The 62,371-nt window shown below is 39.7% G+C and overlaps 1 protein-coding gene across 1 annotated transcript; it reads left to right on the top strand.

Annotated features, from left to right (window-relative positions):
• Nucleotides 1-14,310: 14,310 nt before the first annotated feature.
• Nucleotides 14,311-48,081, top strand: ndrg2 (NDRG family member 2). The gene is made up of 16 exons (XM_031304418.2): nucleotides 14,311-14,555; nucleotides 35,703-35,785; nucleotides 39,330-39,371; nucleotides 40,817-40,922; nucleotides 41,040-41,160; nucleotides 41,796-41,858; nucleotides 42,133-42,193; nucleotides 42,628-42,714; nucleotides 42,980-43,036; nucleotides 43,217-43,320; nucleotides 43,415-43,453; nucleotides 43,545-43,596; nucleotides 44,249-44,296; nucleotides 44,395-44,430; nucleotides 44,899-44,950; nucleotides 45,099-48,081. Exons 2-16 carry the CDS (start codon nucleotides 35,714-35,716, stop codon nucleotides 45,260-45,262), a joined length of 1,104 nt encoding a protein of 367 aa, XP_031160278.1. The 5' UTR covers nucleotides 14,311-14,555; nucleotides 35,703-35,713; the 3' UTR covers nucleotides 45,263-48,081.
• Nucleotides 48,082-62,371: the final 14,290 nt, after the last annotated feature.

The raw sequence follows: 62,371 nt of genomic DNA on the forward strand, positions 1-62,371 counted from the left end.
CTTGGCTTGTGGTCCTCAAACGCCAAAAAAATACAACCAAACTTAACAGCAATGTCTCTTTCCAGAAATTATGACCCGGTTACTCAAGATAATCCACAGACCTGGTTGTAAGCAATTTCATGTAGCAGACTGATCTCAATAAGTGGCGTATGTATGACACGCCAATTCGTATGCCACTTTGGCGTGTTATCAAGACGCATAATCACTTTTTAGGGTGTTAATCAACGCCGTTTGGCCTCCATTGACTTACATTACCTTGTGATTGCATGTCAATTTACGCCATAGCGAGTAGTATGAAAGCCCGAAAATCCTCATAGGGAGGTTAGTTGGGGTGGAGGATGGAGGATGGGTCAAACAACACAAGACTTTCACCCAGGAGACCAGGGATCGTGTCCCATGTGTCACATTTCCTAAACCCAACCGTCGCTCTTTTGTTTTCCTAAACCCAACCGTCCCATTCTTCTTTTCAGAAACCCAACCCGTTGGCGGTGGTGGTAATTCCTCGAGTTGTCTTTCCTGCTCCGTCTCTGTGTCACTCTTACACTGTTGCCCCTGGCAACCGATAGCGTAGGATCCCAAAATGGTGGGCGGGCTCAGACACCTCCCAAATTGTCATGTGACAGCAAGCTACCATGACGTATGTCCTCATTCTCAATACGGCATAGACATGCACGTGAATAGCTCAAAATGCAACGTGCTGTATACGGCAGACATACACGCAGTGTAGACATACATGCGGATAGCTCAAAATGCAACGTGCTGTATACGGCTGCAGCGTAGACATACATGCGGATAGCTCAAAATGCAACGTGCTGTATACGGCAGACATACATGCAGCGTAGACATACACGCGATAGCTCAAAATGCGTACAGATAACACGCCACTTGGCTTTAGAAAGTCATGGTGTCAAATAGCACTACAGGAAACAGGAAAATATGTATTTTTTTTATTTTAGGTTGAACTGTCCCTTTAAAATACTTTGTAATTAGTGCTGCATCAACTAGACAAATTGTCACTTTTATGAATATACTGTAGAGCAGTGGTTCCCAACCTGGGGTCCGGGGACCCCTAAGGGGGGCGGCAAAGATCACAGGGGGGCGCAAGTCTTTATCTGGTTTGAGGTTGAGGTAAAAAAAATAATATTTGCACATGTTAAACAAATTATGATAAATATATAATGTATACAAAAGTCTGTATAAAAACTGTATATTTTTGTTCCCGCTTAAACTTGTAGGCAGGCTACTTAGTAGGCCAAACCTCCGGGACCTCTTAACCTGGGACCCTTGCTGTCATCAGGTCAGCTGCTAGCTGCTAGCTGCTAGCCGCTATCATCCTCGTTTTTCCTGCCGCCACGGCATCACTATTTTATGAACGAAACATGGCGGAGAAACGTAAAAGTGCTGATAACTCCTCTGTATCAAAAAAGAAAGTAAGGGAAAGTTACCTCAACTTCGGTTTCGGAGGGGGGGCTCAGCTTTTCTTAGACACAAGTAGGGGGGGGCGCCAAGGAAAAAAGGTTGGGAACCACTGCTGTAGAGTATGAGCCATACTTTTTCATCACTTCAGCCGGTTAGCTTAGTTTGGCACAAAGACTGGATTGTAGGTAGCTTTTGTTATTCTTTGGACAGAGCCAGGTTAGCTGTTTCCCCCAGTTTCAAGCCTTTGTGCCTAAGCTCACCGGCTGGTGGCTGTATTTACCAAACAAACATGAGGGTGGCATCAATGTTCTCATCTAACTCCCAGCAAGAAAGTAAATAAGTGTATTTGCCAAAATGCCTAACTATTCCTTTAATCATAAGCTAATCCAGTAAGTATTGATTTGGTGATTAACACAACATCCAGAAGTCATCTTAAAACTGGGCTTTTTTAGGTGTCTAGTGTACATATAACACTTTATTAACATACATATAAAAGATTGTATTTCAAGGTGAACGGGATACTAACTACATGTTAAAACAGTGGCTGTGGCTACAAAAAATGTCAGCACTATTTAGTAGCACTTGAGCTTTGGGACAGTGCTAGTTTATTTGGGTCCAGATGGGGCTGTAAGTTCAATATAGTGATTTTTTTTTATTAATCATTAATCTCTCAGTATTTTTTTCATTTGATGTTTTTATTATTTACTCTATTAAAGTGTGCAAAAGTAGTTTAAAATGCCCATGAAGTTCCCAAACACATAAGGTCTTCAAACTGATCGCACCAAACAGTCCAAAACCCAAAGTTCTGGTTCATAGTAGTTTTGGGCATTTTTGCTTTTGCATACAGTAGCAATGAAACAATTAATCTAAAAAAGAATTATCTTGATTAAGTTTCTGCTCATTGACGAAATAATTGACGACTTGTTCCAGCATTAGTGCCACATTTTGGCTACCTGAAAATCCATTCCTGTTGCTCATTTAGGCCTAGGCCTATTAGATTTTCTTCTTTTTGTTTTTCTTTCTGCAGTGCATACTGTATGTGAGAGCTGTGGGACACAAAAAAGTTCTCCTCTTGTCAGACCATTTAACACGAGCATGTTTGTGATGAAAGAAACATTCCTCTTTTTTTTTGTTGAGCCTGTCGTGGCTGCACTTGGTTGCACTTAATTTAGTGTTACAAAGAAGAGGCCCTGTGTGTGTGTGTGTGTGTGTGTGTGTGTGTGTGTGTGTGTGTGTGTGTGTGTGTGTGTGTGTGTGTGTGTGTGTGTGTGTGTGTGTGTGTTGTGCAGCAGTTTCCCTGTGACTAGCCCCCATAGCTGGTGTGAATATAAATGAGTGAGAAAGAGGGTTTCCACCACTGAACACAAAAGGGGGAGAAGAGGAGGAGGTCGAGAGGAGGAATTGTTGCTTCAGGCTGTTTTGCCTCCTGCCTCTTTTTCTCCCTTTGGCCATATTCACCAAAGGAAGGAGAAGTTGGATTGTCTCCTTCCCTCTCGTTTCTCTCACAAGTCCCTCTCTCTGTCTTCTTTTTATCTTTTTTTTTTTTTTTTAAATCTGTGCAACCTTTGAACATCCTCATCCACTATTCTCCCTCTGTTTCTCGGCTTCATCTCGCCCTACATCACCCAATTACTATTTCTCCCTGTGTCCTTCCATTTTCCCCATTCATTCCATATTTCTGTCCCTCTCCTTCTTTCCACTCTTTCCTTAACCATTTAACTTTCCTTCCAATCTTTGCTTCTGCCCCTCTCTCGCTCCAGAGTGATTGTAGTCTGATCTGACTGTAGCCTCAGATTAGATCCGACCCAGCGGCTGTAATCAGCCCTCAGCGTGTCTGCTTCGCACAGATAATCTGCCTGTGTTCAGGAACAGAAAAAGATCTGCCAGTGCATCTGTTTTCCACCGTAACACACTTATACATGTACAGCGCGACGATGCGGCTGCTTGTGGCTGAGAGCACTGTGTAGGGGACATCAGTGGTACTAGAAACAATATTATAATGTGAAAATACTAAATGAGAAGTGCAAATCCTGCATTCAAAATCTCACTTAAAAGAATAATTTAACATTTTTGGAAATAGGCTGATTCACTTTCTTGCTGAGAGTTAAATGAGAAGATTGATACCAATCTAAAACAACAGTTACAGATGACTGGGTTACATCATCATCATCTATAAAGCTCTAAAGCTTTCCAACTACCTCACAACCTTTCTCCTATTTAAATCTTGTAACCATCTGCAGCATGTCATAGGACCTTTTTTACATACAGTACAGTATTAGGGGACCACTAAGGTCTATATAAAAGCATCCAAAAAGCAGCATGTCATAGGACCTTTAATGATTAGATATCCCATATATACTGCACACTGCCTCTAAGCTGAACAGGTCTGGAATCAGGTGCTATGCACATTTGAAATAAAAGGAACTGCACATAGCTTTCACTCCTTGTTACAGACGTTGAAGCTTAAAGGTCCCATGGCATAAAAATTTCACTTTATGAGTTTTTTTTAACAGTAATATGAGTTCCCCCAGCCTGCCAATGGTCCCCCAGTGGCTAGAAATGGCGATAGGTGTAAACCGAGCCCTGGGTATCCTGCTCTGCCTTTGAGAAAATGAAAGCTCAGATGGGCCGACCTGGAATCTCCTCCTTATGACGTCATAAGGAGGAATGTTACCTCCCCTTTCTCTGCTTTGCCCGCCCAGAGAATTTGGCCCACCCATGAGAAAGAGAGAGAGACATCATGGCTTGAAAACAAGCGAAGCATGGCAGTTGGTCAAGGCCACACCCCCACCCTCCACCTTGCCCCCCCCCCCTCTCCTCCTCAATAGCTACAGACACAGAAATGGCACTGAGTAAAGCTCATTGAGGGACTAGCTCTAGTGCCTGTAATTCTGCACCAAGGATGAATTTCAGGAAAGAGACTTCAGATACTGTATTAGGGGACCACTAAGGCCTATATAAAAGAGACTTCAGATACAGTATTAGGGGACCACTAAGGTCTATATAAAAGAGACTTCAGGTACAGTATTAGGGGACCACTAAGGTCTATATAAAAGCATCCAAAAAGCAGCATGTCATAGGACCTTTAATGATTAGATGTCTGTGAATTGTAATTGTTTCAATTAGTTCCATTTGCTTGATAGTTTTTATGTATGCTGGTTGCATGCTTGTCTGACTTTAATTGTTTTTAGTTTCTTGTAATCCCTCTTGAAAGAAGAAATCTTTATTACCTGATTTAATAGAGTTACTAAATATAACCACTTTTTTTTTAAAGCATTTAAAAGACCTGGGGTTTGTTTCACAAAAGCGCCACAGAAAATGATTATCACACACATGGCACAAGTACAGGTATGGTGTTTTTTTGGATTAGTGAAACATGTCAACATGAACACGAAAGGAAATTATCTCATGTTGCAAATTGCAGCTTGCATGTTCTACATTTAGTGAAACAGACACCTTTTTCCACATCTAAACTGGGCCTTTCTGTCCATATGGTCGACGCTTGTCTTCCGATTTGTCATGTTGCCGGGGCCAGTGCTGCTTTCCAACACATTAATATTCATTGAAATCGGGTTATTGGCAACGGTTGATGATTCTGCCTCTTTGCTTTCTTTCCTCTCGCTGTATCTCTCTTCTATATTCCTGTGTGTTAGCAAGAAAAGGAGAAGATAAATGCAAAAAAGAGGAAACTAATGGGAATTGGAAAGAGGGGAGAGAAAGAACTGAGACGAAAAAAAGGCAGATAGAAAGGAGTTGGATAAGCAAGTAATGAAGGGGACAGAGAAAAAGAGAGACAGAGTGAAAGAGACAGCGGTGACATCACAGACACTTTAAGTAGGTCAGGTAAGAAGTTGTGATGTCACTTACATTGGGCCCACTGGGCCAATCGCATGCAGGGACACACCCCCCTTGTCCGCTGCCAGAGGAAAATAAAACTGCACCTCCCTTTCTGCAGCTGTCTCAAATCACAGACACACACAAACACATGCAAACATCCATGCTGCTGTAAAGACCGACATTGACAGTAACAGTATGCTACTATAATCTCTGAGGAGATCCAGTAAGTTTTACTTGTTTCATGTCTCTTCTCCTTCTCTTTCCTCGTCCCCTCCCCCTGCCTCCTCCCACAAACAACAGCTCTCACCAAAGCCTCTTTAGATGGGGCTAAAGAAGACGTCTGCGCCGCTCACTGCAGTGGAGCTATTTCTGATGTCCTTTTGATTTTTAGCATCAAACAAATCCACTTGTCTTTAATCAGGGCTTGATAGGGATGCATCCACGTGTGTGTGTGTGTGTGTGTGTGTGTGTGTGTGTGTGTGTGTGTGTGTGTGTGTCAGCAGTGCTTGGCAGATTTATACAGGCAAGGGTGTAACCCGAGAACAATGGGGAAGATGAGATAACTTAACAAAAGCCTTATTGCCAAATACATTTTACAATGTTAAGGTACAGCGTAGAAATAGAAAGTACAGGCCAATACACAAATCAACATGTAGATTTTACAGCAAGTTGTAAGATTATGGTATGTGTAACTCACATTTCTGAGTGCAGAGAAAAGAAAGCCTATAGTTGGCTCAGTTTCTCAATTTTATATTATGCAATCGTGATTATCAAATGAAATGAGGCACTTGTAAGGACTCATACTCTACAAGATCAGATGTGCACAAGGTATGAACTGAAACATTATTGTAGAATAGAGCCATACCATTCAGTGACCCTGCGCCCAATTTCATGGCATGGACTCAACCATTCTCACCTATCTTAATTCATTCCCAATCATGGTCAAAACTCACCTGACTTCACTCACTGCTAATCTTGGCCTACTCCTATTCATTTGTCCTGGCTGGCAGCAACATGAGGCAGCATGTGAGGGCTTTCTGTCCTCACAATTCAGAGGCAAAATCCTATGGTTGTGCGTGAAAGAAAAAAAAACCATAACCGTCAAGCTTCATCATCTGCCTTTGCCCTGAATGTGTGCAGAGTAAACAAATGGCTTAAACGGAAACCCCTGTTGTCCTTCATACATTCTTGCCGATATACCATGGCGATGCTCAACTCCTAAAAAACAATCCAAAGATAGAATCTACAATTATAATTTATACATTGGATATATGTGCATATTTTTGTAAGTGAAAACAAGGCGTGCAAATCACAAATATAGAAAACACACACAACTCGTAACATTAAGGCTGCATGAGTAATTCAATGCAAATTCACCCTGTTACATAAGGAAGCAGTTAAAGCATTCATAGCATTCCTTACTTTTTATTAATTGCCATTTGCATCAATGAAATACACTTAAAGATGCACAACTACTACGTCTTTATTTTTTCTTTTGCATCAGGTAAAGTTTAAGGAAAAGACTTGAAGACTAAACGTGTTTAACATTCTAGGGGAATAATGCAGTGAGAGAAGTCTGTAGCCGGTGTCAGTTGTGCACACATTGTCCCCATCTTATTTTTATTAGGTCACAAGATCAATTAGAACAAAACAAGGTGTCCATCAGAGGAGTGTGTGGCAAGTCAAAGTGTCTCTGAGCAACACACTGATTATCTTCCTTGTCATTGGCTGTCTATTTCCCGGTTAATTACAAGGTGAGTATGGTTCTGTAAAGTGGCTCTTCCCCTATACTAAGGATTAGATCAGAATATACGTGAGTAGGTTCTGACTGGCCCATTAAAACATGGTCTATTTGTTTGTTTGTTTTAGTTTTGAACAGCTTTCATTCACCAAAGAGTTTTGCATTTCTCTTAACTTAGATCCTTCTGTCTAAGCTAAAACATGCAAATCGCCTGATAGCAACAGTATGTTGCAATTACACTCACTCGGGCTAAAAGCATAATCTCACCAACATAATCAGAGTATGGTGTGAGTACGGGTGTGGCCTAGCTTAAATGTGGGTCTGTAAATGTGGATGCCGTTAATCACTCTGGATAATAAGTGTGAGCTCAGCGCCTGAAAAGCAAATATTGTGTTGTGTCTGTTTCAGAGCATTGTGGAGTGACAGTGATTTGCAACTATAGTGTGATCATGCAAGGCTTGTATCGTGTGGATGCGCCGACAGTTTTGTTGTCATTACTTTGAATTCCCCATGGGGGAGACTATAGCACTATAGCTTTGAAGTGACGATTCCAATCCAAATGTTGCAAATATTGCCAGAATCCACAAGAAACATGTTAAGATAAAGTGCATGAATACGCAAATGTTGAAGAAAATTTCATTGAAAAATTCTCCTCAAATCTATTTCTATCCTTTCTGCAGAACATTGCACTGCCTGGCTATGTGTGAGCTGTTATATGCATTTAGCAGGAGTCATAATTTGGAAAAACAGAAAGAAAGCCAGATCATTAGGGTCAAGGTTTTTTTTCCACTCTTATTTTCTTCTCCTTCAATCAGCATTAACCCGGGTGGACTGCTGCCAGCAAGAGGGCGACTGTGGAGAGTAATAGAGGGGTTGTGGGGGGTGTGTGTGTGTGTGTGTGTGTGTGTGTGTGTGCGTGTGCGCGCGCGTGCGTGCGTGCGTGCGTGTGTGCAGAGGGCAGATGGGGTCACCAAGTCAACTACAGTGATTAAAAGGAGCCTGCTTTAGCCAACGAGGGCCCCCATTGACCAACAGGAGCTGCAGCACATTATCCAGTCGGACTTGAAGTCATCGAGGGAAGAGGAAGTGCAGGGAGCAAGCAGGCAGATCAAAGCAACTTTATTCACAAAGAGCTTTTTGCAAAACAACAGCAGGACAAAAAGCAACAAAAGTGCTGAAGAGGAGCTGACACGGAGGAGATGAAAGTTTAAAACTTCAGGCCCAGTAGGTCTGGCCTAATAGGAGACAAAGACTTACAGCCAGCTGCATTTTGGGACTTAACAAGGACTGAAAAAGACAATTGATTGGACTGCTAAAAGCTAAGTTGCTGATTGTTCTTCCTGTTGCTCTGAAAGGAATACAAAATGTATCTGAGTAATGGAACCAATCTGAAGTCTTCCATCTTTGAGTCTGTAATAGTTAACCTGAAAAGAGCAACGCTGGACACGAGGATGCAGAGGAGCTGATGATGATGAAGGTGATCGACATCCTCAGACGGGGGGGGGCTGCCGATTGTGGTGTGGAACAGGAACACAGAGTTCACTGATTTGGAACTAGCAGTGATAGTGTGAAGAAGGACATCATGGCGCTAAATTGAAATGAGACACAGCACTTTAATGGAGCGGATTCTTTTCACATAATTGATTTCAGGTAAAAGACTTACATGTTTGGAAATCACTGCTTCAGATCTTTGGAGAATTCCTTGGATGAAAGCTAGTTAGCCCATACAGGATGCATCTAATCCATTCATCTCAGGATGGAGAAAGAAACATCTTTGCAACAGCTGCATCGTGAAAGAGAGACGTAGTAGATACATGCGCACTTGGAGATCATGTTATCAGAAATTTCAGACAATTCGGGGGTTTTAACAACCTGAGGAAGACACTTTATTCTACAATTGCACAGCTGTGTATAAACCGTAACATTTACACTCTTTCAAAAACCCATTTTTTACGGTTGTTATTTTTCTGCAATTAAGTGTATTTACATTCAAGTTCTGCCATGGCCTCATTATTTATTAAAGCTGCTATAATCTGTATTTGTATTACCTCCGCCAAGAAGTTGTTTTCCGTTAGTTTTGTAACAAATGCAAACAAACCGATAGTCCGCCATTGTTGTTGCCATTGTTGGCACATGCTCATTACAATGGGCATGCGCAAATTGAAAAGATGATGTCATCATTTCCCAAACGCTCTGTTTTACATAGCGACGCAGATACGCAGTTTTTTAAAAATCTGCACCTTAGAAATCTTTGTTTTAGTGACCTAAAACTCAGGCTGCATATGGACGAGAGGCCAAAACACAAAATATCAGTTTTCATAAATATCAGTATATATGTAGACAGGGCATTAATATCAAATAATATGGCTAATATGTGCTAGCTTGTTTCTGCAGCCACCAAGTGGCAAAAAGAAAGTCAAAAGTGTCTTAGGGGTTGTATTAAGCATTTCTAAAATCCTGAGCTGGGAGCAAAGATCTAATGAGAACGACTGAGAAGTTAATGAGCTGATAAAAGTGTCCAAACTTGCTGGATTTGTGCTGATATTAAAGATGTGACAGATACTTTTTCCTGCCCTGTGGTTGAATTACATGACCGTCCCCAAGGTTCAAGTATGATTACGCTCAAATCTCATCATTTTAATAGCACTATAGTGAATTACACAGCTGAGGCTGGTATTTCAATGAGACAGTGGGTGAACTTCATTATAATGGAAGGGTTCGCGGTAGCACTCGTAGCATCCTCCACAATCAAAAGTCCAAATGAGATATAAACTGTTTTTCAAAAAGCAAAACCTACTTAGAATACAAACTGATAATGTTAGAAGACTCACATGTGACTTGATTGTCTGTTTTTGGGTTATTCAATGTTTTTGTTTTAATATAATATTGCATGCAGTAAAGTTAAACGCCTTGTAATGTCATTTCCTGCTCAACATGTAGCTGTTGGCTCGTCTTTGCAGCTCAGCAGCCAGTATTTTATCAGAAAACAAACCAAAAGCATTTCCAGGCTGATTGTTCTGTGTATGTCATGTGAGCATTTTGTTTTTGTATGGTATTACAGTACGGGGCCATAATTTATTCCTCTTGCTAACCTTTTTATTGGCAGCAGTACAAAACAAAGTCCTCTCTACCACTAAATGGCCTATTTACACTTGAAGGTATTTGTCTGTTTGTTCCAGCGCTGACTGACTCAAGGCTTGCCAAAATCCCCACAGACCGCACACTCAGGCATTTTATTTCAGGACTGGTAGATATAATAGAGAAGTTAAACATTTTATCAATTATTCAACCTGCCATGACCTCAGAGGGAGACATATTGTTAAAGTTTGAGATAGTTTCAGGTCACACAGAGTTTAGGATAGATGGAGAACGTAATTCTCAGCTGTCCAGCTATGATAGTACAGCCCCTTGTGGTTTTGAGAAATGCAGCTGAAGCTGTTGATGGAGCTGGAGCATGTCTAAATTTAACATTTCAAATGACTGAGACTTGAACACATTCTCTGTATTTGTTTATTTGGAAGTCTTTTAGCTAAAGGCTCTCCCAAGAGGGGTTGTAAGAATTGTGGTTATTCTTGGGTTTTTGTGCGGTTTAAACAAACGATACACAACTTATTAATTAGTGAGCTTTCGAGTGGCTAGTAGGGTGCCCAGATAGCTCAGTTGGTAGAGCGGGTGCCCATGTATAGAGGTTTACTCCTCGAAGCAGCCCTTTGCTGCATGTCATCCCCTTTCATGTCTTCAGCTGTCCTGTCAAACTAAGGCCTAAATGCCCCCAAAAAAGTTATCTTTAGAGCCGCTTGTAAACAGATTCTGTTACTTTTCGACAGAGGCTAGCTGTTTCCTCTATGTTTCCAGTCTTTATGATAAGCTATGCTGACTGGCTGCTTGCAGTAGCTTCATATTTACCATACAAACATGTACTGTATGTGGTACTGATCTTCTCTCAAGTAAGCAAATAAGCGTATTTCTCAAATGTTAAATAATTTTTTTATTAAAAGTGTAGAAAATGTGTATTAAACTTAGGTCTGGTGTTTTGGAGGTTGGAAATAAATAAATGTGTTGAACCTTTGCCCTAAAATTGCACAATTTCTAGCTTTTTAAATGTGAAAAATGTCATTATACCATTAACATAATAATTCATACCAACTCAATAATTTTCTACTCCCTTTTTTTAGCAGCTGTGAGTAGCTCCCTTTACTAGCTGTGTTGTACTGATACTCGAAAGTCAAGCGATTTTGGTATGCACATGGCATGTGTGAAGAGTAACTAAACACCAGGCTGAAAAACTTGGGGCCTTCTCTGGTTGAAAGTTTCAAGCCTGTTTCCCCTTTAACCACACCCATCATTGATGTCACTGAGGTACATCACTGCAGCACGGTTGAAAGTTAGGGTGTATAGACCTTTTTCACGGCAGACATGTTGACATGTGAAATTAGGAAAAGCACAGGTTTATTCAAAACCATTAGTGATGGCTGCATTCCACTTAGGAGAGGCCCTGGTATGGTGCATGCCGACTCACTGAGATAGCTTACTGGGACACTTGATGGAATTGAGCCATTGTTAAGGTTATCAATTTCAGCTGTGCTTTTCCTACTATGACAAGTCAAAAATGTCTGCTGTGAAAAAGGTCCATTAGGTTACCATTTAAAGAGTAACAACACCAAAAGCAGTGTTTCACTTCCCTCTGTGGTTGGAGCCTGTTAACTAAAACCACATCAAACAATGATGTCACAGTTCTACATCATCAAGGGTGTACAGTTGTGCAAACAATACTGCCCTTGATTTTGTCATGTTATCCAGTCTTGATGAATACTCTTAAATCACTGTCTGAATTTGAATGTTTGCACAACTTGGACATAGTTTGCTGTTTTGATAAAGCTAAAGCTACATAGATAGCTAACTATATAGGTTATTTGTTATAAAGAAAAGCAACATAGTTCATGATAGTTCATAATACATAATAATATACGTATCTGGGGATTCCTAGACATAAAGTAGTGTGTAAAAAATACTAAAACCATGTTGCTATGATAACGGGAGCTACATGTAGCTAACAAACTGATTTGATATCTGTGATTGCTTTCCTGTTAAAATCATCAGCGAAATCATCTACGCCTACAATAAATGTTGAGGATGATGAGTCATGTCTTGTCCATGACAGCAATCAGACATTCACAGCTTATGTTGGACCTCCAGAATGGCCACCAACGGGTGTGTTACGTCATCTGCTGAAAGCCCTTTAATCCAGCCAGGCTGCTGATATGCATGAAACTGCAACTGTTGAAGCAGTTGCTGCAGTGCATGTGTACAAGTCTCTCTGCACGTGCTTTTTCTGCTTTCAATGGAGCAAATAATGAAACTTTCACTGGAGGCAGATGAACAGAAAGAGTTGTTTTTTTTTAACCATTGATCTCTTACTTTCTACTGAAGGGTTCAAGCATAAATAACAGTAAATCTGTTTTAATCCAGTGAAGCGTGAGGGCATCCGTGTATACAGTATGTGTTGATTTGGACTGAATTCATGACATAGTTTAAATGCGCGGCAGTGTGCTCGAGTGGAGAAATATCTGGCTCACCACAGAATGACAGAGGTACTGACCAGAGGACCATTATGTAAGGTGGTTAAGTCAGGACCCCAGAGAGATTTTCAACCGCCAGCAATGATGCAGATAACATATTGAGTGAGTTTAATTTCAAATGTGACCCCTGCAAAAAGTGGATTCTTTTCCACAGAAAATTGTTTGCTGGCTGGAAAACTTGGAAAGCCATTATTAGCTGTAGCATTTAGACAGCTTTCCTGCAAGAATTCTGATACTTTAAATAGTAATGTTTGGTAGGATTAAGTGCATGCTTTGTTATAAATCCCTAAAAGAAATATGTCACTCATATTGTTGGTTTTCTGTTCTAAATGCAGTTGAGAAGCACATACAGGAAGCCGTTTTGTCGTCCAATGGTAATACAAATGAGAGTCTATACTGTGTGTCACTTGGGGAGACTTGCATAACCACAGAGCTGATGAGTGATGAGCTGCTTCTCAGCAGCTCTGCTCTGGGTTTGGAGTACAGTGCAGTACAGTTTTCACCAGGATACGTGTCATGTTTATTTTTCCCTCTGCTTCCGTATAACTTATTATGTATCCCAGCATAGAAAACAGAATAATGCAAAAGGAGAATAAACTCTTGTTCTGTGTTTATAGAAAATATTTATACCCCAATATTTATATGAAGGCTACCTTAATTAGCTAGTTACCTTAAGCTATCTGTATGTAAACTTTTTTTTATTTTTTTTTATCATAATCCACGTTTAAGTAAGCAGTCAGACTGTAAGTACCCAGGCTCAAATTTCAACTTTTTGACTTTTCCCAAAGTGGGAGATCAAGTTGGACGTCAAACGTGCCATGTGTGGTCCGCTGTTTGCACTGAACGTAATGGGAATTTATAGGCGACATGGTACATTCAGTGCACAGAGTGGGAGTTGGGGGGGGGGGGGGGAAATCAATAATAAGGGTCCAATAGCTAATTGTATACATTAATCAGTCCATGCTAACAACACTAATTAAATTAATTCACTCACACATTGTAGTCAATGTACAGTATGGTATAAATGTAGACATTGTACATCATGTATCACATGTTATTCAATTGTATTGTCTTGTTTTCTACCGGCTTTCTCCACATGGAGCAAAAAAGTTAATGACGTATACTGGAAAAGCCATTTCTTAGGCATTTCTCAGTTAGAAAAGTGCAGACTGAAAACAATTGACTGTAAAAAAAAAAATAAAACTCGATTCCTCCAGGGGACATGGAGAACTACAACTCCCTCCAGTGAGCCTCTGGAGGAGACTCCGAGCCAAGGTTTGGACCGCCACGCATCTTCAAGATGGAGGTCTCATTGTCAAACTCCTTGAAGTCGAAACTTTTTTATGCTTCATGACCACGTTTTGACTCCAGGTGTGTTTATTTACATGCTGACTCGGTCCCAGACGGGAATAGCCTACTCACGCGTTCGGCTCAGTTCCACGAGCTCAACAAGGGTGGACTGTACCAATGTGAAGCATAGATGGAGGGGGAGTAAGAAAGATAAACACGCTATTTTCTCTCAATATCGCGTCAGCATTTAGTATGGTCCAACCCGGAGCTGTCAGAAATTGCCTCAAATACAACCCTTCACTTATTTGGATTAATGAATGAAACAGTTTACTCGTAGGCCTATTTCTTGTCGATTTATTTGCAGATAACTTTTTCAACACCCCTAAAAACATCGCTACACATCTTGAATTTTGACTGACCGCTCCATACGCATCGGGTACTTACACCATATTTTTTTTTCTTCTTCCTGTGTGCTGAATGTTCCTCCTGCTGGAGAAAGGAGAAATAAACAACTCTGGGGGAAACCGAGGAAGAAGGCGCAGCGGAAAATAAAGGAGGTGAAGGAAAAAGTGAAATAACAGAAGACTAGAGGAACAGGTTGGAAAGAGAGCGAGGCATTGTGCAAGTGGAGAACGAGACTTGGCTTTTGTGTGAAGACTTTTTTTTGTTCCCCATCTGCTGATTAAAAGGTGAGTTTACCCCGTCATTTTTCTGTGCTTTTAAAAAAAAAAGAACCTCTTTATGTTCTCCAGGGAGAAAGTGGAGGGAGTAGTCTGTGCAGATTTGTCATTGTTCATTCAACAGTCGTGTAACAAGGCAATAAAACGAGAAAATGAAATAGGTTTTTTCTCGGGGGACTTCTTTTGTGCGACGTAGACCCAACTGTTTAATATTGCATTATGCAAACCGATGTCAAAGAAATCAGTGCCTCCCCCCCCCCCAATCTTGATTGAATCCAGAAACACGCTGCTCGATCCGCCTATCGAAAAAAAAAAAACAGCCAACTTTGCAAGATGTTAATATTTAAATATGTATTTGCAAGCACCAATTGAAAAAAAAGACAATTAAAAAAAAAATGTGCATGTATGGGAGCTTGGGAGTGTAGTGTGATAGACAGAGTGCGTGTTATTGACGTGCACATGTGGCAAAGCCAGCGGCTCTTTGTCTAAAATAACCGAGCCAGGCATGGCAGCTCAATGCATGCTGGGTTTCCTACAGACAGAATATAGGGCAATATGTGCATTCTCGTGTGAACTTGAATCGTATATGAACCTGGCCCCCTCTTCCCCCTCCATCCATCCCTCCATCTTTCAGCCAACAATATCATCGTGCTCTTCCTTTGTGGTGTTTGTCCCTACAGATCTGCAGCAGTGGCGATTTCATGGTTAAATACGCTATATTATCTTGATAGAAAGGTTGTTTTTGTCTCTTTCTAAGAGGCTGTTCGGGGGGCGAGAGGGGTGCTGCGGCTCTTACCGCGCCAGAGAAGGGGATATAAAGTGTGTCAATGTCAAATGGAGGTGTGTCCCTTGTGTGTGCGTCCCACTGGCCCTTTGCTGGCTCAAAAACAAAAGAAAAAATAAAAAATAAATAAGAAAACATCTGTTTCGTAAGAGTCTCCCTTATGGAATATCTTATATCCTGGCGCGCGAGGGGAAATGTTTTGCTTCAGTGTGTCGTGCCAGACCAAGGACGCACGCACGCGCGCGCACACACACACACACACACACACACACACACACACACACACACACACACCTCTGTCTACAGGTCTACACACAGCTATGGTTTTCACTATGCTGCAACCTGCACGCACGCTCTCAAGCAAAGCTCGCGCGCAGATTCTGTGAGTCATACCGCATTTGGAGACTCGCTCGCTCACTGCTCTTTGAGTGAAGTGGAGCCCCTGCTGATAACGCGCGCGCACACTGGTGGATTGTGCATTAAGATGTAGAAATGCATGCGCACGAGAACGCACGCGCGCAAAGGCTCTCGAAGAGCTATGTCAGAAATTATAGTCTGTGCTGAGATATAGAAATGCAGCCACACACACACACACACACACACACACACACACACACACACACACACACACAAGTGTGCTGTTTGTCTTTCTATGTTGGAGTTGCTGGTGGGTGTGGTGTTACCAGCAGCCCTGTGTCCATAATTTTGCGGCTGTTTATTTCAACCAAAATTTTAGTATAGTACCAAAATGGTTGACCACACAATGAAAAACTTATCTACTGAAAAATAGTTTTTAGTAGGAGATTAAAGGGTCAGCTCACTCAGATTTCACTTCACACGTGCACAGAGTTTTGGTTTTATCTGCTAGATATCTGCCTCTGAGATGTATGCCTTGCAATTGGGACGAATGCAATTTAATTTGTGCTGCTGAATGCACTGAAGAATGATATTTAAAGCAGTGTGTCTTTTCAAAAACTGCCATGCTTACTCACTGTGGACAGTTTTTTGGGACTATTCCTTTGGAGAAAGTAATTCCTACATGTAAACTCTTAATTTATCATGCCAAGCTCTCTGCAGCACAAACATTCTATTCACCCCTATTGCATCTGGGATGGATGCAGAAATCTCAGAGGCTGATATCTCAAAACCTCAGCAGATAAAAGCAGAACTATATGCACAGCAAGATACCACTATGCAAAAGTAACATAAGTGCTAGTCTAAACGACCCTGCTCTTTATGGATTAATATAGCACCACAAGGACCAGTTACAACATTAAAACAAATTCATAATTTAACATAGGCGCGGGAAGTGGTGAAGCTTTAAAACTGCGATGACAATAACATTTTGGATGATCTGGATATTCAGGGTCTCATGACAGAGTTTATCAGCCGAACTCCAGAGCGCAAATCTACGTTTTGTGTACCAAAATCATCGTAAGGTAGAGACACGGTGCGTCTGCGTCTTTTTCTTGCCGCCGTGCAGGCCCAGATGGTAGCCTATATCTAGCCTAGTATGATTGTAATTTATGTATGCCTATTATAAAGAAATAAATAGTTTGTAACTTTTTAGAATTTGTCACATATTGGAAAAGAAAGATTTTGCATAGTCTGTTACTTTGTGGCACTTAGGCCTTTTTTTGGCCTTTATGCGGTTTATGAACACTTAATCTACTTGTGGTTGTTTTAAAATAAACATACATTGTCATAGAAAACTGATGCTGGTGCGTCAAGCTCCTTGTTTTAACAGACATTTTGATTATGCTATGATATATGATATTATTGCTAATACTATACAATTTACATTGATTGCACAACTGTATATAAATAACATTTTAGTTTATATGCACGCATTCACACAGATATTTAGATAGGCCTACTTTTTTCATCACTGGTTTTTGGAGTTCGCTGTGCAGTAGACCCTATGTTGGGATATAGTTTGTACGCACCGTCAGCTCAGCTGTACTTCATGGAGGGGAGTTTTTAAAAGGAGACAAGTAGAGTGGTCTGCAGAATACAGAGCCTGTGTAACATAGTATCTTTAAACTCTACGTGGACCGTGGACCCCCCCCAGCACCCCAGCACCTCCTGCCGAAAATATCTTCCTGCACCTCTGTAATTTAACACTCTTAATGGCCATTTTGACTTATAAACGTAAGTGCATTTTTCTGCATTGTGGTTTACGTTCAAGTACATCTATGATTGCAGGATTTAATTACTTTGAATAGATATTTTAACATAATTTTAGTAATACTCCTTTTACTTAATGGTTATTTGAATTCCCTTCTGGTTAACACTCGGCTACAAACACATCTTTACTGTCTATTTTGTCTTTTTTTTTGTGTGTGCTGATCGTGTTGTGGGAAGACATGTTTGTAGACTTCAACGGCCTTCCCTCTGATCTGCTTCAGTGTCCTACATAACAAATCATGGGGTATTTATAGAGGTCAGGAGAACAAATTGTTCTGCTGGGCTTTTTTTTTTATATTAATGTGATTAGGCTCCCCAGATGTTGAGCTGCAGCAGAACCAATATTGTGTAACACGCCTGTTCTTTATATGAATTTAGTAATGTTCTTGAAGTAAATATTACACTGAATGCTGCTTGTTTCACATTATTGTGGATTTAATACTGTTGGTGTTACGTCCTGTTTATCAGACTCAAAAAGCAGTTTTATTGTTATTGTATTAAATTATTTATCAAATAAGCAAACAATTTAATAAAAAGGCAATAGAATCATCAAACATTCAACCCAGGACAATAGTTATTTTACTATATTTAAAATATAATTTCAAATGCAGTAAAATGGCAATAGGGTGAGGCAGTTGAACATTATTATACTGCCACACATTATCGTGTTCATGGGAAAATGCACTGAAAAAGCAATATTTCTTTACATCCACTCATTTTAAAGCACAGCACAAGAGCCAAACAGTTGTTAAGATACATGTTTGGGCTGATGGATGAGGTCTACATCCAGTGTGTGAATCTAATGATCTTCCAGCAGACCCAGGTTGTAGTTACTTTAAATAAGCCGGGCTGTCAACATGTCACAGCAGTGATTTGTGGCGTTTCTGGAGCAAAAAATAAACTGTTCAGCTGGATCAGTTGCCCTGTGGTCTGATGCAACATCCCCAAGTGTTTGTGTTCTGGCCAGACTAATAATCCAAGATCAACTTGTTGACATCATTAAACTGTGGCGGTTCAGTCTCCTCCGATGAAGTTTGCAAACATTTCTGAACCCACTGACAAGACAGGAACATCCACAAATGATGACTTGATGGTCATGTTTGTTAACCCCATATTTCTTTGTCTCTGCCCCATTGAACTTGTTGCTATGGTGGCTATTGACCAAACTGACCTTATTACAGACTAGTTGTACCATCATTAGACATCGGCTGCTGTGTTCATTTGGATTGTCAGTGACAGTTTGACCTTTTGCACTCCAGGCAGTCGACTCAAAAATCCTCTGGGTTTCCAAAACATTATTATCTGTGACAAAAGTAAAGAGTGAAGGAAATTGCAACTGTAGCTGATAAAAAAATAAGATAACTTATACCATAAGTGCTGTAATTATTAGAGTTGTCTGATACCAATACCAATATCAGGGGGGAAAAAAGCCTCTGATACATCCTAAAATGCTGGTATCGGTGTCGGCAAGTACGCAAGTCTATGCAATGATCCAATACCACATAATTTAGCCCCGAAGAAAATCTTCTTTGAAGTAGTTTGTTAATGTTCTTTTTCCGTTCCGACTGAGTGTCAAACTAGATAATAAAAGAAAATTCTATTATTATATGGCATTTATTCACTGTATGTATTTGTTCATGTTTCACAAAGGGTTTAACCTAAGGCAGGCCACACAACATAGATAACAATCATATTACATCCGTACAGGGTTAGCTGTTAAAAATATAATATTATAATATATCGGAACATCTCTAGTAAATATTAAACATTGCAATTGCATATTTGCTCCATCTGCTGCAGCACAAATTCACTTCCTTGGCTGTTGATATGCGGGGGACATCTACTCAGGCGTATTCAGACTGTCACCTTGCCTGTTGACTCTATCAATATTAACATTTACTCCCACAGTGTTGGCTAATCCATCAGTGTTGACTGCAGATATGCTTGACCTGTTAGTGTGCTCAAGGTTTGTACAGTGTTGAGGTATTAAAGTTCAAATCATAGTTTATTTCTGACCTTCAGTTTTGGAGAAGTGGACTCACATCTGGAGAGTTCATTCCAAAATTGACACCACTTACCTAAAGATTACAAGTCATTACTTGTAGTAACAATCCAGGTTTTGACAATAAAACAGATTTATAATACGAAAATATTGACCGATTGAGTTAATTTCCTGACTCGAAATGAGCTACAATGATAAATTGACCTTTCTTCATCTTATATCAGCTTAGATTGCATGGCTCTAAAGTCTGATAGCTTCTATGAAATAGAAGACACAGATAACACTGCTGAACATTATAGATTATTGTGTGCATGTGCAGCAAACTAGGCCAGTAAACAGCTATAATTGGAGGGGGATTCAGGTCCCGGAATAACAGGGAACTGAAGAGCTGTTGTCATCCCGACTGCTCAGAAATAGTCCTTGTCCTTATGTTTAGGTGTTGACGCTAAAATGATCTCCTCTCTAAGTGCACACCAGCTGTTGGGTTCATACAGACCTGTCGGTGTTGTGACATGAGCGCTGCGTCTCAGTGCAGCTGCGCCGCCAAGCCACTGATTTAATGTGAAGTATTGTTGTAGTAAGTGGACTCTGTTATCGGGTGTGAAGGTGTTTCAGTGCTGATGATGCCACAGAGCTGATGTTTATGTCTGTGGGTGTAATTGCCTCTTTAAAAGTTCGTTTTGTTTACTTCTCAGTTTGAGTATCACTGTTCATTTATACCAGAGAAGAGCTGATAGCCACTTGAATTAGTTTGCCATTTCACCAAGCATGAACATTGAGTACGTTTACACACCAATGCACACCAATATTATTTCGAATATGACAATATAATTCCCCTCAGATCAGTGGGGTCCTTTAACTTCTTTTAGCTTGTTTTGTTTCGTTTCCTGGCCCAGAAACTTTGCTCTAATCAACAGCTGATTTTGTTGAAAATGTCCCAGATAGCCCACTGTATGTTCCCTGTCCAGCATCGAACAAAGCTAGCGACTATCTGGTAAACACGGTAGAGCATTTAGCAGCTAAAAAGAAGATATTTTTCCAAGAAGTTGGTAGAGACCAAAACAGAGCTACAAGGAGAGTGAATATTGGACTTGCCATCATCAAGTTACCAAAAACATGACTCTATATGAATGCTATTGAAGCTTTGTTTGCTCGTTGTGTAAATAGACAACTGTTTGCTAACACATTCACCATAACAACTTTGATATTATTCTGTTTTCAGCTTGTTGTGTTGCCCAAGTGGCCAAAAAGATCTACGAATGCAGCTTTAAATCTTTCCGCAGCACCTGTTTTATTATTTTATTCACACTATTATAACTCCATAGATACACAAACATATCTTTGTTTCTGCATACCATCTGTTCGAATTAAAAACTTGCAGGAATCTCATCTTTAGAGTGGAACTGAGACAATTATTACCTCAGATGTACTTTTGACAAATATTCACTGGTTCAAGCTTTTCAAATATTATTATTTGCTGCTTTTCTTGGTCATAAATTTATAGTAAACTTAATATATATTTGAGTTTTGGACTGTTGGTCTGACCAAACATTCCATATGAAGACATCACCTGGGACATTAAAAATAACTTTGAGTGTGAGCCTTAAATTCAATATAAATTGTAATAAAAAGTCTAATCTAGATATATTTAAATGCACTGATGAGTTGTGAATATGAAGAAAAATCCCTCCTGGCTTTTATTTACATGTGCCAGCTGTGTCCTGTGTGGCCCATCTGAGTGCAGCTACTGTAACTAACATTGTCTAATGTTGCACTTCCCCCTGTTGGCACCAACAGAAACATTGATTCTTCTCTGTTGACAGTAGATTCAGCTCAGTGTGTTAAAACCTGGCCAATGTGACACGAGACACCATTGAGAAAGCAAAACAAACACTGAAATTTGTGCTCACGGGCTTCTGAAAAATCAATCATTTGGATAAGAACCACAGCACACCGAGCACTGCTGAAATGTTGTTTCCCACTCAGACCTGCACTTTTGCTTGTGTTCAGGGGATTCTACTCAGGTTTGTTTAGCTTATAAAAAGAAATCAGTGTGTCCACCAGCACATGACATAGCATTGTGGACCACAATCAACAGCCAAACCACATAAAGAAAAGCTGTTTTAATTGAGTTTTGTTATTAATTGTTCATAAATTATTATTTTGACAGTCCAGAAATCCTCTAAATGAGATTGCTTTCTACATTGCCTGTGTAACTGAAGATATCTGAGTCAGTTATTTTGATATGACTCTTTGGCAGTGGTGTACACTAGTGCAGATTTTTGTAGCATTAACTTGTATTTTTACTGTACAGTGAAGAGGAGCACATTAGCTGATGGCTGAGGCAGTGCGGAATAATGTTGCACACTGCGTAGGTGTCTGAGATCAGTCTAGTCTGAATAAATCCTGATCTTGTGAGAAACATTTTTGTGTTTTCATCTGAATTGTTATTGTCTTGGCCAGTTGTAGTGTCTAGTGCATATTAGTCTGGGTTTTTATATTTTGTGTTGGTGTACTGGAGCATAACAGCATCTGGGTCAGAGCGTATGGATTTTATACTGTGTAGGTGGATGAGATTACAGCAGTATTCTTTATACACTAGCATCTAGGTGTGTGTGTGTGTGTGTTTTTGCGGGGGGGCTGCTCAGTCCTTTGCCCAATGGCTAGAGGCCAGATACAGATAGGCCAGGCACCACAATGCCCTGTCTGTTCCCACAGGCCTGTACAACACCCTATTTATAGACAAACACTCTGCCCAAACTCCATTCATATTTCTCAGGTTGGATGTGTGGAGTACCGTGTGCAGAAGTATCTTTTTTTCTATATTTTGTTTTTATTTTATTTTTTTGCTACAGAGTGAATCGTGTGGGGCACACTCTGTGACTTTTAATTTTGAATTAAAGCAACCTAAATGCGTGCAAATGTGCATCCAGTCTGGTGCTGTCAGACGCGACAGTACACTGTGTGTGTGTGTGTGTGTGTGTGTGTGTGTGTGTGTGTGTGTGCGTGCGTGCACGCGCGCTATTGACATTCCACAGTGCAGTTTCATAATCTTGTTTCTCAATACATCCACAGGCAGAGGAAGAGCTGAGCTCGGCAGAAAACAAACAGCAAAAACATGTCCGCCGGGGTAACGTTTGACCCTCGCTGGTACGCACAATATCCATGATGTGAAGTGTATTTACAGTATACAGAGTTGTGTCACAGATATCCTAGCAACAGGGCCTGCCGCTATGATGGAGGTCCACTGGAAAAAATAAGTCTGTAGGCTAGCAATGGATAAATATGGAACAACAGGAAAACCGCTTCCCGAAACCTATAGACTGCCCTCCCAAGAAAAACTTCAGTTGTTGCAGCAAATGCCGCAAAAACAACATGTGTTTATGTTAAAGTGATGTAGGAATTATGACATAGTACAGAAGTGGTGTAACTTTATTATAAAGAGACACAGTTCGGGTAGGGGTAGTCGGGGTGGATGGATGGGACAACAAAACATCAAGATTTAACATGGGAGTTAACTGTTCCCTTGCTGTTTCATTCCAACATTCAACGTTGGTTTCTTTTAACGTGGCCATGGTTATTCCCTAACCATAACCAAGTGGTTATTATTGTTAACCATGAAGACTAACTTAAAAGAAGTAGTCATTTTAAGCCAAGCTACAATGTTTCTCCAAGTACGTAAACGCTTCTATGTCGTTCTAAAGGGAAATTGCAAATGACGTATTTTGGTAGCCTATCTAATTTGAATGGGCTTGTTGAAACTGGTTGTGTGTAGATCAGTTTTTTTTTATTATCAATCATTGTCATTGATGAGGGATCAAATGTTAAATCTTTTCAATTTTCATCATTTTTCAACCAAAAAATGTCAAACATTTCTTAGTGACAGCTTCTCAAATGTGAGGTTGTGCTGCTTTTTTTGTATATTTTTGTTAATTGAATATCTTTTGGGTTTTTGACTGTTGGTCTGACAAAACAAGCAATTTGAAAACGTCACCTTGCACATTTTATATACCGAAATGATTAATCAAGAAAGATAAAAAAAGAAGTAATTAGTTGCGAATCAGTAGAAATTTTAAAATGTGTGAATTTGTTTGTCTAACAATATTAGAAGACACTAAAACACTGTGTGACCAGTTTAAAACTAAATCGATGATGGTTCCTAAAACGGAACATTTGAGTCCTAATCAGGAAGAGCTCCGCTCAGGATATTGACACGACTTTCAGTAGATTAATAATATTTCATGTGTTGGTTGTACTGCACACAAACAGCAGCTGGTAACAATGCAGCTGCAATATAACCTATTTTGTTCCTGGATATGAGCACACCCAGAGGAACCATGTTTCTAATACACACACAACTTAAGCAATTAGCCTAACTCAACAGCAATCAAAGCACTTTGATTGTTGTTGTAATATTAGCTCATAATTATTTTCTCCACATGGCTTCATTTTTATCTGCTCTGAGCTCGGTATCAGTCAGACTCTGTAGCAGTGAGGAGGAGATAGTTAGTGTCCATGTAGCCTTTGAGTCTGGACATCTAATCTAATATTCAGTTAAACATATTTCATTTATCTGCATAATCGACCACCAACACTGTATTCCCCCCTCATTTGCTGTTCATATTTGAGCCCATAACGGCAATAGTTTTGACATCTTTTAGTAATGTTTCAGCATCAGCTTGTGCAATAATGGAGTAACTCTTCTAATAATGTTTTAATGAAGCAGGATAACAGTTTTAAATATAATTAAGAAAGTGCAGATAGTGCTTGCTAAATTAAACTTTATGCTCTAAATATATACATATAAGAAACCAATGGAGATGGAGCACCGTACTGAAGATACTGAATGTCATGCAGGTTCTTATGTTTTATTAAAGCTGAGAAGAAAAGGCTGTTTTTTGTTTGGCTGCAGCTGCAATCAGCACACCGAGCCATTTATCTCTGTCAGCTCTCAGCCAGTGGCTCCAACATATCAATATACCCTATAGTGTGAAGGTCAATTAGTGTTTGTGTGTGCGTGACTGCATGGATCTGTGGTCATGTGCTCATCTGTTGGCCTATAACCTGAATCGAAACAATCAATTCAACCGTCTGAGCCCCTTTCAGGTCTTTCCTTTTTGTACCTGTAGCTGAATAAGCTCTCACAGATCTGACCTGAACAAAATGAACCCCTGTCTTTTGTACATTCACAACAATTAGGCAGGGCAATTACTGGTTTTGCTTCACTGATACTCTCTCATAGCTATTGAGCGAACAAACTAAAATTCTATCTTCGGCCGCCATGAGATAAGGGGCGAACGTCACTGAAGGAGAGAGAATTTGAATAACATGGATAAATAGAGAGAACAGGGCAGAAAACAAGAAGCACATGCTAGTTCTTTATCATCCAGACTTATTTGTTCTTCTGTTCTGTGCATTCAATTTCCTGAAGGTTTGTGATTGTGCTGCACATGGTTGCCATTAAGAAATAATTGACATTACTGAATAGTATTACAGTTTGATTATTGTGTGACTCTTTAATTGTCTTTAAAACATCCAAACATACTGAAAAATGCCCTCTACAAGTTCCTTGTGTCAAAGGTGACGTATTTAGATGGCTTGTGTTGTCAAACCAACAGTCCAAAACTCAAAGATAATGAATTTACGATGACTTAAAACAGAGAAAATGTGCAAATCATCACATTTGAAAAGCTGTAAACACAAAATGTTTGTTGTTTATTGCTTTAAGTTGAACCAAAATTTAAATTGTAAATTGTAAATTGTAAATTGTTTTTGTGTCAGGAAATATATATATATATATATAACTTTGATGATACTGCAGCTATTATGCACAAGTAAATGAACTCGTTTTTGGAAATATTGGTGGACAAAGTGTCTAAACTTCAGGCCTCTAGGTGCTTGCTCCCCATGGCAACGGTTGGCATTGGTCTGAGACGAGCGGTCCTCGGTGCAGTGTTTTTCCCAATTAGCGAATACCGTTAGCAATTTAAATGTACTGCCTCTTCACAACATTCAACATTTGGGAGGAACCATTGTACAGTTGTTTGTTTTCCCCTTGGAAAGCGGAAGCCTAGCTTGCTAACGTTAGCACTAGGGTTGGGCATCGAGAACCGATTCCTACTTGGAATCGTTTCAAAAATTACGATTCCAGTGGAATCGTTTCTTTATTGGAATCGTTTGGAATCGTTTGGAGGATTTGGTTTCAAATCTGATCATGGGTTCCAAATTTAACATGCGCAAGTTTTGGTTTCATTAGCAGCCAGGCGCTTGTTGTGTTGCAGCCATGGAGCACAGTAAGCGGCGCTCTAGTGTGGCTTTATTTTACGTTGAAAAAGCTCTGTAAAAGTGCAACCCACTATTGAATCAAAATAAAACTTTCCTCTTATTTGTGAAATAAGCATGTGACCCGTTTCAACTCCACCTCCAAGAATCGGAATCGAGAATCGATAAGAACCGGAATCGAAAGGAAGAATCGCAATTGGAATCAGAATCGTTAAAATCCAAACGATGCCCAACCTGCCCTGAATGATGAATTATATTATTAGTAAATAATAATGAGTAAAACTCACAATCTAATATACCTGCAGCCGTAAATATAATTAAGGAAGCAATGGGTCACCTGTTCGTTTCGCGAATAACCTTTGTCAAAGAGCCCTCTCATCTTTCAGGACAGACAGAGAGACTGGATGTCTGAGTGGAGTTGAGGTCATGATGGAGGAAATAATAGGCGGCCTGAAAATGAAAAGAAAAACTGAGCTGAGCTGCTGAGTGTAGGCCGACAGAGGATTTGAGGAGACAAGAGGCCAAAGTGATCTGCTGAGAGACAGCGAGAGAAAACAAGCTTTTCTGAGATGCTCTTTCATTTGTGTGCTCTTTTTGGAGAGCCAAGGTGATCCACATATGCCCATCCAATGCCATGGGAAGCAGCACAGGGGATTTAAGGGGGGGCTTGGCTCAGAGAGTAGACAAGAGGAGCTTTGGCTTCTCTCTGGGTCCCCATGGTGGCTGATGTTGAGCCTCCTTTCTCTCTAGGCATTTGTCGCTCATTTTCTCTCTCTCTCTCTCTCTCTCTCTCTCTCTCTCTCTCTCTCTCTCTCTCTCTGACTGCGTTTTGTCCAACAGACGTAGCAACAGACACCCAAAATAAATCTGATGTTCAAATTAATTGCAGGAGAGTGGATGTGCTTAGAAATGTACAGTAGGGTTAGGGTAACCCTGATCCATATATAGAGGTTTACTCCTTGACACAGCGAGCCCAGGTTTGACTCGCCCTTTGCTGCATGTCATTTCCCCCTCTCTCTCCCCTTTCATGTCTTCAGCTGTCCTGTCAAAGTAAAGGCCGAAAATGCCCAAAAAATAATCTTTAAAAAACAGTAGCACTTGTTGATGTGAGCTTAAGCCACTACTCCCTCGGAGACAAAGTGAGGTTTGTTTCTCGTTGGCATATCAAACCACACATTTTAATTTGCCTTCAAACACTTAAGCAAGTTCATACTAAAAAACTTTTACCACCTCCTTTTGAAGCCTGTGGCAGTCACATACAGCATCACCCTGAAACATGAGAGATGCATCCTTATTGATCTCCATGTGGAAATTAGATTATTGCAGCAGTAATGAAATAAGAATTGGAAGCACAGAATCAATATGCAACAATACTGTAAAAGCAATAATATACTGTAGGATATAAACAAATTATGGGATATGTATACATATTAACCTGCAGACACAAAGGGTTGTGCATGTGAACAGAGTATGTGGTACTTGTTGGTTACCGTTAACTATAGGTGCAACAGTGCTTGATCAAACATGCAGTGAAAAGCTGGGCTTCCTGTTACATTTGTTCATTAATTTCCATGTGTATACCATCCACATGTCACATTGCTGAATTGTAAAACAAACAGTTCAGCCTCAGCAGACTGTCAGCATGCAGATATCAGGCAAAGCTGCACATCACTGTGCAGTGGTACCCAGGTGTGACAGCAGTGAAGCTCTGCAGACTAACATGATTTACTTCAGGACAGGGAACAGATTTGGTCCTGAGAGTGTTTATGGCCTCAACGTGTGTGTGTGTGTGTGTGTGTGTGTGTGTGTGTGTGTCTGTGTGTGTGTGTGTGTGTGTGTGTGTGTGTGAGATTGGCATTCCACAGTGTAGTTTCATAATCTTGTTTCTCAATAGATCCACAGGCAGAGGAAGAGCTGAGAACCAGTAAACCACTCCAGAAAGATCCGAAACTTTATCTGCCACAGAGTTTCTTGTCAGCTTGATGTTGCTTCTGCTACGATAGCGTTCTAAGGCCATTGTAGGAAAAAAAATAATGTTACGGACCCGGGAGAGAGGAGTAGTATTCCAGGAAAAAACTCTAAATTCTAATATTAAAGTCTCAAATTTACGGGAAAAAACTTGGATATTCTCTGAGATTAAAGTGGTACATTTGTAATGGGAATGAATTACTTCTCTGCAATGTTCACACTTTGCAAAGTCATCCAGTGGGGCTGATTAGACCCTTTGGCGGGCTGGTTCTGGCCCACGGGCCATATGTTTGACACCCCTGGGTTAAACCTTTCAGCGTTTCAGCCTTCAACCTACATTCTCAATATAGTTCACCTTAATTCTCATTGCCCTACTTTAGCACACTGTTGATGTGTCTGGGTGTGTATGTCTGGGTGTCTGGATGCAAAGCTTTGTAGAGAGAGAGAGAGAGAGAGAGAGAGAGAGAGAGAGAGAGACTGCCAGCAGAACTTTTTGCAAATTTATCCTTTTCACTTGCTTGTTTGGTGAAGTGAAAGAAAGAGGGTTAGACAGAAAGAGGATGGCAGGAATGAGACAAAGACCTGCAGTGAGACAGAGAATGAGCAGCGATGACTGGCAGAAATGGAGAGAGAGAGAGAGAGACCGGAATGAAAAGTCAGCAGCGTGACAAAGGAAGGATGGAGGGAGACAGGGACGAGTGCAGATCTCTGAGAAAGAGATTAAAATAAAAAGGGAGAGATGAAGACGGAGGGAGACAGTTTTTCTGTTTGACAGCAGCTTGTTGTATCAGCTGTACGAACGACTATCTAGTGGTTGATTAAAGAAAAATTCAAGTGTTTTCTGTCTGTGAGAGTTGTTTTACTGTACAAGATTAAAATGAAACAAATGTTTCTCTCTGATGGCAGGAATACAAACTCTGATCATCAAACTTTGCTGGCAACAGAGTCTGCTGGCACAAGTTAAAGATGCTTATTTCTCTTGCAGTGCTGGACTATCTCATATAGAAATAGAAATAGAAATGCATTGCTGTTGGCAGACTTCATCCCCCATAGCAGCAGATTCAGCTTTGAACAGCCTGGCTCTTCTGGAACGTGTATTCTGGTATGTTACATACCAAAGTAGCAGGGAGGGAAAATGATGAAATGTGCTGACAGTTAAAGCGTAACTCTCGCGAAAATGCAAACTAGGGTCTTGTTGTGAATGTACCAGAGTCAAACTTTTGTTTAAAAGCATAATTAGGACGGAAGCGCCACTTTTAAGATTGACCGTATTTTCGTTTTCAGTCAAATGGCCTTTTGAATGGGAGTGCTAGGGGCACTACTATGATAGCATCAAAATCACTATTTTTAAAACCCTAAGAAGGCTCGACACAACATGAAACGTTGCAAGAAGTATCACCAGGGGCTCTACACATGAACTCCAGCATTGATTACATTGTTTGTGTACAGAGTTTACTAAAAAGCCAAGATGGCGGCGAGCGGAAAAACCAACAGCTACAGTGAGTTGTTAAAACCTTTCTTTTTAGTAAACTCTGTGTACACAAACAATGTTCTCAGTGCTGGAGTTCATGTGTAGAGCCCCTGTTGATACTTAGAGCAAAGTTTCATGTTGTGTTGAGCCTTCTTTGTGTTTTAAAAATAGTGATTTTGATGTGAGTAGTGCCCCTAGCAGTCCCATTCAAAAGGCCATTTGACCGAAAACAAAAATACGGTCAATCTTAAAAGTGGCACTTCCGTCCTAATTATACTTTTAAACGAAAGTTTGACTCGGGTACATTCACAAAAAGACCCTATGTTACATTTTGACGAGAGTTCCGCTTTAAACCAGATCACTGGAACTATAGGGGAGGTTGGCAATGTGGATAAAATCTTATATATATATATATATATATATATAGATCACTAAAATCGAGCGGAAGAACCCCACTAAATTTAAAATTATGTGGCCTTTTTGTTAAGATAAGATCCAATAAGGTGGCTTTTTTAAGGTTACCTGGGTCAGGCCTTGTAGGAGCAGAGAATAGCTGCGTAAGGTTTAAATCATTACACAAATATTTTAAAACATCAGATGCATTGGTAAGCCACTCAAGATTCAAATCACCTATTACTACAACTTCTGAGGATCCGTGAGAGGATATCAGACGAGCAAGTTTAATAATGGCATTAGACGCTGCAGAGGGAGGACGATATGCTCCTATAACAAGCAATCTTCCACAATTAACATTTTGTCCCAGAGAAACACTTAAGGCCAAATATTCAAAACACTTCGGAGTAGAAACCGAGCTAACTATAGTAACAGAAAACATTTCTTAATAAAGATGGCCACGTCTCCTCCTTTTTTAGAGGATATGTTATCTTATGTTGCAATATTCATATTTATCGTGATTAGAATACGTTTTCTGGAGGATTGTTCATCACATTGATGCAAAAGTTTTTTTTTCAAGTAGGGGTTGTGCTCCAAGTGGTATCTTCGGTATTTTTGGCATATGGGTAGCAGTTTGGTATGTGCAGGGAGTGTCGTCTGTCTGCAGCTATAGGTTTACATATATTTGCAGTACAGAATGATCTCAGCAGCAGAGCTTCGGTTTAGTTGTGATCTATTTAGAATTTAAATTGTACTTGATAAATATACTGGATGGACAGTAGCTTAAGGATGGTACATAAATAAATGATTTAATTAAGGAAATATTAACTTAGACTAAATGGAATAGTAACTTCAACATCAATTGATTGATCGGCAAATGTTTTGGGATTTTGAAGATGTTTTCTGTTATAGGGTTGTATGGTTGCGTATTGATAAACTTTGATATGGGTTATTTTTGTAATTAAAGATGTAAAGGTATGGACATTTCAAAAATGGTAGGAACCGAAAAGCATTTTTGTCTTCCTCCTACTTCCTTTTGGACAAGATGTATTCATTTAAGAGTATTTATTTATTTATTTATTTATTTAGCTTATTCTTGCTTTTTCTTTTTTCATAGTGAAATACTTTTGTCTTATATTTTACGTTGTGTATGTATGCATGTAACAATTTATTATTATCATTATTACTAATACAAGTTTAGTACCATTTTTTTCCAGGCTATAAGGCACAATTTATACATTTTACTAAAAGGTTTCCTTATTACTGGTCTGTTACTCGTCTATAAAGCTTTAATAAATGAGTCATTAACTATCGAAAACCATTACAATTCATAAACTTTGGTGTAGGGTGCCGTATAGGGTGTACAGTAAACACTGGCTTTCAAAATTCACCTTCACCACATAACCGCACCCTCAACTTTCCACAGTATGTTTATCACTCCGGCTTTTCACTGTAACATCACCAGACCTGCAGCTCGCACTCTTACGTAGCTCAAACCAGCTTTTGATTCCAGAGTTACTGTGTGATGACATTGCATCAAAGGATGAAGAGATGGAGACAACGTGAGAGAAAAAGAGAGAGGGGAAAAAACTGGGGGGGAGGACGAGGATGAATGACAGGATGCATTAAAGAAAACAGATTGTGTGTGTGTTGGAATGAGATGGCCTAACAGCGACTGAAATGCCATTGCTCTGCATGATTATGAATGTGCATAAAACAAGCTTGGATTAATTTAGCTGGAGCAATAATCCGCCGCAGCCTGATATCTGTGGAACCTTTTCGGTACAACAGATGAGCCTAACAACTGTTTTCTGACAGCTTAACTGTGGAAAAAGAGTAGAGGCAAATTAGTGCTTTATTCCTTTTCTCAGCCAGCAACACATTCTTTTCCCTGTTTTTTTCCCAGTCTTCTTCCCTTCTTGCTCTTTATGCAAATCTGCTTTTTTTTTTCTCCATCTCTCTGTTTCTCTCACCATGGTGACAGACGATGCCTCCTGTGCAGTTTAGCAGTTATTACACGCTCTAAAACACACAGACTCAGAGAGAGGCGGAGGTAGAGATAAATAAAGATGGATGATGGAGCAAGTTAGGCCGATTAAAATGTGGCAGCATCAGAAAATTCTGCAGAGGAGAGTGTGTATGTAAGGGAGAGAGAGCAGATTAAGTATAATGGGCGAGATTTGTATCGATGCTGTGACTGCCTTTTTCTACCACCTTGTCTGTTGGCAGGCTTTGGCAGCACATAATATAACTGCTCATATCAATGACCACACTGTGATGTTACATCGAACTTCAGTTGGGTTTATGTCTATAATACTGAATAAATTATCCTAAAGTGCTCTCACAACGCTTTGTTAAAGTCTATACAGTTGAGTTAACTAATAAGAGTATTAGCAAAGTATATAGTTTTCCGTTTTCATGCAATAACTCAAGCTCTACTTTTTATGAAACATATTCTATGCATTAAGTATGACAAAAAAAACAACTCAAGGTCCACTTTCAAATTTTTTCCACTTTCAACCATCTCATCTCATGGACTTCATCTGTGGATGGAGTTTCCTCAGTTGTCATGGAGATGGAACTTCGGTCAACGTTTTATACATATTCTGTATTTTGTTTCTGTTGTTTAAGGCTGCTCTAATTCATATTTTTATATTAACAATAGAAGGAATTACTACATAATGTGAAAGATGTTGCTTATAGCGACTAACCCACAGATAACTATCACCGACTCGGCAGTTCTGCTCAACATGTTAGCGTCTTTAAGCTAATTGTTTAGGTTCACTCTCATGGCTCTCATCAGCGTTGTTTCCAGCTGCAGAAGGCTAAACCACTGTACTAACTGTCCAGCATCAGATGGTAGATAGACAAAGTTAGCAACTAGCTACAAAACATAAGGGAGCATTGACAGATATTTCTATCAGGAGTTGTGGGAACCAAAACAAGCTTATAGGAGGATATATATTGGACTTATGTTCGTAGGGTGGCTAGACACAAGACTCCAAATGAATGCTAACTGTTTTCTAAGAAGTTTGCGATAACAACTCTTGCTTTTTTCTGACATTTTCAAGACACAACACTGAATTTTTTATTTGTTTATTGTTTGAATAATATTAGTGTGTTTTTATTAAAAAAAAAAAAATCATTATAATTTTCTTATTAAAAGCTGAGAGTCCCTTTTTAAAAGCATTTCATTGTGTGGATTCCTAGTGAATCACATGCTTTACACAGAAACGCTACAGAGATCCTGTTGCAGCATAACTTCCCCCTCCAAACATCCAAATGGTGTCATACCAGGCACCTATTAATATACACAGAGGAGCGTGTAAACCAATTTACTCTGCAGCCATGTCAGGACATAACAGAGACCTATAAAAATAGTGGGGGATGGGCTGTGTGGAACAGCAATCTACAGTATCAGAGAGAGAATGAATGGCCCGGTTCAAGGCTGCGTGTCAGCAAGCAGCTGCCCGGCCCACTGAAGTGTCTGAGTAAGATACTGAAGTCCTACCAGCTCCAGATGTGCTATTGTTGCTTCTGAGCTTGACAACCGGTGGGAAAGCAAAAAATGTTTCTGATTGTTTGGAGACAATTTAAAGGGTAACTACCGTTTTTTTCAACCTTGGCCCTATTTTCCTAGTTTTTTGTGTCTAAGACTGATGGGAACAACAATCGTTGACATTGGTCCAGTATTAAGCAAGCAAACAACCTTTCTGTTAAAGAGTAAGATCCTTTTTTAAACATAAAAACATCTGTGGAATTGCGTTCGCTAAACCCACCAGACTCCATGTAAATAAACAGTAATTTTAGCATCGTAAAATACACTTCATTCAAAGTCGACAGAAACAAAATAAAACTATGAAAAGCTGTTTTGGGTAGTCTTTCCACTTTTCCAACCATCGCATCTCTAGTTTTGGTTGAAATAAACACAGTTTACCGATTTACATGTGAAAATATGTTGGCTCTATACACGCTAAAAGTATTGCTTTTTTAAATGGAGTCTGGTGGGTTTAGCGCTAGCGACTTTAGAGCCGTTTCTGGTTAAACAGAAAGGTCTCAAATAGGTTTTAAAGGTCTATCTCTGTAGGAATCCTTTCCATAATGTTGTCAGACACTTAGAATATTAATCTGAGCCTGTCAGCAACAAAATGAGCACTTTTGTGAAGGTAAATACAAGCTAGACAATTGCCCTATTGACTTACATTGTAGCTTGTTTCACCGCTGCCGACTGCAGCGTTCTCGCTTAATACTGGACCGATGTCAAAGATTATTGTTCCCATCAGTCACTTAGACACAAAAACATAGGAAAAAACAGGTTGAAAAAAACGGTAGTTACCCTTTAATGTGCTGTTTATTAAGGCTTATCTACCTAACTTACATTTGCATACATTATATAGCAAGCAATATCAGGGGGTGTCAGTCAGACTTAAAAGATTTAGTATTTGTCTTTTTCTTTTTTTTCCAATTCTGAAGTGTCAAACTTTGCTTTGTCGAAGTATTTTAGAGGTTGATATAGTTCCCAGGACTGCAACTAAAGATTATTTTCATTTGGTCTATAAAATGTCAGATGTTTCCTGAGACAAGAACATGTATTCAGTTTATTAATACAAAGACTATTAAGACAAAAAGCAAACAAACCAGAAATTATTGACACATGTAAAAGTTGGAATCACTTTATTTTAGGCATTTGTGTGCGTAGTGGGGGTTGCTTTGGTGACTAATCGTTTCTGTTTGAGACCCAGATAGACACAGGCCCGCCGGGGCAGCAGTTAATTTCTGATAAGAGCACACATGCACGTAAACACCACACACACACCAACTTGCCTGATGTAATGCCAAGTCTGCAGATAGAAAACAGTCAACGGTTTATGAGAGCATGACTCTCAAGTGATGTCAGAAGGTCCCATATTTCAGCTTTAAATGTCAAATGGACACAATAACAACCTCTTGCTCACTTACATTTAATATTCCCTTATAGCATTAGAGGAATTCTGAAATTACACAACAAATTAGTGGTTATCTATCTTACAGTTAGCTAAGCTTACATTTCATCTATCCATTTGTGTCTAATGTAATTGCAGGGGGAGAATCTGTGAATTGATAAATGTCAGTCTGACTCCAAATACTGCAATGACAAATACATAATACAGTTGGTGTGAAGTTACACTAATAGTTTGGCCACCGTGGCCATAGCCGTCATTCATTAATACTGCAGCAGAAGCAATCGAGACAGAGCTGCACTTGTAAACATGTAAAGAGCTGCATGTCTTCAGTTGTTATTTATAAAACGTCAGTTTGATATCCCAGACCTGTGGACAGATCAATTGTGGAAATGTCAATGAAATGAACTTAAGTCTACCTCTGTCAACAACTACCTTTTGTGATGCCCTCGGGCGCAGCATTTAAATTGGAGCTGCTCCAGTGCACTCATTGTGGCTGTAAAGGTGTGAAAATAAGGGACATGCTCGACTAACCTTCCTTAGATAAAAGTAATGCAATACAAAGTGTTTTTTCCTTCACTTCGTCCTTATCAGCCACTTGTTTGTCAGTCAGTTCTCCCTTCAGGTGGTTCTCATTTGTCACATCCACGTCTCTTTTCTGTCACGTTTCATCACCCACCTTCATCTCTTTATGCTTTTATTTCTCTTTCCGCATGTCATCACACCTGTCTTTACCCATCCCAAAATGTGTCCATGCTGATCCATCCCTCCTCTTCTATTCTAGCTCTTTCTTTTTTGTCCCACAATTCTTTTCTGCTCATCTCTTCCGGCACTAATTACTAATTAACTTCCGTAAGGTCCCACAGCACAAGCAAAGTCCCAGAGGGAAAAGTACGGTATTTAATCACTTTGTGTGTGTGTGTGTGTGCGTGTGTGTGTGTGTGTGTGTGTGTGTGTGTGTGTGTGTGTGTGTGTGTGTGTGTGTGTGTGTGTGTGTGCATGTGTACCAACCTGTTCCCATATCGCGGAGTGAGGGGTTAATGTGAGTAGGAATAAGATGTATTCATTGTCACGGGGCAGTGAACAGAAGCTACATATTTTCATGCTCTGGTCTCTTTTACCTGTACAGGAGGTGACACCATGACCACAGAAATGCAGGAGATCGCCATCACGGAGGAGAAGCCTTTACTCACCGGTCAGGCTGAGGCCAAGGTCAGAGATGATGTCTCACACGCATACATACAAAAATATGTGCACACATGGACATATTTTACACACAGGCTGCATGCAAAAACTACGAAAGCGTATTACATTCACCATAGAAAAAAAAATGTAGACACCTTAACTAATTACGAGATCCTGATCTCGTAATTTTGAGAAAAGATCTCGTAATTGTGAGATAATTTTAAACACCTGGAAGGAGGCATATCTAGCTAGTTGTCAGTAGGCCACGGCTCAGTGATCAACTGTTGGCTACCACTGAGAGGTAACATTAAATTCAGCTGGGTTAAGTTAGCGTGATACGTCTTATGTAACTTTATAGATAGTATTAGTTAATGGACATATCTGTTGAACAGATCAGTATGGGCTTTCCCCCGGAACAACCGCAAAGTCCTGAGGTGCCTGTGCAAAGTCGACAAACTGATAAAAATCCCATCTATAGTACTTAAAGACATTAGCATCTCCCAATGTCTCAAATCCAAACCAAAATAAAAACTAAACTAAACTCAACAGGTGAGACGTGTGTTGTAATGAATCAACTGTAATACCTAGTGTGACCAGCGGAGGGTGTCTAGGTATATGACCATGGTGTATGTTGGTATTAAGGGAGACGAAGAAGAGTAGCTACAAGCTAGGTTTTGGTGATGATGTTGGTTTGTACATTAACGTTTGAGCACACGCTCATTGTGGATTAAAAACCCTGTCTCATCTTTAAAACACAAACAACACATGACGTAGGCCTATTTCCTTCCATGGCATCAGCTAGCCTGAAAGCTTCACAAGAGAGCTGTTTTCTGTTGTGAAAATGCATTACGAGATCTTTTCTTATAATTACGAGATCTTTTCTTATAATTACGAGATCTTTTCTCATAATTACGAGATCTTTTCTCGAAATTACGAGATAAGGTGTCAACATTTTTTTTTCTATGGTGAATGTTATACGCTTCCGTAAAAAACACATATAGTATGGGCTGACTTTAATGTTATCCAGGCATGTAAAAACACACATGAGCAGTCAGTGTGTGCATAATCTGAAACCACAGGGGAGCGTGCATGCGTGCATGCGTGCGTGCGTGCGTGCGTGCGTGCGTGCATGCATGCATGCGTGCGTGCGTCCCAGGAGACAAAAAACAAAGGTCGGTTTGTGTGTGAGTGTGGTACCATTTGTGTCCTTGCTGTGCATGAATGTGAGTTTGAGCTTTTGAGTCTGAGCAAAGCCTACATGTGACAGCATGTGTTTCAAAACATGTGTGCATGACTGTTTGTGTGTTTGTGCACAGCTGCAGCGATGGCTCCGGATTGACGTCAAAGCCCCGAGGGAGCGAGAGCAGCTCCTCTGCTCTGCTGCGCTGATGTTGTTGTGTGGATGCAGCGCTGCAGAGCAGAGCCGTTTGTCTCTTACTGCTGACACCTGGTGGGCAAACGGGGAAATACAGCACTCAAACAAAACAGATTTACAAAGGACATCCAGTTATTAATAGGCTATACTATATTCCTTTAACTCAAAAGTACTATTATGTTGTTGTTGAAAACATTTTGTCTTGGAAGAATATGGTGTATCTGAGGACCAAACAAAAGCACACTTTTAAAAGAAAGAATATCTAACATTTTAGGCTGGTGTTCTGTATTTTCCTTATTGTCAACAAATCTGTTGAAAAGACTAAAAACAGGAAAATGTTAGTCGGTCTCTCATTTTCCAACTTCCCTACCTTTTCTGTTGCACTCAGCCCCAAGCCCACTAGTTCCTGTTGAGAGTGTAAATATTTAATAACTGCTCACAAATATGTAGTTTAATTTTAAGAAAAGGCTCAGTATTCCTAATTCCTAAAATATCTAGGCACTCTAGTTTTGAGCCAGCATTACTCATACAGGAGTAAAAAGTGTTTTTTGTTGAGGAGTATTTTCAGCTGCGGATTAATACCCTTTTTGTTTTCTAGTGAGTATTTAGGATGGTATTTGCTGGAGCTTGTTTAGCAATGAATCTGTGACAGTCATTACTCTCCCTGTAGCATCAGCTACATCATAGTCTCGCTTTGCCAGACCATCCACACGCTGGGGAGCAGAGGAGGGTCGGGCTAGTCCACACAGCATTCCGGGATGGGAGGAAAATGTGCTCTAGGTTTATTGGCATTTCTTTAAACCAATCACAATCGTCATGGGCGGCGCTAAGAGTTGTGCGAGAGAAAACTCAGATTGGACAGATAGTCTAGCTAGCTGTCTGGATTTACCCTGCAGAGATCTGAGGAGCAGTTAACCATAGTCCTCATAAATCCACTGGAGTTTAAAATTCCAACACAAAGAAAGCAGAAGGAAATGGACATCGGCAAAAATACATGCATCCGGCGGAATTTCAAGCGGCACCGGTGTAATCCCGGAAGTGGAATGTCAAGGATATAGACTAGCTACATCATGCCCCATGGGGGTGTGACGGGTGATTCGGAGGAGGAAATGAAGACTGGGAGGTTCTAGGTTATATCCGAACCTCCATCGGTCACTGCGACATCCGCCTCCGCCCTCATGCTAAGCTCTGTGATCAAGAATATGCTTTATATTGATTAAACTAGTGACCTTTATAATGCAGCCATGTGCCTTTTGTCTATTAACCAAACCTCCGGGACGCCCATCAGCACTTGAACTTCTCAGACTGCTAATTTCCTAAGAGCTTGTGATGTTAGTAATTTATTAGCAGGTAAAATGGATCCAAGGTTGCAAATGAACATCCCATTTAAAGCCTCCCACTGACAGACTTCTTCCATATAATCCCTGGTACTCTGCTACCACCTGCTCCAATGAAGAGGTTCTCTACTGCTTTATCGGGAGTGTAATGCCACCCCTCTTCCCTGTGTGGGTGTTAGTTAGGGAGCAAGACCTCATTTAACATTTTTTTTATTTATTTAACCTTTATTTTACCAGGGAAAAATCACATTAAGATTAAAATCTCTTTTACAAGTGAGCCCTGGCCAAGAAGGCAGCACATAAAAATACACTTTAACATACAATAAATAACAGACAGACAGGGATGGACAGCAATAATAAATAAGAAAATAAAAACAGAAAATCACAGGACTATAAACGAACAAAAAGCTGAGAATTTTCTCTCGTATATGCTTTTTGTTTTTATTTACAGTTTACACAATAAAAAGACAAAAATAATTTGATTAGTCAATTAGTCATCATTTTTCAATCAAAAATGCCAAACATTTCATAGTTTCACGTTCATAAATCTAAGGGGTTGCTGCCTGTCATTGTCTGCCGTTATAGTAAACAGATTTTCTTTAAACTGGTTTTGGGCTGTTGGTCGGACAAAACAAGAAATTGAAGACGTTTGCTCGGACTCAATCAAGAAAATAACTGGCAGAATAATCAACAACAATGAAAACAATCGTTTGTTGCATCCATCACCTTTTCCCTCTGCTAGACGAGACAAAAGTGACGTGGCATCTTCAGTGGCATTTAGTAAAGATATATATTAATCACACCTTGATCTAACATTCTTGATTCTAACATTCAGATTTCATTCCTTCATTTCTCACAGGATGCTGAACTGGCTGCTCGGATACTCCTGGACCAAGGACAGGTAAGACTGTTTATTTTCAGATTTCAGATTGCTTGACTGAAGAGGTCATGGGTTGTATGGTATGGAGTACAAACACAATATATAGTAAAATCATAATGGAACAATTGGCCCAGGCAGGAATGAAGAACAACTTGGATTGCTTAAATAGAACATTTTTTACAAAGGAAGTCACACATTTACAAAAAATTTAACTATCTTATCCGACTGTAACAGTTATAATTTAATAGTAAATGAATTAAAAAATAGATCGTTTAAATGATGATTTGGTAAATGTTGTACTTACTTTTCCCTTTTAATAATGCTTATATTCTTACATTTAAACAAAAGTGGTACTCTTCTCCCAGACGGTTGTCATTACAACGACAAAACCTATCCAGTCCCATCCACTTTATATCTATATAAGTGTCCTGTATAAATACTATTTACTAAGGCTGGACTTCATTGTTTGCAATTTTATTTCAAAGGGAACGCACATTTCTGGGCTATCTGAAAATGTCCTGAGTAAGGTAGCAGTAAATTAAGATCTATTTGGGTGAAATTATGATGATGTTTGTAACATACTGGTCATAATTGTTAACAGCGGAAAAGTGGAAGGAGAAGTTTCTATGGATGCTTTAATACTTTTTTTCTCAACTATAAAAACGGGATAATATTTTAATGCATATTAACCACTGTATTCAAGTTGACTCCATCTTTGTTAAAAAGCAAACTTTTCACAGCCACCTTTTGAAGCCTACAGGGAATGTTTATTTGTCTTTATGGCCCTAGTAGAAAAAAACGATCAAATGCACACATCACACAAATCCTAGGGGATTTTAGTTTGATGCAAGCTCATTACAGAAATGTCAATATCACACCGGGCGCGTCTGCGCTGCGTTCCGGAGGGCCCCGCGACTCGAGCAACCGCAGCCATTCAAGTCAACGCTTGATATTCCACTAGCTGCGCCACGGCACGTCCCAGAAGCGTGCGTGACGCAGCTCCGCTAAAGATACGCAACAGGTCTATTTTCACGTGAGCTGCGGGCAGTTTGGACAGCTGGGTAGGAAGGGAAATAGCGAGAGTATCCGGTCAGTTCAAGACACCCCCCAATATCGTACACCTCTCCTCTACAACACCACGGATGACGTGGAAAAACATAATAGACATCACAGATCCTTTTTACACCAGAAAAGAGAAGGCATGGAGTTTAATCACAGGAGTGCTTGGAGTGGAAGGTAGATACTAGTTTAATAAACACATGATTGTTCTGTAAAGGAGTCTACTTGCGAGAGACATTAAAATCTGCGAGTCAGGCAGGCAAGACGCTCACGTCTGAGCCGCTCCCGGTGTGGTATGGCGCGCGGCCGAGGACGGAACAAAACCGGAACGCAGCTGGAACGCAGCAGAGACGTGCCCAGTGAAAAAATTAGGGTTAGAAGGGGTTGTTTTCTCTGGCTCTCTCCAGGAGCACAGTATTGAGACCCCACACGGTGTTCTGCATGTGACCCTCCACGGCACACGGACCACCCGCAGGCCTGCTATCCTCACCTTCCATGATGTGGGTCTGGACAGTGAGTAGCTCTCTCTCTCGTAGCCTTTTTTTGATTTCTCAGCTCTTTGTAAATTCAAAATCTTTCCTTTGGTTTCCTTTTGGGTTTATTGATTCCTTTTTTTTCCCTCTCTGGCAGGTAAGAGCTGCTTCTCCCCTCTGTTCAGGTTCGAGGAGATGCAGGAGATTGTCAAGAACTTCACTCTGATTCATGTCGATGCTCCGGGGCAGGAGGAGGGGGCTGCTGTCTACCCCACAGGGTACGACATTAATTAGTTGTATGTGTATTGACATGCTGGTTTACCCTCATCGTACTGCAGTAACTTTGCTTCATTTTTTCAAGTAAAGTAAGTTTAAGTAAATTTCTTAGAAACAGAAAAAATCTTCTGTGGCAGGCTTAAACCTAATCTCTTCCAAAAATACTTCTCCTACCATCTCTCACATCTCTCATCCTCTGCGGTCTCTAATACACTCTTGTCAGAGGTTTAAAGAAAATCTGTCCTTTTCTCTCTCTTTGCACACTTCTTATTTCTTTTCCCTGCACTTCTCTATCATTTCTCTTCCCTTGCGTGATTATTTCACAGGCTCAGGAGGATTTCGGTTCTTGTATTGTCACGGCATCTCGGCTGTGACCTTTGACTCCTGCTGGTGATTCTAGAAACTGAATCTGATCTCATTTTTAAATCCCTGTGGATAAAAGTGTCAGCCATTGTATGTAAAAGTAAAATCTTTCATCGTCATTTAAGTTGAGTAATTTCCAATAATTACAAAGAGGTTTGGGCAGACAGCCAACGGGCTACCTTACTTTTTGCATTAACAATAAAAAATGAGATGTTTGTGTTTTTAATATTATGACGGTTCGTTAGACTGAGATTGGTTGTGTTTCCTGTTATAGTTACCAGTATCCCTCCATGGACACCATAGCAGAGATGATCCCTGCCGTCCTGCAGTTTTTCAAGTGAGTTAACGGTATTTATTTTGACGTAAGAAGAAGCAGAATGTCATTTGGCTCGCGCGCACAGAAGGTGCATGAATTTTAACTGATTCTTCTTGTTGTGTAAGTCATATTATATACTTACCTCTCCATGCAGCTCCACACACGTTATTGCTGTACCCAAAGCAACCCTGTCTCAGAAACTTTTTTAAATAGCGCTATATGTGCTAAATGTACTGTATGGTGGAATACATATGTAAATATGTTCTGTTGTTAACTAGTTTTGTCCCTCTGTCAGCTTCCGTACTGTAATCGGAGTGGGTGTGGGAGTGGGAGCATACGTCCTCTCCAAGTTCGCAGTGAGTGTCATTTTTTGTTTGTTTTTAGCCTGCGTGTTCTGACAGCAGCTAATAATACTAGCAGTGAGACACGGCAGTAACACTAGCAGTGACTTTTAGATTTGTGAAATGCATTCAAATGGGGCATTAATAAATCAATGACGGAACATTCCAGTCATGAGCAAAAAAACAAACAAATCCTGTCCTGAGCAAAAACCTCCAGTGAATAGAATGCAAAATAATGTGATAATAGTACTTCACTAATGCTAGCATGGGGGACTCACTGCTCCTTTAAGTGTTGTGTATGAATTTTACTACACAGTGTTATTCATGTTAATTTCTGTCTATAATTTTGTCCACAGAAGTCATCCAAAAACATTCTGTCTTGATGATTTTCTTCTCATGATCTCACCATCTGTCTCCCATCTGTTGCTTCCTTTCTCCTATCCTATCAGCTTGCAAACCCAGATTCAGTGGAAGGTCTGGTTCTGGTCAACATCGACCCTAACACTCGAGGATGGATAGACTGGGCTGCACAGAAGGTAGGCCTTTCTTTCTTTCTTTCTTTCTTACTTTCTTTCCTTCTGTCAGGACTGCATTGTCTTGTACACAGAAACATGTGGTATTTTAATCTAGTTAGTCCTTATGCGACTTCTCCATCAATTTAAGTTTAGCGGTGGATATGAAATTATGTGACTGCGTGCATGGCTCGTGCCCCAGAGTAGTATTGATTATGTTATTGTTTATCATATTAAAGTTACTAAATGATGAACGACCCTATTGATTTCTCCTGCTGTCCCTCTCTAGCTCATCTCTGTGACGTCCTCCCTCACAGAGCAGATCCTGTCCCACCTTTTCAGTCAGGTACAAGGACAATCATTTCTTTTTTCTTTTCTTTTAAGTGCAAACATTTTTCATAATTGTATCAAAATACTACATCCTTTCCAAAAAGATCTTTAATTAGTTGCAGAAAATACCTACCTTGTCACTTGTTTCGCATAATTTTGGGTGGCAGTTAGAAAAAGAAGTCTTCTTTTCTTGCAGGAGGAGCTGTCATCAAACACAGAACTTGTGCAGTCTCACAGAGAGCGCATCTCCAAAGCGTCTAATCTGGTCAACATAGAGCTCTTCTGGAAGACTTACAACAGGTAAACACACACACACAGACATCATTACATAAACACAAATATACTCCACATCGAACAACGGCCAACAAAGTCTTGTCTTTTTGTTTCCCTCCAGTCGCAGAGATTTGAACATTGATCGCAACAGCACCTTCAAGTAAATCACCTCTAAACTTTCATCTGTGTGTTTTATTTTGTTGTATAAATCTAAATGCCACCCTTCTAAATTCTATTTCTGTCAACTTCAGGTGTCCAGTAATGTTGGTGGTGGGTGATCAGGCTCCATATGAGGACGCTGCTGTAAGTTTCAGCTGCTCTGTGTTCTGATTTATATCAACACATTAAGAGTTGTTTGCCTAGTACTTTCACACCACCTACCAGGGTTGTCTGATCAGGGTTCAACCCTCTTTTTGGAAATTCAAACCAAGCCAGTCTACATGGCTATCCATATATCCCTGGTCATGACAATTCAGAGATCACGTGGGTCAACCCAGGAGCAATGAATTACAATTACCTTAAAGATTTAGTGCGTAACGTTTTGATATTAATGAACGTCCGTTACATTCAAGCCATTGCCAAATGAGTTGCTACAAAGCTAATTAAGACTATCAGCTCCACACAACTCTCTCTGTATTTCTCAGTATGGCTATGTTCAGAAGATTGTGTCGTCTGGCGACTTTCGTGCGCAGAAATAGATATAAAAGATAATTACCTCTTCTGAAAAGTCCATCATGTTTTTTTAAGCCTCCGTGTCTTCCTTGGCTACTTGCAACTGCGTGAAGGGCTGGGGGTGGGGGGGCTTGGATCATGTGGACGCGTCGACAGTTTTGTTGTCATTACTTAGAATTCCTCATGGGGGAGACAGAAACTACGCACTCTAGCTTTAAGTGCTAGAAATGGGTGAACTATGTACTGTTGAACAGTTTACTGTATTTCCTTCTGCAACCACTAGGTGGACTGCAACAGCAAAATGGACCCAACAACAACCTCATTCCTGAAGGTACAGTAACTGACCTTTAAAGTCTTTAATGTTTCTCTCTTCATTACACTTTATTCTGTCATTCACTCTTACACACTTCTTCTCTCCGTTCTCCAAAGATGGCTGATGCTGGTGGTCTCCCTCAGCTGACCCAGGTAACAACAAACTAACAGCCTCTTATTGATACTTAAAACTGATGTTAAAGCTGTGTTGTTTTTTAAACATACATGTTTAATCAGCCATCACAAGGTGGGCCTTCAACAGAGAAAAAACATGCCATCACTCTAACTTATGCACCATTTTTGCATGAATTATTTTTCGTGCACATGAATTGGTGCATTGAAACAAAGGAAAGAAATACAAGACATGATCTGAAACAGAAGCAGCGCACCAAGAATGAAATCTCAAACTGCTATTGAAGTAATATCGCCAGTTCCCTTATCCCAAAGAAAGAAAACAAACACTCAGAAAGGGTAGGAATCTGGGTTTTGTGGTCCTTTAAATTAAAACTGTTACCCTTGGCTGCCATGTGTTGTCGCCAAATTGCAATATTATTACCTAGTTCAGGTAATAATTAGTGATCGTACTGAATGTAAAACACTTTCTTTTCTTTGTGCCTGCAGCCTGCTAAACTGACTGAGGCTTTCAAGTATTTCATCCAGGGAATGGGCTACAGTAAGATTTGTTACTTCTCTTGTCTTTTCATTGGGTTTGTCAGCAATAAGAAAAATATATATAATGATGCCAGCTTTTAGATGTTGCGTAGTCTTTCCATGGATTTCTAATTAGTAAAGCAAATTTTTGTCTTCATTTCTCTCCACAGTGGCTTCATCTTGCATGACCCGCCTGTCCCGCTCCCGCACCACCTCCCTCTCCTCCTCCTACTCCATGGACGGGTCCCGCTCTCGCTCCCGCACCCTGTCCCAGGGCTCGCAGGGCGGCCAGATGCCACCCAGCCCCTCCCAAACGATGGAGGTGTCTTGCTGAATGAAAAATGATAGCTAGAGAAAGTGAGTGAGAGTGAGAAAGAGATGAGTGCGGAGGCGAAAGAAAGGGAAAGATGAAGCTTGACGATAATCTAGGAACAAGACGAATGGATTACTTATTTGTCACTAAACAACTCCCATCATTCCCCAAAACAGCAGAATAGGACTAGAGATAGGGAGAGGGAGGGAGGGAGAGAAAAATAGTGATTTCATAGGAAAATAGAAACCTTCCTTATTTTGTAACAGCCCTGCTCCTCACATCCCCCTTCCAGCTGAAAAAGAGTGGATTGGGCTGTTCTACAATGAATATAAGACATATAAGCAAGAGATTAATAAAAAAAGGGGGCAGGTGGGGAAAGAATGGCCACCGTTCCTCTCTCCCTCCCCTCTATTGGAGCCTCCGTCAGCCAATAGAGCCCTTTAATTTAGATAAGGAGGCCCTATAGAGACTGCACATCTTGCGTTAACCAATAGTAATAATTCTGAACGCGTTATTGTTGTTGATGCAGATGATTATGTTGTTGATAATGATGTTACAGCTAATGATGATGATGATGTAATAGAAAAAAAAACAGTAACACCTTTTCTCTTTATTACACAATGAGTTTAAAACAACATAGACAAAAAAAAAAAAAACATAGCAGAGATACTTATAACAATGTGTGTCTACTACGTTTTAAGCTAGTTTTTATTGTGTTATTTTAATTTCTTTAATCAGATTTTATTCTCATTTGTAACCTGCCTCAGCAAATGGCTGAAGCTACTGATTGGTTGACCCGTCGAGTGGTAACAGCCAATGAGAGCCATTATAGTGACTAGTTCCTCCTTGATGTTGCCTGGTTCCTTCCATTTGCCCCCGTCTATAAGTTTTGTTTTCCCATTGAATTTGAGGAGGTGGGCAGGAAACGTTTGTTTTTTCTTTCTTTTTTTTGGACTTGGAAGTTGCATGCCTGGTATCAGCCCATGTGGATATTGACTGGATAATATTCTTTTATATTCTGCTAATGAGTTGCGTGGATTTGGGTGTGTGTGCATCTGTGTGTGCTGTTTTGTTTAGCGGAAATGGCGGTCTAAAGTTAAGCATAGGTGAGGGTGTTAGCTTTAGCTAGCTAGCATCCTATCATTAACACTAGTCGCACATTAAATAGTGCTTCCAATATTGCTGGCAGTCTCGCACTGCGTGTCCTAATATCCACGCTTGTGTACTACCCAACAGGGTGCATTACATCACTAAGCATGGTAGTATGGATATTGCATTTCAGTGTTAGGCACTGCCAGAAGGGATCACTGTGTTTATCATCTGGGTTGTAGTCTCTTAGCCTTGCCTGTGCATGGATACCTCCTAACAAACCCAGCTAGCATACTTGAGTTTCTGTGCGATGTGAGGTAAAATGAACACAAGCTCCTCTCTCGCAACAAGCAGCTTTATTAAAGCAACAGGGTCAAGAGAATTGTGTTGTGATTGTTGCGAGGTGTGTGTGTCTGAGGAAGTACATGTGAGGTGTATGAAAGCATGTGTATCCTGAAAGCACAATTCATGCAGCAAAGAAAGCCAGGGTCCTATGGAAAAGTTTAGTAATTTAGTTTTAAGACCATCTACATCCCCTGTGACTTATGACAATGTACCAGCCCCTTCACTGCCAACACATTTTGGGACAGCAAAAAAGAGGCAAAATATTTAGCCTTTTGATAATGGAAAAGTATTAGCCAATATCTGCACCTTAAACAACCAATCTGGATTTGCAGCCAATAAGCATTCTTACTGCCAAAACTAAGAGCCCCAAAATAAATAAAAATAAATAAATTCAACAAAAAGCTTACCACTGCCCTACGACATGTAGCTGTTGGACTGACCGTACTTCAAAAAGGACCCAATCCGATATCCATTTTTAAGCATGCCAGCTGTGTGCCCACATTTTGATGCAGCGTTGCATCTGATTTATTTTTCTTTAATAAGCAGTATCATTTTTATGAGTCAGTTGGAGGTTGCTTGTTTCTTTCACATGATGTAGAGATGGATGATGAAGGCAGTGACAAGAAAGTCAGTGGAGAGCCTCAGATTTGAGCTTTGAACAGACTGCGTAGGCCTATTTGGGAGATATTAATGATGGTTGTGATGACAATAATCTATTTTTAAGTCACTCCCGTCTGGCCCATCACATGCAATTCACATCCATCCTTTTAAACGCTAACAACTGCTGCGTTTAATAAGGCAAACACAAATCTTGATATTAGGATGATTTGTGCTATAGGGTGTTAATGCAAAATGTGACGTCACACCAGGATGCCGTCATGTTTTAGGCACTTTTGTTGCTGTCCAAAGTGCTGACATGTAGAATGTAAATTCTCCTCCCAGACTTCAATGGAAACTCAACAGTTGGGCATGGGAGCATCTACCAAATAAGGGGTAATGCGTGGAGCCCAGAAAATAAAATTGCCAAATAAGGAAAAGGAGTGGTACTTATTGTGGAGAATTGAGCAGGGCTGTGTGATTGTAAATGCTTGTCCATTTTGTCTTTCTTTGTCTCTTAACTTTTACTTTGATCATATTTTTCTTCCCCCTCTATGTTTTGAGATTTCTTTTAAATCTCTGTGAAGTGTTAGCTTACTGTCCCAATGTGCTCACAAGTTAGTTAACAGTGTGATAGTTCTTGTGTAACTTTTATAGCATTAGCGCTGATAAGGGAGAAAATTTAACAATAAAAAAGATTAAAGGTAAAGAGAGTGCAATCAATTTTAATTGTGTGGCTAATTTCTCTGTGTAACATAATGAACATCCTTAAAAAGCAAACTTAAATATTAATAAAAGCTTAAGAGGAATATCCTGTTTCCTATCTTGCTTTCTCAAAAGGGGTTGATGTGAAGAAAACATTGTATGTTGTAAATTGTGTTGCTTTTGTTGCTAATAAAGACATCTAAATTACCACACAGTATTTATATGAAAAGGATTGACACACAATGTTGTCAAGTTAGGGGAACAAAAGCCCTCTTTGTATTAGTTTCAGACAGTTGCAATATAGCTTCTGGTCACTAGTGGCAGCACTGAGCACAGTGCTACTGAGCAGCAGAAGAGCGAGAAAGAAAGTATACACCATCTTGGATGTTTGGTTGTAATCATCATAGACTGTATATAAGAATGGACCAACAGATCCCGTTGCTCTGGATGGAGACCAGTGAAGGCCTTTAGAAGCACTTTTCCGGTGAGCGCTGAGCGTTACTGCGCAGCCTCCAACTGAGAGAAACAACGTAAATGTGACGTGAGCAACGTGTCTGAAAGTTGTAAGTCTTCTGGTAGCTGTGCCAAGAGAAATCTCAATAATTCCCAATCTTGCAGAGAAGGAGAGCGTAGGTATATGTAAGGAGATAACATGGACACAGGCTAATTATTGCTAGCTAAAATGCTAGTTAATATAAGTAATTAAACTTAAACAGCTAATGTAAGTCCAAACTGCCTGCGAGCTTCTCCTGTACTATACGGTAATTCCTCTACCATGCGACAGTAAGTAGCGTGGTTATGACACAATCGTTAGCCTATTTTTACAAAAACGTATACTACGGAGCCATAACGTGAGGTACAAGATATATATATATATATATATGTGTGTGTGTATGTAAAAAAAAAAAAAAAAAATATATATATATATATATATATATATATATATATATATATATATATATATATATTACTCCTGACAGTTTGTGTTTTTCCAACAATTTGCCATTCGTCCACACAGTGAGGACTTCCTTCTTGAAACAGGTGGGTTCATTTGGTAAGCGCAACAAGACCTTCAGGCTAGCCTGTATTATGATTCAACTTTATTTTCATTGCACATGTCACAAATAAATAGCAACGAAATGTAGATGGGGTCTAACCAGAAGTGCTTTAAGCAGTGATACTTAACCTTGTTATGGGCATGGATGCATGAGTAGTACTGTACAAACTGGAATTACATTTAGCTTTTTCCCCCCACTACAACACTATAATAACGGCAAAGAATACAAGATAAATGCTACTGTTTAATCCACAAACTTTCATTTTGCCCCACAGTTTACTCAATTTAACTCAGACAAAAATGTAATTAGCCGTGTTCTTTTTAAAATATCCTGGTGGCTCATAGCATCTTTAAGTCCACCATGCTTTCACAAAGCTTTCTCAAATGAGCTGAACATTTAAACATGTATTGTACACACAAATACACACCGTTTTTTTCCCTTTGGATGAGACCTTTAATTCCACCTGTTTTCAAAAAAACTTTTAAATTTTTGTTTAATCTTGACTGAATCCCTTTTGCCAAACTTATATGTACCTACACCAAACACTTGCAAACCAGTTATTTTACTTGCCTAAAATGAACATTGTGACAAATACTGTATTCTAATGTTAATGCATCTCATAAAATGTTATGATAGTGTGCTAAACAAATGACTGCCATAAGCCTACATGACTGCAGTCTCCAATGCAGGGAAATCTCAGTACCACATTATACCACATTGATTATTATTATTACTACATCTGTAAATATTGTTAGGTCATATGTATTTCAAATGAACAGTCAATAACCACCAGGAGATGATAGCTTGATTTTTATTATATGGAATCAAAATGCCTTTAAATTGGAATACAAATAAAATTGGAATAAAAATATTTATAGCTCTCCAAAAATATAAACTTTAAGTGAATAAAAATGCAACTACTTCAATGATCCTCTTGTTGTCAATCAACAATAACTTTGTAAATACAAATTTAACTCAGTGTTTTTGAGGTGTATGTTTCAAAAGGTAAAATATAACATACAATATCAGTGTGTAACCCTGTAATGTAGTATCAGTATCACAACATTACTTATCATTGTCATTTGAATGAATATAAAGGATCAAGTAAATGCATGACAACAAAACGGAGCAAAAATGCTTTAAAATTTAAAGTAAAATAAAAAATATATTAATATTAAGACTTAACATTGTTGAAATTATACCATGTTACTTGCACTATAACAATGGACAGGGAACCTGCACTGGTTAACCTCTTATCAAAAATGCATGCTTTTTGGTTTGATTCCGACCTGCGGCCCTTTGCTGCATGTCATTCCCCCCCCTCTCTCCCCTTTCTTGTCTTCAGCTGTCCTGTCAATAAAGGCCTAAAAATGGCCAAAAATAATCTAAAAAAACGCATGCTTTTTCTTCCTCTGACTCTAATGTTTTGGTTTTGTTTTTCAGTTAGGATCACGTGGCTTTCTAAAGGATGAGGAATTTCCCCAAAACTTGTACTGATGAAAAAAACCTCAAAACCAAAAAGATGTAAATCAAAATCTGCAGCTAGCTGTTTCTTAGTTCCTGGCAGTTTGTGGCTAACATGATTTCCTTACAACACCGTTATCTAATCTGTAACTTGCTTGATTGTTTTGTTCAAGTGCTTAAAGCCTGTCATCTAATCAAGAGCTCGACTTATGGTCCTATGTATCTTTGACAAAAAGCCACCCGCAGAGAAAAGTGTGTCTAAGGTGTAGACATGAGTCAGGCCCAGAGATTCAAGACACCTCAGTTCATTGAGAATGTCACAGGAGGGATGACTGATGAGATGGAGAAACTTCAGAGGGTCTCTGGAGCGGATTGTAGTCAGTGACTCTGTCGAAAGGACTGCCAAGGGCAGGAAATGGACTACTGGAACCAGGAAGTAGACTAGACTCTCCTCCACTTTTACATTCCCACCTAAGTCTCTAGCCCTGTCTACCTTCTTCATGGCCTCATTAATGTTTCCTTTGAAACACAGCAACACTTTCTGTCTGGCTATCATGTGCCTGTCAAATCGGGTGACTGAATCGCTGTGGAGGTCTCTGACTTGTGTGGAGTATCTATGAGTGACTTCCATTTGTTCCCAGTAGAACTCAACAGACTTGAGTGCATTTTGCAAATCTTCCAGAGCTTGATCGATGCAGTTTGGATCCTGATGCTTGTCTTGCTGGGTTAAAGATGTTAAAGCTCGATTGTAATATGCAATCGCTGCCCAACAGCGGTCCTCCTGTATGGCCTTAGTGTACATCTTGATACTCTCTGCAAGATGTCCCTTTTCACGCAGCTCATTGCCAAATGCAGTGTAGTAGTGCAGGTTGGATGAGGGTGATTGTTTCTGTCTGAGTTTGTCCCTTGCTGTTTCCAGGTCTTGGGTTAGTTTGTTTTTTAAGTCCATGATAGAATCATTCTCACTGAAGTTTGTGAGTAGCCACATACCCCAGAATTCATTCAGCGCAGACAAATATGAATCTGCTGGCTTGCTGTTACTGCTTTTGTACACTTTGTCTAGTGTATCCAGATACTGACTGAAGAGCTCGTCCTTCTTCTTTATGTTTGGGATGTCACACCTTAAGTAACTAGCTAGTCGTTCAGCCACTAAGTCATCTCTGACCTTTTTAACTATCACAAGACGACGTGACAGGGGGTTAGTCACATTCTCCAATAAACATTCACAAGACAATTTGAATGGTTCTGGCAGATGGCTGAAGCAGATAATGAGTTGAGCAGACCCAGGAGATCCTTGTCTAGCAGTACGGCCAAATGCCTGGGCCTCCACACGAGCATTCTCAGGCAGGAAGGTCTGCACAACGAACAAACCTCCAGCTGTATTTACGTCGTCAGAAACTTTAAGGTCTGTCCCACGCCCTGCAAGATTTGTTGCTACGATTACTTCTCCAGCCTTAAGTTTTTGAAGCACTTTGGAATTGTCCATGTTGTTGCTTATGTAAAGATTTTTGTTTCGCCATTTATCTCCTAGTGCATGGTAGAGATCCTTTGCTCGTTTGATGGTCTCACAGATGACCAACACAGCTCTTTGAGCCCTATATGGAGTAAGGTTGGTTTGTTCAGTGACAACATCGCAGGTTTTCTTAATCCATTCTTTTTCATCACCTACAATCACTCCTTCAACCTCAAACAGCTTTCTGCGTTTGAATAATGGTATCCGACAGGTCTTGATACCTTCATAGATTTTCTGCAACGTCTCAGTCTCTGTTTGTTGTCCAAGAGTCCCAGAGATTCCAAAGATCTGATGTCCATACTTAAGAAACAAGCCAACATTGGACATATAGTTTGTGATGGCTGTCATGTCACTCAGCTTGCATTCATGTTTCATTTCAAGAAACTGATGTAGCCCATCTGTCCATGTCCTGAAGTTTTCAACAACACCTGTGGAGCTGTAGTCCACAGGCACTACCCCATGTCTCTCGATGATGTATTCATGATCCATTGTCATTGTTTGTGCTTTAAATGCATTTTCAATCCAAACCTTTAGTTTGGAATTTACTAGATTTAAAAGGAAGCCTGGGACATTGCAGGTTATTCTATCTTTGCTAAGCTGACAAGGTGTAAACTGCAGAGCATGTTTTATTTCTGCTTCTGCAGCCTTCAGCATACTCTCTGTATCAGAATACACATACTGACATAAGCCTCCATTCATTAAAAGCAGTGGAACTCTCTGTCTTTCAGCCATTTTGTTTTCTGATCTTTTGTTCAGTTCCTCTATTGCTCCATCATTGTTTATGCAGTGCAGAGAAAACTGGCAAGAGGGGAATCTCCTCTCTACTGTCTCAAAGAACTTTGCCAGCTGGTTAGCAGTAACACTTGCAGTTTTTTCAGTTAAAAGGCTCTGGTTCCTTTTAAGGTCATTAACTGAACCTTTTGCCAGTATACCTGTGTCTTCGGCCATTTGTAGGATGGTGAACTCATCGACATCTTTGCCGTTTGTTATGTTTTCGAGCACAACTTGATAAAAGGGGTATTTTCGCCCCAAAGCTGTCTCTGTGCCAATCTTACTGTATTGATTAACAGTGGCCCATATTAGTGCCAAGAGTGGATTGAGATGTTGCAAAGCAGGCATATCACTACTTATATAGACAAAGTGATGACCCTTATCTAGCATCAAAGAATCCACTTCATCCACAATTGCACACTGGAATCTTATTTTCCCAAATATGTCCATCCTTTGAAAGCTCTGTTGTAGCCAGTCTCCAGCAAACTTTTCAGCAGTTCCATAAACAACCTGACACTTATAGCACTTTTTTAACTTGTCTGTGTCATGCTTGTTGGTGTTGCAGTCTACACTGATTTTCAAAGCCTCATAAAAGTTTTGCCAATCTTTTAAATCTCTCTCTGCAAGTACTGATGAACTAGTGAAGATGTCTACTTTTTTTCCTCTCATAGCTTGAAAAGCTGCAAACATTGCCACGATACATGACTTCCCCTCTCCAGTACCAACCTGAATTAGCTGCCCTGTTTTGGAAAGAGCCATAATACACCAGCTCACCATCTGTGTCAGTCGTGGTCTGAAGTTGTGAGTTTCTTCCGCTGCCTGACAGATCCTTAGCAAGTCTTTTTTCAATCCACTCTGCTGTGATCCATGCTTGTCGACTGATGATACAATGTCTCTCACGTCATCTAAAAGCTTTTCATCAATTTGGTTTAACCTTTGGTTGCTGATTTCATTAAGAATTTCTTCCAGTTTCTTTTCTTCGTCATAAGCTAAACATTCCTTGAGTTCTTCATCTGTTACAGTCCTGTCTCGGACCAGCTCAATAAGTGTCTTTCCTTGTTTATATCTCCAACTGGGAGTGATGTAATTAATCTCTATACAGTGCAACATATTTAACATCCATGAGAGGAGATGTGATCTGTCAGTTGTTGTTGACTCAAATCGCTTTAGAAGAACATCAAACAAGTCAGTGGCATCCATCGGGCTCCATTTGATATTTGTAACCAGTCCTTGCAGCTTGTTAAGAACTTGTTCTGGAGACAACAAACTGTGACTAAGGAGTATAGTTCTGACTCTGTTAACAAATTCTTCGACTCTGCTATCCGTGTCAGATTCAGCCATTTTGTGAACAAATTAAAATCTGGTCAAAACAGAAAAAAAGGGATAAAATTAGGATATTGAGATTCTTTCTCTTTAACATTACACAATTTACACACACTGGTTAATTGCTGCAAATCCGTAATATTGATAATAATGTGTTTACTTGCTACAGCATTAAAATTAAATATTGGCGTGTATCAATGTGTTATTCAAATATTGTCTGCAGCACATATTTGTACAAATTTATATTCAACAGGTTTCACTCACAATTTATAAATAGCTGTTTATATTCTCTATGCTGCCCAGTAGCTATCAAATATATAATATCCATCAGAACAGGTATTATAACTATTCATTGTATTATGTACCGTAACTGTTTTTGTTATTAATAGATGTAATGTATTGTGGTAGTAGCCCGACACTCACCTGTTAAGAAGATGATAAAGATGAGAAGCGATGTGTGTCTTTAAGACATCTGAGATCATCTGCAGTCAGATCATTTGGATTCTTTCTTTTATATCCTTTGTTTTTGTTTCTTTTTTGCCAACCTTGCCCAGGCACTGCCCCGAGGGAATTTCCTGCCATCCTTTTGAGTTATGTGTTGGACTTATTGTAAACTAAGTTACTTACAGAACTTGCATGTGGCAAGCTCAAGAGCAGCTTCCCCCCAAAAAAACATATTACTTCTTCAATTTCCCTTAATGTCCCTTAAGTCATTTTTACACAGGTGCGACAACATTATTTCTGGTCTTTATGTGAAACACTGTACATTAGGTAGGTGTCAATACATAAATCCCAAGTCAAGATAACAAAAACTCATGTGTTTGTAGATACAATGTTATCTCTTAGTCCAAACGCAAGGTGCCGTATCTGCCAGTTATGTCAAGTAGCCTATATAATATATGCTTATATGTTTTGGGGGTAAAAACATCTGCCTAAAAGAAACGTAAAATTAAAGCTTACCAACCTAAAACTGGGCCAGGCTAAAACCTTTAACTTCACCTTTGTAGGGTGGGACTGATACACATGACAGATAGAAATAGAAATGCCGTGCAAAATGTTGTTTTGGTTAACGTCTTTGTTGTCCGCAGACAGAATTCCCCTACATTCAACATGGTTTTTCTTTCACTTTCTTGACAATACCATGACTTCTTGGAAGCATATCATGTGTGCTCAAGTGACGGTGACCTGTGACACCTAAAACATTCTGACAACAGATCACCATACACTTGATATTTATTTACATATAAATGCTTTTAAACGAATTTTGGATCAGCCTTGTTTTACACGGGCTATAGCATAGTATATAATTCAAGTAAACATTCCTCTATTATTTTAATTTAGCTTTCCTTTATTCTTTTAGTATTCAAATTAATAAAATAGTATGTGTAAAATTATACATACATTTTCATTATAACTGAGGTTAAAGTGATCTTAGTTAAAGGTCCCTGGTGTTTATTGAAAGTCTAGAGTATCATTATACTTTACAAAGCAATAACTTTAAGAATTCTGAATATAATTTTGAGTTTGAGCTTTGAATTGCATTGTATTAACTGTTTTAATCAGGTATTGTATCCTGTTATTGTAATAGATTGTGTTATAATCAAAACTTCTATTTATCCAGAAACAAAAGCGGATGCTCATAATAGAGTCATGATTTACAGTATTTGATGAGCTTCTCCCATCTGCTGGACAAATAATGTCACAACACTGTCTATGTACTATAGTCAACAGCTGTTAAAAACATTTAAAGATAGTTTGCATGCTGTTCTTATCCAATGATATATGTATATATGATGCATAATAACAGGTAACTAAGAATTACTATAAACCAAGATTTCTCTGCAAAATCCTTACAGTCTCTCACTGACTGTTCAGCTACTATCCATCTAGCCTACATTTTACATGAGAGTGTGTTTTGTGCTAAAAATATGATTTTTTTTTTCAGGACCCAAGATTTGCCTACATCCTTACCAGTTATATAACAGCTTGGGTTTAAAATGATCTACATCAGATGCACAAGGCCACACCTCTGGTGTAACCAGGACAAACCTGATTTTGGGATAGAAAAACTTTTCAACTTTGTTGTTCCAGCAATTTTTAAAGTGTTGTTTGCATTGTCTGAGTCATATCCCCACTTGAACAATCATATTGTTTTAACAAAATTTTAAGATGCAAAATCATGATAAACAAGAGATGGAATTAAATAAAAAAAAAAATTGTGTGCGATTTCTGCAGGGTATACTCAGACTTTCAGTAAAGGCCTATAAAGAAAACATAATTGTGGAGACAAAGTGGAAATGTTGCCTATAATTGTTAGATGTGGTCCATTAAATGGATACATGATCTTATTGCGTCTCTCGTTTTTTTATAGGCCTACATGTAGAAAATGTTTTAAGGCTGCATTTCTGGAATGGATTAAGGAATACAATGTTTGCGTTTATGTTATTAGTCACACTTTAAGAAGCTTTTGTATCGCTGCAGTCTCCTAAGTGTCAGACAATAATTAGAACACTGCAGAGTTTCCTCATCTGTCAACACAGAGCTTCAGGACATCCACAGAGCTGGACAACACCGCCCTGTTAAACTGGGCGAGGACAACCGGTCGGTTTGCATTGAGATGAAGACAGTAGGTGGAAAGGTGCCGACTTGTGTCCATAGACTGTATATAAGAATGGACCAACAGATCCCGTTGCTCTGGACCAGGGGTGGCCAACCAGTTCAGCATAAAGAGCCACAAAAAAACCCGCACCATAGCAAAAAGCCACACAACACATGCACGTCCACACTACAACAGCAACAGTGACTTCCAGATCTGATGACAGTCATAATACATAGCAGTTTTCATAGTTTTTTTTCTTACTTAGACTGACTCAGTGGGAAATCTGACAGTCTTTGTTATCCATAATCCTTTTCAGGTCTTGCTAGAGCTCGGTTGTGCCACCCGAAGCGACTCTTTCACTTGTTTGTCACTAGAGGGGCTTTCAAACAATCTGATTCAGCAGTGAAAGGGTTAACGAGGAAGGTGATCTGTGGCAGCTTTTTTTTCCTCGGGTTGCAGAGATTTGTCCTCAAAACTCTGCTGCATTATTTTTTATTTTAAAATAATTGGCAAATGTATGGGCAAGTGCATTCCATTTTTTTGTACTTATCTGAAATGTTTCAAAAAGTAAAAAAAAATAATAATAATAAATAACACAGCCCCCAGCCACACAGTAAGAGCCTCAAAGGAGCAGGCAAAGAGCCGCATACGGCTCAAGAGCCACAGGTTCGCCACCCCTGCTCTGGACGGAGACCAGTGAAGGCCGTTAGAAGCACTTTTCCGGTGAGCGCTGAGCGTTACTGCGCAGCCTCCAACTGAGAGGGACGACGTAAATGTGCCGTGAGCAACGTGTCTGAAAGTTGGAAGTCTTCTGGTAGCTGTGCCAAGAGAAATCTCAATCATTCCCAATCTTGCAGAGACGGAGAGCGTAGGTATATGTAAGGAGATAACATGGACACAGGCTAATTATTGATCACTAAAATGATAGTTAACATTAGTAATTACACTTAAACAGCTAATGTGAGACGAAACTGCCTGCGCGCTTCTCCTGTACTATACGGTAATTCCTCTACTATGCGACAGTAAGTCGCATGGTTATGACACAAAAACGTCTGCTACGGAGCCATAACGTGAGGTACAAGGTAATGGAGCCTTTTATACATTGTCGTGTTTCTTTAGAAATAAACAATGGACAAATAGAGTCTTTAAACTCTTCAGATGTAAAGTTATTCTCTGTCAAAGTGACGTCAAAATGAATGGCAGTCAATGGAATGCTAACGGGGGGGTGATCGCTTTGTAGCATCAAAATGGCGCCATAGGAGGTTCGCGGTCCGAGGAGAAGCTTACCCCCTTGCTTGTGTCAAACCCACGCTGTAAGAAAGAGACCGGAAGTAATGTGAATTTGCCTTCAAAATAGTAGTGCAAAATGTCCATCCATCCATCTTCGTCCGCTTATCCGGTATCGAGTCGCGGGGGGAGCAGCTGGAGTGCAAAATGTATCAATTTAAAAAAAATTGAATTACTATTTAACGTGTAGGCCTACGTGAATATGTTAAAATAATGGAAGATTAATCTTCTCCCCTCCAGTTTTCAAATGTACTGCGGTCAAGCCAGCCTCCACCTCGAAATAAGCGGTCAAACTAGCCGCCTCTATATTTCGCGGTGCGCGTATACACTTGCTATTACGGTGAGACCGTCAGAACTAAAAACAGGGAATTTTCCGACGAAGGCAATTTCCCATTCATTTATTCTGTCTGCCTGTCTATCTGTCTGCCTTCCTGTCAGAAAGAAAGAAAGAAAGAAAGAAAGAAAGAAAGATTTTAGCACACCTCACAACCTTTCACTGCATGATATGTTGAATTCCAAAATAAGAGACCCCCAAAAATCATATATAAGCTGTTTGTCTACACATTCAGAAAATCATAAAAATAAAAGTTTCACCTCAGATCCATCTGAGGTGAAATTGGTCTGTGGAAGCACAAAAAAAATTGTCCTAGCTTCCACAGACCAATTTCACCTCAGATCTGAGGTGAAATTGGTCTGTGGAAGCTAGGACATTTATTTTTATGATTTTCTGAATGTGTAGACAAACAGCTTATATATGATTTTTGGGGGGCTCTTATTTTGGAATTCAGCATATCATGCAGTGAAAGGTTGTGAGGTGTGCTAAAATCTTTCTTTCTTTCTTTCTTTCTTTCTGGCAGACAGATAGACAGGCAGACAGAATAAATGAATGGGAAATTGCCTTCGTCGGAAAATTCCCTGTTTTTAGTTCTGACGGTCTCACCGTAATAGCAAGTGTATACGCGCACCGCGAAATATAGGGGCGGCTAGTTTGACCGCTTATTTCGAGGTGGAGGCTGGCTTGACCGCAGTTCAAATGTGGGCGGATGGTGGCTAAAAGTCGACAGTAACCAAATTGAATTTAAACTTGGTATAACCTCCGAAAACACTAATAACTGCAAATTGTTAACTGGTTGCTTCTTAAAATTATCCCTTTAAACTTCCCAAATCTGCAGGCTAATTTATGGTCTATTATTGTCAAGTTGTAAATTTGACTAGTAATGCTGTTCTAAGTAGGCTACGAGTGTCTACCTCCTGATTTTGGTAATATTGTTAATTCTGTAATTATTTTGTAGATCACATTTGCATCAAATAAATTTAAGAAAATGAAGAAAAAAGGTAATGATTGTATGCAGCGATTCCATAGTATTCTAAGCAAGAAAATGGCATGATAATGCAAAATAACATAAATGTTATGACTCAAATACCAGAGGTGTGGACTCGAGTCATGTGAATTGGACTCGAGTCAGACTCGAGTCATGAATTTGATGACTTCAGACTCGACTCGACAAAATGTACAAAGACTTGCAACTCGACTTGGACTTTAACATCAATGACTCGTGACTTCACTTGGACTTGCACCTTTTGACTCGAGAAGACTTGCTACTTCCCATGAAAACTGGGGAAGAAAATGTTCACACGGCCGTGCCGCTCTCAGTTTATCTGCATCTGTGAAAAAAATGTGCACCACCTGTATGCATGCAGAGAGCACGCGCGCTGCCTGCACGACATCCAATCACTGTAGTCCCACGTTGTTTTGATTCGACAGCATCTAAGCAGGCACACTGCAAGACAACCAATGAAGCACAAGCAACAACGCGCCAGTTGGCAAAATGATACCGAAGATAGTTTCGTTTGGCTTTAAAAATTACGAGGTAGTCGACAAAAAAAGAGTTGCAATTTGCAAAACATGCGGGCCCTTATTTGATTGTCATTGTATAAAAAGAGATTTAAATAAATACAAATCTTACAGACATACATGATTTGTATAAATTTTATTTCTGTGGTAAGAGGACTTGAAATGACTCAAAACTAAAATGGTAGGACTTTGGACTCGACTTGAGACTTGTTGGCTTTGACTTGTGACTCGACTCGGGACTTGCCTCATCTTTGACTCGACTTGACTCGGGACTCGAGGGCAAAGACTTGAGACTTACTTGTGACTTGCATAACAATGACTTTGTCCCACCTCTGTCAAATACCATTTTAATCGCAGCATTTGTTTTCAGCGAGCAACACTGAGCATGCACGAGTACAGCCTTTTATTTTGAAATCTTTATTACCGGATGTTTAGGCATCCCTCGCGGCTGACAGCAGGTGTAAGATAATTACCAACGTGAGTCGTGTCAAACGCAGGTGGGAAACGTTATCATCGTTTATCATCCATAAATCTCGCCCTTAGAGAAAATAATGTGGTTTTAATTCAGGATTTAATTTTTAACCAACTTTACTGATCATGACAGGAGATGGAACGGTAAGTCCGGAGTTCAAACTCTCTTGAAAAGTGTGCGTTTGATGCAAGCTAATTTTAATGTTTCAGGAGAAGAAGAATTGGTTTTAAATTGTTTGGCAAAAGTGTTTGAGACATGGCTTCATGGTTTTTATTTTATTAATTTAAATGTTTAGGAGAATGAGGTGGGGGCGGTCGACAATGGATGGAGTGCAGCAGCAGCAGAAAGTGCAGCTGGGGAAAGACGACCTGTGAGTACTTGTAAATTGAGTCTGTGGTGGAAAAGATGTAGTTTTAAGTGTGTGTGTGTGTGTGTGTGTGTGTGTGTGTGTGTGTGTGTGTGTGTGTGTGTGTGTGTGTGTGTGTGTGTGTGTGTTTGATTCGCAAATATGGGAGCAAACTCTGCACTAAATTCCATCCTCCTCTTCCACATATTTAATATTTAACATTTTATCCTCAAACAGGTAAACAATTATTTTTTTAGCAACTATGGCTGGTATGTAGGCCTGTTTGTGTCAAGGTTAACACACTGAGTAAATCCAGTGTCATGATGATGTAGCTAAATGTCTTCTGCACTGTCATGTCTGTGATTTAACAATACAGAGCAGAAAGAATATGCTCTCGTCCCACTGGTTTGACCTCATTGTGTGGCTTTTCTGTGCTTTCTTGTCAGACTACAGACACTACAAAATGTATATATTCTCAATTACAAATATAATTCCATAATTGAACATCTTATTTAATGGAAAAGCATCAATGTTCTCACTCTGTAGAACCTTTGAGTGAACATGTTAAGTTTGACTTTAATGTAGATGCTATAGCTAACTACTTCATGTATGTTGACTAGTTAAAAAATAAAAAATAAAATAAAACAGGTACCCTTTGCAGTATAGTCTCACAAAAAGGATTACAACCAGGGTTCAAAATTAGCACCATCTACTAGCCAAATGCTGGTAAAATATGCAATTGGGTGATAGATTTGCTTCACTCACCAGCCAAAAATACAATGGGAATCTATTGAGTGGCTGTTAAAATTTCAACATTCACTATCCATTTTGCTGGAGGACAAAAAAGTTAATTTTGAACCCTGATTACAACCAATATCTAAAAATAACGTAGGCTACTAAGAACTCTGAAGATGGGAACGATCAGACAATATCTTAATTAGTGATTTACTGCAGCATTAGGCAATAAGTATATTTTTTTCTTTAAATATATCTAATCTTAACTTATAAAACAATAGAAAAGTACCTGCATACTGGAATTGGAGCTCTGTTTATCCTTTTTTAGCGTGGTATCCAGCCACTCTCATTAATATTTCAGGTATCAACCATATTTTACTTATTTTTTCTTAGTTTCTTTTTATATATTTGTGATATTTCTTTCACTAAGGTACGAGATGAACAAAACAGATTTTTTTGTTGACCGATAAGCTCACTTGCAACAGTAAAAAGTAGGTAGCTGATGATGATGATGATGATGGTGTCTTTTCTTCAGAGTATTGGGACGCTACAGAATTTGCTAAAGAAAGTTTCCAAAAGCCCTTTCCATAATCAATACCAGGTGAGACACACACACACACACACACACACACACACACACACACATGCAGAACAACAATTACAAACTGTCACATCCATCCACTTTGTTTTTTACATCTCAAACATGCACCCACCCAGCCTAAATACAGTAAGAGAGTACATTTGACTTCTTCCCTTTCTACAATCCTGGATAACTATTTTTTTAAAAGGGACATTTAAATTAGCTTCCTTATGATACTATATTTGTCTTTATCTCTTTCCCTCTAAGTCTCTTGTTTCATCAACCTCTGACTCCAGTGGATCATCTGTGAACCAGTCTCGAAACAAACAGGTTAGAGACTGTTTTGTTTACCTTTCTGACAAGGAACACATGGCTTTAATATCACAGCAAA

The sequence above is a fragment of the Sander lucioperca genome, chromosome 17 (assembly GCF_008315115.2).
Source record: "Sander lucioperca isolate FBNREF2018 chromosome 17, SLUC_FBN_1.2, whole genome shotgun sequence".
Lineage (NCBI taxonomy): Eukaryota > Metazoa > Chordata > Actinopteri > Perciformes > Percidae > Sander > Sander lucioperca.

What these genes read in the sequence shown, in the direction of transcription:
- ndrg2 (XM_031304418.2), top strand. Translation starts at nt 35,714, where the DNA reads ATGACCACAGAAATGCAGGAGATCGCCATCACGGAGGAGAAGCCTTTA. An exon ending in TGTCCCACCTTTTCAGTCAG is followed by an intron (nt 43,037 to 43,216) that starts GTACAAGGACAA and finishes CTTTTCTTGCAG; the next exon opens with GAGGAGCTGTCATCAAACAC. An exon ending in GTCTCCCTCAGCTGACCCAG is followed by an intron (nt 44,431 to 44,898) that starts GTAACAACAAAC and finishes TTGTGCCTGCAG; the next exon opens with CCTGCTAAACTGACTGAGGC.